At 38.1% G+C, this 70,710-nt stretch overlaps 10 non-coding genes and 4 pseudogenes across 10 annotated transcripts; all 14 read right to left on the reverse strand.

Annotated features, from left to right (window-relative positions):
* The window catches only part of LOC127011987 (large subunit ribosomal RNA), a 9,342-nt pseudogene extending 8,903 nt beyond the window's left edge, over positions 1 to 439 (reverse strand).
* A 402-nt stretch (positions 440 to 841) lies between these two features.
* On the reverse strand, positions 842 to 1,020 carry LOC127011849 (5.8S ribosomal RNA). The gene has a single exon (XR_007765310.1). It is a non-coding gene; the product is annotated as a 5.8S ribosomal RNA (ribosomal RNA).
* A 1,203-nt stretch (positions 1,021 to 2,223) lies between these two features.
* Positions 2,224 to 4,218, reverse strand: LOC127011900 (small subunit ribosomal RNA). The gene has a single exon (XR_007765358.1). It is a non-coding gene; the product is annotated as a small subunit ribosomal RNA (ribosomal RNA).
* Positions 4,219 to 9,633: 5,415 nt separating this feature from the next.
* On the reverse strand, positions 9,634 to 13,608 carry LOC127011958 (large subunit ribosomal RNA). The gene has a single exon (XR_007765417.1). It is a non-coding gene; the product is annotated as a large subunit ribosomal RNA (ribosomal RNA).
* Positions 13,609 to 14,004: 396 nt separating this feature from the next.
* Positions 14,005 to 14,183, reverse strand: LOC127011850 (5.8S ribosomal RNA). The gene has a single exon (XR_007765311.1). It is a non-coding gene; the product is annotated as a 5.8S ribosomal RNA (ribosomal RNA).
* Positions 14,184 to 15,388: 1,205 nt separating this feature from the next.
* On the reverse strand, positions 15,389 to 17,383 carry LOC127011929 (small subunit ribosomal RNA). Its single transcript, XR_007765388.1, has one exon. It is a non-coding gene; the product is annotated as a small subunit ribosomal RNA (ribosomal RNA).
* Positions 17,384 to 33,911: 16,528 nt separating this feature from the next.
* On the reverse strand, positions 33,912 to 36,693 carry LOC127012002 (large subunit ribosomal RNA; annotated as a pseudogene).
* A 402-nt stretch (positions 36,694 to 37,095) lies between these two features.
* On the reverse strand, positions 37,096 to 37,274 carry LOC127011851 (5.8S ribosomal RNA). Its single transcript, XR_007765312.1, has one exon. It is a non-coding gene; the product is annotated as a 5.8S ribosomal RNA (ribosomal RNA).
* Positions 37,275 to 37,948: 674 nt separating this feature from the next.
* Positions 37,949 to 39,943, reverse strand: LOC127011901 (small subunit ribosomal RNA). Its single transcript, XR_007765359.1, has one exon. It is a non-coding gene; the product is annotated as a small subunit ribosomal RNA (ribosomal RNA).
* Positions 39,944 to 45,733: 5,790 nt separating this feature from the next.
* On the reverse strand, positions 45,734 to 49,961 carry LOC127011962 (large subunit ribosomal RNA; annotated as a pseudogene).
* Positions 49,962 to 50,358: 397 nt separating this feature from the next.
* Positions 50,359 to 50,537, reverse strand: LOC127011852 (5.8S ribosomal RNA). Its single transcript, XR_007765313.1, has one exon. It is a non-coding gene; the product is annotated as a 5.8S ribosomal RNA (ribosomal RNA).
* Positions 50,538 to 51,742: 1,205 nt separating this feature from the next.
* LOC127011933 (small subunit ribosomal RNA) lies at positions 51,743 to 53,726 on the reverse strand. The gene has a single exon (XR_007765392.1). It is a non-coding gene; the product is annotated as a small subunit ribosomal RNA (ribosomal RNA).
* A 6,158-nt stretch (positions 53,727 to 59,884) lies between these two features.
* LOC127011972 (large subunit ribosomal RNA) lies at positions 59,885 to 69,208 on the reverse strand (annotated as a pseudogene).
* Positions 69,209 to 69,610: 402 nt separating this feature from the next.
* LOC127011854 (5.8S ribosomal RNA) lies at positions 69,611 to 69,789 on the reverse strand. The gene has a single exon (XR_007765315.1). It is a non-coding gene; the product is annotated as a 5.8S ribosomal RNA (ribosomal RNA).
* Between the last annotated feature and the right edge of the window lie 921 nt (positions 69,790 to 70,710).

Genomic DNA, 70,710 nt, shown 5'->3' on the forward strand with positions numbered 1-70,710 from the left:
GGGCTTAACCTCTAAGCAGTTTCACGTACTGTTTAACTCTCTATTCAGAGTTCTTTTCAACTTTCCCTCACGGTACTTGTTTACTATCGGTCTCATGGTTATATTTAGTTTTAGATGGAGTTTACCACCCACTTAGTGCTGCACTATCAAGCAACACGACTCTTTGGAAACATCATCTAGTAATCATTAACGTTATACGGGCCTGGCACCCTCTATGGGTAAATGGCCTCATTTAAGAAGGACTTAAATCGTTAATTTCTCATACTAGAATATTGACGCTCCATACACTGCATCTCACATTTGCCATATAGACAAAGTGACTTAGTGCTGAACTGATTTCTTTTCGCTCGCCGCTACTAAGAAAATCCTTGTTAGTTTCTTTTCCTCCCCTAATTAATATGCTTAAATTCAGGGGGTAGTCCCATATGAGTTGAGGTTGTGTATAACTTTTATATGCAATTAATTCTTTATATATAATGATAAAACATTTTATTAAATTCGTTATATTAATAATATCTGTATATAAATGGCATTTGTTTGATTTAACGAATCAACGAAGAACAATAATATTGTCAACGGTTTTCTATTTTCTAATCATTAATAAGAGACAATTCTAGATAAATTTTTATGCTAGACATTTCTCAGTATCATTTGATTGAAAAAGAAAATATTTCTCTTCGTTTTTCACATTCAAATTATTTACTAATGTGAGATAATGTTTTTCATATATTTTTTAATATTATGAATAAAATAATTAAATTATTATTATCCAATAATATACCATATGCTTATAAAATTTCATTATAAAATTTGTATAAGCAACTTAATTAGCATAGTCTTACAACCCTCAACCATATGTAGTCCAAGCAGCACTATAAAATTAATTAAAGTACATAACAGCATGGACTGCGATATGCGTTCAAAATGTCGATGTTCATGTGTCCTGCAGTTCACACGATGACGCACAGTTTGCTGCGTTCTTCATCGACCCATGAGCCGAGTGATCCACCGCTTAGAGTTTTATAAATTTGTTTCTTAATTTTGTCAAATATGTTTTTATTGAAAGAAATTAAAAATACACCATTTTACTGGCATATATCAATTCCTTCAATAAATTTATTTTTATACCTAAAACGAATGCTGCGAAATGTCTTAGTTTTATATAACCAATATATATCAAAGTATTTCTTTTTAAATTGCATTTATTGTAAATAAATATATATATATATATATTAATACTTTTTTAGCGATATAAATTGAAATTTATATAAAACATTAACCTGTATAAAACCAGGTACAACATTGTACATTTTAGGTTGTTGCATTATCCAATGTATGCGCATAACTGAGATGAACAATACATATCGCAACGCGTGTATATTATGGTCCATATACACACAGTATTTTAATTGTGTTTATATACAATAATAATTTAATATTATTATTTTAATAATTCGATTTGCTTGTTCGAATTTTTATTTGTTTGTTTTGGCTGCTTATTATTTCTCTCATATGTATTAAATACAATATATAATTTTAATATTTGCATTATTTCGATTTGCTTGTTCGAAATTTCATTTGATCTATATTAGATCATATACATTTTGGCAATTCATATTTTATTTGTATTACTATAATGTATTTATTATAATATAAACAAATATTTTATTAACGGTAAGGATATACAATAATAATTTAATATTATTATTTTAATAATTCGATTTGCTTGTTCGAATTTTTATTTGTTTGCTTTGGCTGCTTATTATTTCTCTCATATGTATTAAATACAATATATAATTTTAATATTTGCATTATTTCGATTTGCTTGTTCGAAATTTTATTTGATCTATATTAGATCTCATATACATTTTGGCAATTCATATTTTATTTGTATTATTATAATGTATTTATTATAATATAAACAAATATTTTATTAACGGTAAGGATATACAATAATAATTTAATATTATTATTTTAATAATTCGATTTGCTTGTTCGAATTTTTATTTGTTTGCTTTGGCTGCTTATTAATTTCTCTCATATGTATTAAATACAATATATAATTTTAATATTTGCATTATTTCGATTTGCTTGTTCGAAATTTCATTTGATCTATAATAGATCTCATATACATTTTGGCAATTCATATTTTATTTGTAATACTATAATGTATTTATTATAATATAAACAAATATTTTATTAACGGTAAGGATATTAAAACATTAATGATCCTTCCGCAGGTTCACCTACGGAAACCTTGTTACGACTTTTACTTCCTCTAAATAATCAAGTTCGGTCAACTTTTGCGAAACAACCGTAACACGCAAGGCGTCACAGTGATCACGTCCGGAGACCTCACTAAATAATTCAATCGGTAGTAGCGACGGGCGGTGTGTACAAAGGGCAGGGACGTAATCAATGCGAGTTAATGACTCACACTTACTGGGAATTCCAAGTTCATGTGAACAGTTTCAGTTCACAATCCCAAGCATGAAAGTGGTTCAGCGGTTTACCCGGACCTCTCGGTCTAGGAAATACACGTTGATACTTTCATTGTAGCGCGCGTGCAGCCCAGGACATCTAAGGGCATCACAGACCTGTTATTGCTCAATCTCATTATTGCTAGACGCAATTTGTCCATTTAAGAAGCTAGTGTCCTTATAATGGGACAAACCAACAGGTACGGCTCCACTTATATAAACACATTCAAACACAATAAACATTTTACTGCCACCATGAATGAAGGCTATATAAGCTTCAACACCATAATCCTGAAGATATCTATTTAATATATTTGAGTCTCGTTCGTTATCGGAATTAACCAGACAAATCACTCCACGAACTAAGAACGGCCATGCACCACCACCCATAGATTCGAGAAAGAGCTATCAATCTGTCTTACACACTTATGTTCGGACCTGGTAAGTTTTCCCGTGTTGAGTCAAATTAAGCCGCAGGCTCCACTCCTGGTGGTGCCCTTCCGTCAATTCCTTTAAGTTTCAGCTTTGCAACCATACTTCCCCCGGAGCCCAAAAGCTTTGGTTTCCCGGGAAGCGACTGAGAGAGCCATAAAAGTAGCTACACCCAATTGCTAGCTGGCATCGTTTATGGTTAGAACTAGGGCGGTATCTGATCGCCTTCGAACCTCTAACTTTCGTTCTTGATTAATGAAAACATCTTTGGCAAATGCTTTCGCTTAAGTTAGTCTTACGACGGTCCAAGAATTTCACCTCTCGCGTCGTAATACTAATGCCCCCAAACTGCTTCTATTAATCATTACCTCTTGATCTGAAAACCAATGAAAGCAGAACAGAGGTCTTATTTCATTATCCCATGCACAGAATATTCAGGCATTTGAAGCCTGCTTTAAGCACTCTAATTTGTTCAAAGTAATTGTACCGGCCCACAATAACACTCGTTTAAGAGCACTAATGCAGGTTTTTAAATAGGAGGAACATATGAAAAAATACAAGTATCTAAGCACATGTAAGAACTCCACCGGTAATACGCTTACATACATAAAGGTATAGTACTAACCACAATTGTAAGTTGTACTACCCGTATGAAGCACAAGTTCAACTACGAACGTTTTAACCGCAACAACTTTAATATACGCTATTGGAGCTGGAATTACCGCGGCTGCTGGCACCAGACTTGCCCTCCAATTGGTCCTTGTTAAAGGATTTAAAGTGTACTCATTCCAATTACAGGGCCTCGGATATGAGTCCTGTATTGTTATTTTTCGTCACTACCTCCCCGAGCTGGGAGTGGGTAATTTACGCGCCTGCTGCCTTCCTTAGATGTGGTAGCCGTTTCTCAGGCTCCCTCTCCGGAATCGAACCCTGATTCCCCGTTACCCGTTGCAACCATGGTAGTCCTAGATACTACCATCAAAAGTTGATAGGGCAGACATTTGAAAGATCTGTCGTCGGTACAAGACCATACGATCTGCATGTTATCTAGAGTTCAACCAATATAACGATCTTGCGATCGCTTGGTTTTAGCCTAATAAAAGCACATGTTCCATAAGGTTCATGTTTTAATTGCATGTATTAGCTCTAGAATTACCACAGTTATCCAAGTAACTGTTAACGATCTAAGGAACCATAACTGATATAATGAGCCTTTTGCGGTTTCACTTTTAATTCGTGTGTACTTAGACATGCATGGCTTAATCTTTGAGACAAGCATATAACTACTGGCAGGATCAACCAGAATAATGTTTTTATTCATATTTCATTCATATTTTTTGAATAGAAATTAGCAATATATATGTTGTTATAGATTTTATTTCTATCGAATACGGCCATTTTTATATAGCATTCGTATACGTTTGTTTTCCAATTTATACTTGTTTCGCCACTAATAATAACAAGTTTTTATTGATGTCAAAAAGAATCATATTCTTTATAAACACAATATTTATTTTTCATATATTATCTTTATATATGCACATTTCATTCTAAAATATCATTTTTGTTCGACATACATAATATATTGTATCCACACATGTACAATTTTTGTTTAACCAATATAAGATATTGAGTTAATCATTTGTATTTTGACGATAAATTTAAAATTTATCTATATATATCCATATAAGTCTCTGGTAATATATAAAATAGAACCGAGTGTATATATATAATTATTACTACTATATTTATTTCTTAAATAATATATACTTATATATTATTTATATATATACTCTTTATTATATATTATATAATTTCTTAAATAACTCTCTTAATAGCTATTTTTTATTATCAACAATATAAGTTGATATTAATATTGAAAATGTATTCATAATTACATTTTTATATTTCTTTGGTAGACTTTTATGTACTATTATTATTTAATAATACACATATAATATAAATCATGTTAGCCTACCTCCTAAAATTAACGATAAAATTCGGAAACAATTTGTTATTCTATGTACAATAGAAACTTGGCCTTTGTTTCAACGTTATTATCTTTGGGCTTAAAATATTAACCGCGGAGCCAAGTCTCGTATTCAAATAAATGAATAAAGAAACAAATTTGACGGATAATATCTTCTCTACTGACATATGTCAATAGCAGACGGCCGGCCCATTGACCATCCTATAGTAGTTTTTGGACACGCTGTCTCCCATTCGGGTATATTCAATTTACTTTGCCACTCACCCATATAGTGTTCTCTTATATAATAAGACAACGCACTTTTATATTCATTATATGGATATATTGCCTTCCTCATATTTGCCACACCACCTATAGTAGTTTTTGGACACGCTGTCTCCCATTCGGGTATATTCAATTTACTTTGCCACTCACCCATATAGTGTTCTCTTATATAATAAGAAAACGCACTTTTATTTTCATTATATGGATATATTGCCTTCCTCATATTTGCCACACCACCTATAGTAGTTTTTGGACACGCTGTCTCCCATTCGGGTATATTCAATTTACTTTGCCACTCACCCATATAGTGTTCTCTTATATAATAAGAAAACGCACTTTTATTTTCATTATATGGATATATTGCCTTCCTCATATTTGCCACACCACCTATAGTAGTTTTTGGACACGCTGTCTCCCATTCGGGTATATTCAATTCTCTTTGCCACTCACCCTTATAGTATTCTCTTATTTAATAAGAATACTAAAATACTTCTCATATTATAGATGTAATCTATTAACTTCTCAATATCCATACGGTTTATGTATGGTATTGACAAAATCCTATGCATTTGCATAAGATTTATTTTGCCACAATTTATAGTACTAGTGCCGCCCTCACTAGGTATAAATATCTCATTTCGCTAGTAGTGTATGGGCAAATTCTACTAGCTATTCTCATAAATATGTCACTTATATGCCATATCTATACAATTCATGCACTTTTATATGTATATTTGCTATATTATACATTATTATGCCTTATAGGTATTATACCTATAAGCCACATCCATACGATTGCTTAATATAAATATATGTATAATTTTTTATACATATTTTTTTTTTATTTATGTATGGTTTTTTATTCATATCCATATACTGTATTCACTTTTATATGGATATGATTGGCGTTTTATATAGTATTGACAAAATCATAAGTTTGACCAATACGAGGAGAGGTCCGCCAACGACCACCTCCCTATAGGTGTTTTTGGACACGCTGTCTCCCATTCGACTGCTTACTATACTAGGGGCTACCCGCTCCGTATGATATTCTCTCATATAACAAGAGAATGCAAGAAATATTCGTATTTTATGAATATAATCCATTTATTTTTCAATATCCATACGTTTTACTTAGTTTTTTGTACGGTATTGACAAAATCCTATGCATTTGCATAAGATTTATTTTGCCACAATTTATAGTACTAGTGCCGCCCTCACTAGGTATAAATATCTCATTTCGCTAGTAGTGTATGGGGAAATTCTACTAGCTATTCTCATAAATATGTCACTTATATGCCATATCTATACAATTCATGCACTTTTATATGTATATTTGCTATATTATACATTATTATGCCTTATAGGTATTATACCTATAAGCCACATCCATACGATTGCTTAATATAAATATATGTATAATTTTTTATACATATTTTTTTTTTATTTATGTATGGTTTTTTATTCATATCCATATACTGTATTCAATTTTATATGGATATGATTGGCGTTTTATATAGTATTGACAAAATCATAAGTTTGACCAATACGAGGAGAGGTCCGCCAACGACCACCTCCCTATAGGTGTTTTTGGACACGCTGTCTCCCATTCGACTGCTTACTATACTAGGGGCTACCCGCTCCGTATGATATTCTCTCATATAACAAGAGAATGCAAGAAATATTCGTATTTTATGAATATAATCCATTTATTTTTCAATATCCATACGTTTTACTTAGTTTTTTGTACGGTATTGACAAAATCCTATGCATTTGCATAAGATTTATTTTGCCACAATTTATAGTACTAGTGCCGCCCTCACTAGGTATAAATATCTCATTTCGCTAGTAGTGTATGGGGAAATTCTACTAGCTATTCTCATAAATATGTCACTTATATGCCATATCTATACAATTCATGCACTTTTATATGTATATTTGCTATATTATACATTATTATGCCTTATAGGTATTATACCTATAAGCCACATCCATACGATTGCTTAATATAAATATATGTATAATTTTTTATACATATTTTTTTTTTTATTTATGTATGGTTTTTTATTCATATCCATATACTGTATTCACTTTTATATGGATATGATTGGCGTTTTATATAGTATTGACAAAATCATAAGTTTGACCAATACGAGGAGAGGTCCGCCAACGACCACCTCCCTATAGGTGTTTTTGGACACGCTGTCTCCCATTCGACTGCTTACTATACTAGGGGCTACCCGCTCCGTATGATATTCTCTCATATAACAAGAGAATGCAAAAAATATTCGTATTTTATGAATATAATCCATTTATTTTTCAATATCCATACGTTTTACTTAGTTTTTTGTACGGTATTGACAAAATCCTATGCATTTGCATAAGATTTATTTTGCCACAATTTATAGTACTAGTGCCGCCCTCACTAGGTATAAATATCTCATTTCGCTAGTAGTGTATGGGCAAATTCTACTAGCTATTCTCATAAATGCCTTCTTTATGCCATATCTATACAATTTATGCACTTTTATATGTATATTTGCTAATATTATACATTATTATGCCTTATAGGTATTATACCTATAAGCCATATACATACGATTTCATTTTTTTATTTATATATGGTTTTGTATTTATAACCATATACCGTATTTACTTTTATAAGGATATGATTGGCGTTTTATATAGTATTGACAAAATTATAAGTTTGACAAACACTTTTTTAAGTCTTTTAGTTAAAATTGTCATTTTTAATTGACTATCTAAACACTAGATATATTTGCACATGGAGCAAAGAGTATAAAAATTGGTCGCGTCACTAATAATATCGCGATACATTTTTACTACCATCAAAATACCACATACGTTTATATGTCCTCTTTATTTAATTTGGTTTCTAAACCTCAGGAATAGTTTTAATTATATGTGCGCTCTAAGTTGAATGAATTTCTTGAATCTCTTTACTTGAATTTCTAAGACTTAAAAATATTTATAAATAGATGTCCTATTGCATAATATTTTTTTATCGCTTCACTTATAAAATAACGATCCTGCCTTTCTACCTTTGAATAAACATTCATATAAACATGGAGAAAAAAACGTTCGCGTCACTAACAGTATGTGACGATAAAATTTTGCTAACATTAAAAGGAACATATTTTTATATGTCAACTCTTAGTTGAATTGGTCTATTGCTTAAGATTCTAGACCTTAGGAATATTTTTATATTATATGTTCGCCAATCTTCGCGTCACTAAAAAGATGACGATTCATATTGTTATTATTAGATGGTCGAGTTGTACTTATATTGATATGTTAATCAAATTGGTCTCTTACTTGAAAATCTAGACCTTAGGAATATTTTTATATTATATGTTTGCCAATCTTCGCGTCACTAATAAGATGACGATTCATATTGTTATTATTAGATGGTCGAGTTGTACTTATATTGATATGTTAATCAAATTGGTCTCTTACTTGAAAATCTAGACCTTAGGAATATTTGTATATTATATGTTTGCCAATCTTCGCGTCAGTAATAAGATGACGATTCATATTGTTATTATTAGATGGTCGAGTTGTACTTATATTGATATGTTAATCAAATTGGTCTCTTACTTGAAAATCTAGACCTTAGGAATATTTTTATATTATATGTTTGCCAATCTTCGCGTCACTAATAAGATGACGATTCATATTGTTATTATTAGATGGTCGAGTTGTACTTATATTGATATGTTAATCAAATTGGTCTCTTACTTGAAAATCTAGACCTTAGGAATATTTTTATATTATATGTTTGCCAATCTTCGCGTCACTAATAAGATGACGATTCATATTATTATTAGATGGTCGAGTTGTACTTATATTGATATGTTAATCAAATTGGTCTCTTACTTGAAAATCTAGACCTTAGGAATATTTTTATATTATATGTTTGCCAATCTTCGCGTCACTAATAAGATGACGATTCATATTGTTATTATTAGATGGTCGAGTTGTACTTATATTGATATGTTAATCAAATTGGTCTCTTACTTGAAAATCTAGACCTTAGGAATATTTTTATATTATATGTTTGCCAATCTTCGCGTCACTAATAAGATGACGATTCATATTGTTATTATTAGATGGTCGAGTTGTACTTATATTGATATGTTAATCAAATTGGTCTCTTACTTGAAAATCTAGACCTTAGGAATATTTTTATATTATATGTTTGCCAATCTTCGCGTCACTAATAAGATGACGATTCATATTGTTATTATTAGATGGTCGAGTTGTACTTATATTGATATGTTAATCAAATTGGTCTCTTACTTGAAAATCTAGACCTTAGGAATGTAATATATAAAGGATTAAAAATTCGCCACAAAGCCAAGCAAACAATCAATGCATACAAATAGATTGTTGGTTGAACTTTATATAAGAAGTTCAACACAACAAATAAATTATGCAATTTTATTATCGAATCATCAAGCAAAGGATAAGCTTCAGTGGATCGCAGTATGGCAGCTGCTCAACCACTTACAACACCTTGCCTGTTACAAAAGTCGTTTACAATTGATTCTAGGCTTTGTCATTGTATTAAATAATGCTTTTATATGTAACTAGCGCGGCATCAGGTGATCAAAGATCCTCCCAATTTACTATGTTACAAATTACATTGGCATCACATCCATTGTCGTTTAAAAAGTAAATTATAAACTTTAAATGGTTTAGAAGCCATACAATGCAAATTGCCCCTTATTTATCATTGCAGTCCAGCACGGATACGACCTTAGAGGCGTTCAGGCATAATCCAACGGACGTAGCGTCATACCACTGTTCGCTCGAACAAGTATTGTGCCATTGGTCCGTACCTGCGGTTCCTCTCGTACTACGCAGGAATGCTGTCGCAACAACGTTTTGTCATTAGTAGGGTAAAACTAACCTGTCTCACGACGGTCTAAACCCAGCTCACGTTCCCTTGCATGGGTGAACAATCCAACGCTTGGTGAATTTTGCTTCACAATGATAGGAAGAGCCGACATCGAAGGATCAAAAAGCGACGTCGCTATGAACGCTTGGCCGCCACAAGCCAGTTATCCCTATGGTAACTTTTCTGACACCTCTTGTTAAAAACTCTTTAAACCAAAAGGATCGATAGGCCGAGCTTTTGCTGTCCCTGTGTGTACTGAACACCGAGATCAAGTCAGCATTTGCCCTTTTGCTCTATGTGTGGTTTCTGTCCGCACTGAGCTGGCCTTGGGACACCTCCGTTATTATTTGAGAGATGTACCGCCCCAGTCAAACTCCCTACCTGGCAATGTCCTTGAATTGGATCATACCTGAGTAATTGGAGTTATACCAAATTTTCAAATCAAAAATACATAAATGCACCGTTTTATTAAAGAATTTGTTTGCGATTATATAACAAACTCGTGATACTTTGATCAAGAAGCTTGCATCAAAACCCAATACCATAAGATATAATAAATATATCCGTATAATGGCTAGGAAATGATACACGTTCCATTTAATCAAGTAAGTAAGGAAACAATAAGAGTAGTGGTATTTCATTGGCGATACCAAACCGAGGTCTAATATCTCCCACTTATTCTACACCTCTTATGTCTCCTTACACTGCCAGATTAGAGTCAAGCTCAAAAGGGTCTTCTTTCCCCGCTAATTATTCCAAGCCCGTTCCCTTGGCTGTGGTTTCGCTAGATAGTAGATAGGGACAGTAGGAAGGAATCTCGTTAATCCATTCATGCGCGTCACTAATTAGATGACGAGGCATTTGGCTACCTTAAGAGAGTCATAGTTACTCCCGCCGTTGACCCGCGCTTACTTGAATTTCTTCACTTTGACATTCAGAGCACTGGGCAGAAATCACATTGTGTCAACACCCGCTAGGGCCATCACAATGCTTTGTTTTAATTAGACAGTCGGATTCCCCAAGTCCGTGCCAGTTCTGAATTGATTGTTAATTGATAATCGTTATAATTAATAAGAACTAATTGGTTTAACCCAATTAGTATTCTTAAAAATTTTAGCAAGAAAGTTCCACAATTGGCTACGTAACTAAACTATCCGGGGAACAAGTAACTAACATAAATGCTAGAAACTCTATTTACCCAGAACGAGCACATAAACCATGTTATTGTTTCCCAATCAAGCCCGACTATCTCAATCTTCAGAGCCAATCCTTATCCCGAAGTTACGGATCTAATTTGCCGACTTCCCTTACCTACATTATTCTATCGACTAGAGACTCTTCACCTTGGAGACCAGCTGCGGATATTGGTACGGCCTGTTGAGAAGTTTGCGTGTCCCCACCATAAATTTTCAAGGTCCGAGGAGAAAATATCGACACAACAGTATATGTCATGCTCTTCTAGCCCATCTACCATATCTCTCTGCGAAAGACTTCCATGGTAGTACGGCTATAAAACAGAAAAGAAAACTCTTCCGATATCTCTCGACGGCTTCTTTATGGTCGTTCCTGTTGCCAGGATGAGCACGAGGCCCATATTTAATAACAAACGGATACTCAACAGGTTACGGAATTGGAACCGTATTCCCTTTCGTTCAAAATTATTCAAGTATATTAATTTAGCTAGATTTTATATAATATATATATTTGTTTGGCATTTGTATTTTACTTGAAAATTTTCGGCTTTCGCCTTGAACTTAGGACCGACTAACTCGTGATCAACCACTGTTCACACGAAACCCTTCTCCACTTCAGTCCTCCAAGGTCTCATTCGATTATTTGCTACTACCACCAAGATCTGTACCAATGGCAGCTCCATGCAGGCTTACGCCAAACACTTCTACGCATACCATTGTACCTTCCTACTCACTAAAGTTTCAAAATTTATATTACAAGTAATATAAATCATCTACTTTAGCGGTAATGTATAGGTATACAACTTAAGCGCCATCCATTTTAAGGGCTAGTTGCTTCGGCAGGTGAGTTGTTACACACTCCTTAGCGGATTTCGACTTCCATGATCACCGTCCTGCTGTTTTAAGCAACCAACGCCTTTCATGGTATCTGCATGAGTTGTTAGTTTGGGCACCGTAACATTACGTTTGGTTCATCCCACAGCGCTAGTTCTGCTTACCAAAAGTGGCCCACTGGGCACATTATATCATAACCTTGAACTTCATATCAAGAAAGTTAAGGTTCTTACCCATTTAAAGTTTGAGAATAGGTTAAGATCGTTTCGACCCTAAGGCCTGTAATCATTCGCTTTACCAGATAAGATTATTTTATATAATATTAAAATGCACCAGCTATCCTGAGGGAAACTTCGGAAGGAACCAGCTACTAGATGGTTCGATTGGTCTTTCGCCCCTATACTCAATTCTGACAATCGATTTGCACGTCAGAACTGTTTCGGTCTTCCATCAGGGTTTCCCCTGACTTCAACCTGATCAAGTATAGTTCACCATCTTTCGGGTCACAGCATATATGCTCAAGGTACGTTCCAGTTAGAGGCATAAATAATATAAATATCATTATACATAACTATATAGAACGCCCCGGGATTGTGTTAATTAGCTATAAATAGTTAAAAAACTAATCCCATTATTAGTCAAGTTAATTACGCTATTAGGTTTATATCCCAATAACTTGCACATATGTTAGACTCCTTGGTCCGTGTTTCAAGACGGGTCCCGAAGGTATCCTGAATCTTTCGCATTGTTAATCCTACAAGTGCATATAATAAACACAAAAATCAATGATAATTATGCCATTATATAATTCCGAAAAATTAACGCACTGTATTCATATAAATCTATCAGCACTTTATCAAATTAATAACATTTATTCTGTGTTAAAATGCAAGCAAATTAATTTGAATAAACTATAAGTTATATTTTATGATAAATTTGGTATGCTAATAGATTACAATGTCCTTATATGGAAAAAATGCACACTATTATCATAATATTGTTTAAATATTACAATTCTAATGATGAATTTTCCATAACGGATATTCAGGTTCATCGGGCTTAACCTCTAAGCAGTTTCACGTACTGTTTAACTCTCTATTCAGAGTTCTTTTCAACTTTCCCTCACGGTACTTGTTTACTATCGGTCTCATGGTTATATTTAGTTTTAGATGGAGTTTACCACCCACTTAGTGCTGCACTATCAAGCAACACGACTCTTTGGAAACATCATCTAGTAATCATTAACGTTATACGGGCCTGGCACCCTCTATGGGTAAATGGCCTCATTTAAGAAGGACTTAAATCGTTAATTTCTCATACTAGAATATTGACGCTCCATACACTGCATCTCACATTTGCCATATAGACAAAGTGACTTAGTGCTGAACTGATTTCTTTTCGCTCGCCGCTACTAAGAAAATCCTTGTTAGTTTCTCTTCCTCCCCTAATTAATATGCTTAAATTCAGGGGGTAGTCCCATATGAGTTGAGTATAACTTTTATATGCAATTAATTCTTTATATATAATGATAAAACATTTTATTAAATTCGTTATATTAATAATATCTGTATATAAATGGCATTTGTTTGATTTAACGAATCAACGAAGAACAATAATATTGTCAACGGTTTTCTATTTTCTAATCATTAATAAGAGACAATTCTAGATAAATTTTTATGCTAGACATTTCTCAGTATCATTTGATTGAAAAAGAAAATATTTCTCTTCGTTTTTCACATTCAAATTATTTACTAATGTGAGATAATGTTTTTCATATATTTTTTAATATTATGAATAAAATAATTAAATTATTATTATCCAATAATATACCATATGCTTATAAAATTTCATTATAAAATTTGTATAAGCAACTTAATTAGCATAGTCTTACAACCCTCAACCATATGTAGTCCAAGCAGCACTATAAAATTAATTAAAGTACATAACAGCATGGACTGCGATATGCGTTCAAAATGTCGATGTTCATGTGTCCTGCAGTTCACACGATGACGCACAGTTTGCTGCGTTCTTCATCGACCCATGAGCCGAGTGATCCACCGCTTAGAGTTTTATAAATTGGTTTCTTAATTTTGTCAAATATGTTTTTATTGAAAGAAATTAAAAATACACCATTTTACTGGCATATATCAATTCCTTCAATAAATTTATTTTTATACCTAAAACGAATGCTGCGAAATGTCTTAGTTTTATATAACCAATATATATCAAAGTATTTCTTTTTAAATTGCATTTATTGTAAATAAATATATATATATATATATATTAATACTTTTTTAGCGATATAAATTGAAATTTATATAAAACATTAACCTGTATAAAACCAGGTACAACATTGTACATTTTAGGTTGTTGCATTATCCAATGTATGCGCATAACTGAGATGAACAATACATATCGCAACGCGTGTATATTATGGTCCATATACACACAGTATTTTAATTGTGTTTATATACAATAATAATTTAATATTATTATTTTAATAATTCGATTTGCTTGTTCGAATTTTTATTTGTTTGTTTTGGCTGCTTATTATTTCTCTCATATGTATTAAATACAATATATAATTTTAATATTTGCATTATTTCGATTTGCTTGTTCGAAATTTCATTTGATCTATATTAGATCATATACATTTTGGCAATTCATATTTTATTTGTATTACTATAATGTATTTATTATAATATAAACAAATATTTTATTAACGGTAAGGATATACAATAATAATTTAATATTATTATTTTAATAATTCGATTTGCTTGTTCGAATTTTTATTTGTTTGCTTTGGCTGCTTATTATTTCTCTCATATGTATTAAATACAATATATAATTTTAATATTTGCATTATTTCGATTTGCTTGTTCGAAATTTTATTTGATCTATATTAGATCTCATATACATTTTGGCAATTCATATTTTATTTGTATTATTATAATGTATTTATTATAATATAAACAAATATTTTATTAACGGTAAGGATATACAATAATAATTTAATATTATTATTTTAATAATTCGATTTGCTTGTTCGAATTTTTATTTGTTTGCTTTGGCTGCTTATTAATTTCTCTCATATGTATTAAATACAATATATAATTTTAATATTTGCATTATTTCGATTTGCTTGTTCGAAATTTCATTTGATCTATAATAGATCTCATATACATTTTGGCAATTCATATTTTATTTGTAATACTATAATGTATTTATTATAATATAAACAAATATTTTATTAACGGTAAGGATATTAAAACATTAATGATCCTTCCGCAGGTTCACCTACGGAAACCTTGTTACGACTTTTACTTCCTCTAAATAATCAAGTTCGGTCAACTTTTGCGAAACAACCGTAACACGCAAGGCGTCACAGTGATCACGTCCGGAGACCTCACTAAATAATTCAATCGGTAGTAGCGACGGGCGGTGTGTACAAAGGGCAGGGACGTAATCAATGCGAGTTAATGACTCACACTTACTGGGAATTCCAAGTTCATGTGAACAGTTTCAGTTCACAATCCCAAGCATGAAAGTGGTTCAGCGGTTTACCCGGACCTCTCGGTCTAGGAAATACACGTTGATACTTTCATTGTAGCGCGCGTGCAGCCCAGGACATCTAAGGGCATCACAGACCTGTTATTGCTCAATCTCATTATTGCTAGACGCAATTTGTCCATTTAAGAAGCTAGTGTCCTTATAATGGGACAAACCAACAGGTACGGCTCCACTTATATAAACACATTCAAACACAATAAACATTTTACTGCCACCATGAATGAAGGCTATATAAGCTTCAACACCATAATCCTGAAGATATCTATTTAATATATTTGAGTCTCGTTCGTTATCGGAATTAACCAGACAAATCACTCCACGAACTAAGAACGGCCATGCACCACCACCCATAGATTCGAGAAAGAGCTATCAATCTGTCTTACACACTTATGTTCGGACCTGGTAAGTTTTCCCGTGTTGAGTCAAATTAAGCCGCAGGCTCCACTCCTGGTGGTGCCCTTCCGTCAATTCCTTTAAGTTTCAGCTTTGCAACCATACTTCCCCCGGAGCCCAAAAGCTTTGGTTTCCCGGGAAGCGACTGAGAGAGCCATAAAAGTAGCTACACCCAATTGCTAGCTGGCATCGTTTATGGTTAGAACTAGGGCGGTATCTGATCGCCTTCGAACCTCTAACTTTCGTTCTTGATTAATGAAAACATCTTTGGCAAATGCTTTTGCTTAAGTTAGTCTTTCGACGGTCCAAGAATTTCACCTCTCGCGTCGTAATACTAATGCCCCCAAACTGCTTCTATTAATCATTACCTCTTGATCTGAAAACCAATGAAAGCAGAACAGAGGTCTTATTTCATTATCCCATGCACAGAATATTCAGGCATTTGAAGCCTGCTTTAAGCACTCTAATTTGTTCAAAGTAATTGTACCGGCCCACAATAACACTCGTTTAAGAGCACTAATGCAGGTTTTTAAATAGGAGGAACATATGAAAAAATACAAGTATCTAAGCACATGTAAGAACTCCACCGGTAATACGCTTACATACATAAAGGTATAGTACTAACCACAATTGTAAGTTGTACTACCCGTATGAAGCACAAGTTCAACTACGAACGTTTTAACCGCAACAACTTTAATATACGCTATTGGAGCTGGAATTACCGCGGCTGCTGGCACCAGACTTGCCCTCCAATTGGTCTTTGTTAAAGGATTTAAAGTGTACTCATTCCAATTACAGGGCCTCGGATATGAGTCCTGTATTGTTATTTTTCGTCACTACCTCCCCGAGCTGGGAGTGGGTAATTTACGCGCCTGCTGCCTTCCTTAGATGTGGTAGCCGTTTCTCAGGCTCCCTCTCCGGAATCGAACCCTGATTCCCCGTTACCCGTTGCAACCATGGTAGTCCTAGATACTACCATCAAAAGTTGATAGGGCAGACATTTGAAAGATCTGTCGTCGGTACAAGACCATACGATCTGCATGTTATCTAGAGTTCAACCAATATAACGATCTTGCGATCGCTTGGTTTTAGCCTAATAAAAGCACATGTTCCATAAGGTTCATGTTTTAATTGCATGTATTAGCTCTAGAATTACCACAGTTATCCAAGTAACTGTTAACGATCTAAGGAACCATAACTGATATAATGAGCCTTTTGCGGTTTCACTTTTAATTCGTGTGTACTTAGACATGCATGGCTTAATCTTTGAGACAAGCATATAACTACTGGCAGGATCAACCAGAATAATGTTTTTATTCATATTTCATTCATATTTTTTGAATAGAAATTAGCAATATATATGTTGTTATAGATTTTATTTCTATCGAATACGGCCATTTTTATATAGCATTCGTATACGTTTGTTTTCCAATTTATACTTGTTTCGCCACTAATAATAACAAGTTTTTATTGATGTCAAAAAGAATCATATTCTTTATAAACACAATATTTATTTTTCATATATTTTCTTTATATATGCACATTTCATTCTAAAATATCATTTTTGTTCGACATACATAATATATTGTATCCACACATGTACAATTTTTGTTTAACCAATATAAGATATTGAGTTAATCATTTGTATTTTGACGATAAATTTAAAATTTATCTATATATATCCATATAAGTCTCTGGTAATATATAAAATAGAACCGAGTGTATATATATAATTATTACTACTATATTTATTTCTTAAATAATATATACTTATATATTATTTATATATATACTCTTTATTATATATTATATAATTTCTTAAATAACTCTCTTAATAGCTATTTTTATTATCAACAATATAAGTTGATATTAATATTGAAAATGTATTCATAATTACATTTTTATATTTCTTTGGTAGACTTTTATGTACTATTATTATTTAATAATACACATATAATATAAATCATGTTAGCCTACCTCCTAAAATTAACGATAAAATTCGGAAACAATTTGTTATTCTATGTACAATAGAAACTTGGCCTTTGTTTCAACGTTATTATCTTTGGGCTTAAAATATTAACCGCGGAGCCAAGTCTCGTATTCAAATAAATGAATAAAGAAACAAATTTGACGGATAATATCTTCTCTACTGACATATGTCAATAGCAGACGGCCGGCCCATTGACCATCCTATAGTAGTTTTTGGACACGCTGTCTCCCATTCGGGTATATTCAATTTACTTTGCCACTCACCCATAAAGTGTTCTCTTATATAATAAGACAACGCACTTTTATATTCATTATATGGATATATTGCCTTCCTCATATTTGCAACACCACCTATAGTAGTTTTTGGACACGCTGTCTCCCATTCGGGTATATTCAATTTACTTTGCCACTCACCCATATAGTGTTCTCTTATATAATAAGAAAACGCACTTTTATTTTCATTATATGGATATATTGCCTTCCTCATATTTGCCACACCACCTATAGTAGTTTTTGGACACGCTGTCTCCCATTCGGGTATATTCAATTTACTTTGCCACTCACCCATATAGTGTTCTCTTATATAATAAGAAAACGCACTTTTATTTTCATTATATGGATATATTGCCTTCCTCATATTTGCCACACCACCTATAGTAGTTTTTGGACACGCTGTCTCCCATTCGGGTATATTCAATTCTCTTTGCTACTCACCCTTATAGTATTCTCTTATTTAATAAGAATACTAAAATACTTCTCATATTATAGATGTAATCTATTAACTTCTCAATATCCATACGGTTTATGTATGGTATTGACAAAATCCTATGCATTTGCATAAGATTTATTTTGCCACAATTTATAGTACTAGTGCCGCCCTCACTAGGTATAAATATCTCATTTCGCTAGTAGTGTATGGGCAAATTCTACTAGCTATTCTCATAAATATGTCACTTATATGCCATATCTATACAATTCATGCACTTTTATATGTATATTTGCTATATTATACATTATTATGCCTTATAGGTATTATACCTATAAGCCACATCCATACGATTGCTTAATATAAATATATGTATAATTTTTTATACATATTTTTTTTTTTATTTATGTATGGTTTTTTATTCATATCCATATACTGTATTCACTTTTATATGGATATGATTGGCGTTTTATATAGTATTGACAAAATCATAAGTTTGACCAATACGAGGAGAGGTCCGCCAACGACCACCTCCCTATAGGTGTTTTTGGACACGCTGTCTCCCATTCGACTGCTTACTATACTAGGGGCTACCCGCTCCGTATGATATTCTCTCATATAACAAGAGAATGCAAGAAATATTCGTATTTTATGAATATAATCCATTTATTTTTCAATATCCATACGTTTTACTTAGTTTTTTGTACGGTATTGACAAAATCCTATGCATTTGCATAAGATTTATTTTGCCACAATTTATAGTACTAGTGCCGCCCTCACTAGGTATAAATATCTCATTTCGCTAGTAGTGTATGGGCAAATTCTACTAGCTATTCTCATAAATGCCTTCTTTATGCCATATCTATACAATTTATGCACTTTTATATGTATATTTGCTAATATTATACATTATTATGCCTTATAGGTATTATACCTATAAGCCATATACATACGATTTCATTTTTTTATTTATATATGGTTTTGTATTTATAACCATATACCGTATTTACTTTTATAAGGATATGATTGGCGTTTTATATAGTATTGACAAAATTATAAGTTTGACAAACACTTTTTTAAGTCTTTTAGTTAAAATTGTCATTTTTAATTGACTATCTAAACACTAGATATATTTGCACATGGAGCAAAGAGTATAAAAATTGGTCGCGTCACTAATAATATCGCGATACATTTTTACTACCATCAAAATACCACATACGTTTATATGTCCTCTTTATTTAATTTGGTTTCTAAACCTCAGGAATAGTTTTAATTATATGTGCGCTCTAAGTTGAATGAATTTCTTGAATCTCTTTACTTGAATTTCTAAGACTTAAAAATATTTATAAATAGATGTCCTATTGCATAATATTTTTTTATCGCTTCACTTATAAAATAACGATCCTGCCTTTCTACCTTTGAATAAACATTCATATAAACATGGAGAAAAAAACGTTCGCGTCACTAACAGTATGTGACGATAAAATTTTGCTAACATTAAAAGGAACATATTTTTATATGTCAACTCTTAGTTGAATTGGTCTATTGCTTAAGATTCTAGACCTTAGGAATATTTTTATATTATATGTTTGCCAATCTTCGCGTCACTAAAAAGATGACGATTCATATTGTTATTATTAGATGGTCGAGTTGTACTTATATTGATATGTTAATCAAATTGGTCTCTTACTTGAAAATCTAGACCTTAGGAATATTTTTATATTATATGTTTGCCAATCTTCGCGTCACTAATAAGATGACGATTCATATTGTTATTATTAGATGGTCGAGTTGTACTTATATTGATATGTTAATCAAATTGGTCTCTTACTTGAAAATCTAGACCTTAGGAATATTTGTATATTATATGTTTGCCAATCTTCGCGTCACTAATAAGATGACGATTCATATTGTTATTATTAGATGGTCGAGTTGTACTTATATTGATATGTTAATCAAATTGGTCTCTTACTTGAAAATCTAGACCTTAGGAATATTTTTATATTATATGTTTGCCAATCTTCGCGTCACTAATAAGATGACGATTCATATTGTTATTATTAGATGGTCGAGTTGTACTTATATTGATATGTTAATCAAATTGGTCTCTTACTTGAAAATCTAGACCTTAGGAATATTTTTATATTATATGTTTGCCAATCTTCGCGTCACTAATAAGATGACGATTCATATTGTTATTATTAGATGGTCGAGTTGTACTTATATTGATATGTTAATCAAATTGGTCTCTTACTTGAAAATCTAGACCTTAGGAATATTTTTATATTATATGTTTGCCAATCTTCGCGTCACTAATAAGATGACGATTCATATTGTTATTATTAGATGGTCGAGTTGTACTTATATTGATATGTTAATCAAATTGGTCTCTTACTTGAAAATCTAGACCTTAGGAATATTTTTATATTATATGTTTGCCAATCTTCGCGTCACTAATAAGATGACGATTCATATTATTATTAGATGGTCGAGTTGTACTTATATTGATATGTTAATCAAATTGGTCTCTTACTTGAAAATCTAGACCTTAGGAATATTTTTATATTATATGTTTGCCAATCTTCGCGTCACTAATAAGATGACGATTCATATTGTTATTATTAGATGGTCGAGTTGTACTTATATTGATATGTTAATCAAATTGGTCTCTTACTTGAAAATCTAGACCTTAGGAATATTTTTATATTATATGTTTGCCAATCTTCGCGTCACTAATAAGATGACGATTCATATTGTTATTATTAGATGGTCGAGTTGTACTTATATTGATATGTTAATCAAATTGGTCTCTTACTTGAAAATCTAGACCTTAGGAATATTTTTATATTATATGTTTGCCAATCTTCGCGTAACTAATAAGATGACGATTCATATTGTTATTATTAGATGGTCGAGTTGTACTTATATTGATATGTTAATCAAATTGGTCTCTTACTTGAAAATCTAGACCTTAGGAATGTAATATATAAAGGATTAAAAATTCGCCACAAAGCCAAGCAAACAATCAATGCATACAAATAGATTGTTGGTTGAACTTTATATAAGAAGTTCAACACAACAAATAAATTATGCAATTTTATTATCGAATCATCAAGCAAAGGATAAGCTTCAGTGGATCGCAGTATGGCAGCTGCTCAACCACTTACAACACCTTGCCTGTTACAAAAGTCGTTTACAATTGATTCTAGGCTTTGTCATTGTATTAAATAATGCTTTTATATGTAACTAGCGCGGCATCAGGTGATCAAAGATCCTCCCAATTTACTATGTTACAAATTACATTGGCATCACATCCATTGTCGTTTAAAAAGTAAATTATAAACTTTAAATGGTTTAGAAGCCATACAATGCAAATTGCCCCTTATTTATCATTGCAGTCCAGCACGGATACGACCTTAGAGGCGTTCAGGCATAATCCAACGGACGTAGCGTCATACCACTGTTCGCTCGAACAAGTATTGTGCCATTGGTCCGTACCTGCGGTTCCTCTCGTACTACGCAGGAATGCTGTCGCAACAACGTTTTGTCATTAGTAGGGTAAAACTAACCTGTCTCACGACGGTCTAAACCCAGCTCACGTTCCCTTGCATGGGTGAACAATCCAACGCTTGGTGAATTTTGCTTCACAATGATAGGAAGAGCCGACATCGAAGGATCAAAAAGCGACGTCGCTATGAACGCTTGGCCGCCACAAGCCAGTTATCCCTATGGTAACTTTTCTGACACCTCTTGTTAAAAACTCTTTAAACCAAAAGGATCGATAGGCCGAGCTTTTGCTGTCCCTGTGTGTACTGAACACCGAGATCAAGTCAGCATTTGCCCTTTTGCTCTATGTGTGGTTTCTGTCCGCACTGAGCTGGCCTTGGGACACCTCCGTTATTATTTGAGAGATGTACCGCCCCAGTCAAACTCCCTACCTGGCAATGTCCTTGAATTGGATCATACCTGAGTAATTGGAGTTATACCAAATTTTCAAATCAAAAATACATAAATGCACCGTTTTATTAAAGAATTTGTTTGCGATTATATAACAAACTCGTGATACTTTGATCAAGAAGCTTGCATCAAAACCCAATACCATAAGATATAATAAATATATCCGTATAATGGCTAGGAAATGATACACGTTCCATTTAATCAAGTAAGTAAGGAAACAATAAGAGTAGTGGTATTTCATTGGCGATACCAAACCGAGGTCTAATATCTCCCACTTATTCTACACCTCTTATGTCTCCTTACACTGCCAGATTAGAGTCAAGCTCAAAAGGGTCTTCTTTCCCCGCTAATTATTCCAAGCCCGTTCCCTTGGCTGTGGTTTCGCTAGATAGTAGATAGGGACAGGTGTGTCTCGGATCCCTCCGAACTTATTTAACGTGACGTGTTCCGCACTGAAGGGATTACAGCCACGGCATTCTAATATACCCACAAGGGAGTATATAATGCAAGGGTGTGGGTTAAGCGCCAAACCAACGCCCTGGACTAGAAGCTATAGCTATGTACATAGCAACCACCCCAGTAGCAATTTAAGTACTTGCTTGTCGGGCAAGCACTCCGCCTTGCATAGGGGCGAGATCTATCTAAAATCTCTACTGTTCTTTGGGTCGCAGCACCCGAGTTGTATTAACGCAACATCCACGTCGAGCCCGGGGACTCTACCCGCGATATAGGTGTCAACCACAGCCACCACGAAACTCCCACTAGGGGGCCGACCTCAATGAGTAGCCTTGGAGAACCACTCAACCCGTGGCACCGAAATTTCAGGCTCGGTGGGCCTCACCCCTTCAGCTCCGACAAGCTCGGATGGGGCAACCATGTCATATTAGTCGCCTCCTACGACAAGCAATGACAAGCTGTGGCAGTATTCTTCGCCGTTGCCACACGGCAAGGGGGTTTTGGGACTATTGTCCCGGCGCCTGCGGTTCATCCCTCGTCGCTTCCATCCTACGCCTCGAGAAGGCAGCATCAGCAAAAGCTCCTAGGAGACGCATCCGTTCTGGGGTCTCGACTACTCCTGCGACGTTCCATCGTTCTTGGACTCGAACAATGCCAAGGGCATCCAAGTCACGCAAATCGCTATAGAGGCGGCACTCACATAGTACGTGAAGCCAGTCCTCACTCTCCTCTCCACATGAGCATGCGGTTGTGGTGCTGAGGGTTCTACCATGGAGGAAAGCGTTGAACGACCCGTGTCCTGTCAGCAAGAATCCGGCTCTTAAGGTGAAGACGAAGTCCTTCCTCTTGTAGACGAACGCTGCCTCTGGGAAAAACTGGCGAGTCACAAAACCGTGAGCCGCTTGGTCCCATCTGAGTTGCCACTCATTTAGCAGACATTCGTCTAGCAGAGCCATCTTGGATTTCCAGTCCAACACAGACAAGTCCTGTCCATAGAGCCAGTCGCTCTCGTCCAGGGGAACGTGCTTTCTGAGCTTAAACTTCACTGCCATCCTGTGAGCATCTAAATCCATTGGAGGAGCACCAGCAAGCACCTGCAGTGCCACCGTGGACACTGTGCGGCATACCGGTAGGCATCCTAATAGGATGGTCCTCTGGCACGAGGTGAGGAGTCTTAAGGACTTGCCCTTGCTCGCCGCCTTGTACCAGACCGAGGCACCGAAGAGTGCACAGGGGACCATGAGTCCGCTGTATATCGTCCTCTTAGCACGGGAGCTGAGCCCCCAATCGACTCGGAGCACCCGTGCTAGCCCTCCGGCAACTCCAGCCAGCCGATCTCTGAGAGCAGAGATATGCGGGAGAAAGCTCATCCGCTCGCCGACTAAGATGCCAAGGTACCGGCATTTGGTGACGTATGGCAGGCTTGCTCCAGCAAACCGTACCGTCGGTCTCCTAGTGTCTGAAAGATTCCCTTTCAGCAACATGATTGCCGTCTTGCTGGTTGACACACTCACTCCAACCTTTCGCTCCAGATCGGCACGGGAATTCCCATCGACGAAAAGTAGCAAGTCATCTGCAAACGCGCTCAGAGCACAATGTGGCTCCAGGCGCTGAAGCAGCACATCCATCAGTAGGTTCCAAATAAATGGACCACTGACGGACCCTTGCGGGCAGCCCCGTGTAACCGACACTGTGGCCGCTTCGTAACTGCTGATGATACTGGCACTTCGACCGGAGAAATAACTTTTCCACAAGTCTATCTCTCGACAGCCGACGTCGATAAGCCGATCCAGCACCGCGTTCCACTCAACATTGTCGAAGGCACCCTTGAAATCAACAAAGATTCCCAGCACCCTCCTCTCGCGGCTGGTGGAAACGGTGTTTTTAGCGTGCATCCACGCATCCTCAACGCAGCGTCCAGGCCGAAATCCAAATTGCCATCTGCAGCCATCCGGTAGCACATCCTTCAGTCGATTCACCATGATCCCTTCCAGCACCTTTCCGAACACTGGCAAAAGGCATATGCCACGATAAGAGGCAGGATCGCTCCTGTCCTTATCTGGCCCCTTTACCAGCGGTATCACTCTCGGGTGTTTCCACTCGGCAGGAAAATATCCTTCCGAGAGGCATCGAGAGTACAACTTCGTCAGGTGCTGAGGGATAGCACGCCATACCTCCTTGACGATCCCACCCGTGATGCCGTCCATTCCCGGCGATCGCCGGCTTCTCAGCTTCGCGACGCTGGTTGCCACCTCGAAGGCTTCGAGGGTCGGTGGAGCAGCAGGAGTTATACCCTCACGCACTGTGGATTCCGCAACAGGGAAGAAGTTGCGGAGGAGTATATCTGCGCAGTCGTGCCATGTCGTAAGTAGCGCGCCGTTCGACCTAAGACATCCAAGATCGGTTGTCTTTTTCCGGCCTCGGCATATTCGGTAGGCGTGCCCCCATGGATCATCCTTGTGCCGTCCCACGAAGTCCCGCCAGTTTTGTTCCTTTGTCATCAGGATAAGCTTCTTATACTGGCCTGAGGCAAGCCTTAATCCAGCGGCAAGTCGCTCAACATCGCCGGTGCCACTCCGACGAGCTGCCTGCAGCCTGCGCCTCAGTCTCCTGACCTCTTGGCGCTTGGTACTCAGTTCAGGATTCCACCATATTACGTTTCCCCTTGCTGCAGGTATCCTGCGCCCTATTACCCTGTCGCACACTTCGTGTACGATGGAGCGAAGGGCTGACACATGATCATCAAACGGCGATTCCTCCAGTTCCTCCAAACATTCAGCTGCATCCCTTAGTTCTACTCTGAATCTTCGCCAACTTGCATTGGAGAGCCTCCATTGCGGTACCGGAGCTAGGCTCTCAACGGTACTGCTTGGATCTGGAGTAACCTCAACAGTGATGATGTTGTGGTCACTCAGCTCCCAGAAGTCAACTCTCCATTCGTATGTTGCCCACACACGCGCTGCTTCGTTGGTGAAGGTCACGTCGATATCACTTCTGGAGCGGTGATTATCGAACGTGAACACCTGGCTGGCCGTATTAAGCACACAGACACCGCTTGCGATGATCCACTCGTCCATGTGCTGTCCCCGTTCGCGATTCAGACGGTCTCCAGAGTTAGCTGGAGTTTTGCTGAACCACATCGGGGAAACCGCATTCGCATCAAGTCCGAGGATTGTCGGTGTCCTGCTGGCTAGCAGCAGAACCGTATCCAGGTAGTCAGTGTAGGGCTGCAGGGCAGCTGAGTACTGGCAGTATACGGAGGACAGAAAAATGGTGCCGTATTTTCCTGTGACACTCACGCACACTCCATAATCCGTCGTAAATGTCTCGATGGGCATGCAGATGGCAGACGGGTCGTCCACGATGATGGCAGCTTTCTTCCTTTTGTCAGCGAAGATTCTCATGCCTCCAGGGAGTCCAGTGAGACGCTTGCCTGCGTCCACATAGGGCTCCTGAATGAGTGCGAACAGGTGGCCAGCATCTCTCATCCGCTTTGCAAGCTCGATGACAGCGCAACGGCCTCGACCACAATTCGCTTGGATGAAGCTGAACATGTTAATGTCTAGCTTGCACCCTGGCTAGCACAGCGCTATATATCGGGCATCCACCCGAGAGCATATAGTGCCCCGAGGGTAGCCCTTTATGGCGGCAGTTACGGCAGTCCACCGCATTTTTGCACTTCGCCGCGACGTGGTCGTTCTGTCCGCACTGGCGGCAGACCTGGTTTTCTCTAGCGTACCGACACTCGCTGACTTTGTGGTCAAAACCAAGGCATCGGTGGCACGCATAGGTGCGCACTTGAGAGCGGCAGCGGTAAGAGAACCACTTGATATACACCCTCCCGCTTTCGAGAACGGCCAACGCCTGATCATCTACTTCCAGCGTCACGTTTATAGTGGCGCTGTTAGGACTACCGCCTTCTGGAACTCCTTCAGCGACATCTCCTCGAAGTTTTTCTCTTTTAACTCCATCATGAACTCATCCGGCGTCACAGTGGTGTCCACATCCTGTACCGTCACCCTGGGTTTTGCGGCAGTGTTTTTGGACACCTTAAGGCCCACCTCAGCGAATTTTGCGGAGGCAACGATTTTCGACATCTCCGCCTGCGATGGCGTGCGAATAATCGCGCCGCCCCGCTTCAACTCTCGCACCTCATGCACTCTGACGCCCAAAGCAGGCGCTACCTCTTTGCGGACCTTGTCCGCAATTTGCCTCCCTGATAAGGCCGGATCATCACATGCAACGACTGCCGACCAGGTCTCCCGGATTTTCCGCGGTGCGGCTACAGGGGCATAGGGGGCGACAGGGGCAGCAGGTGAGGCGATAAGGTGCGCGCCTCTAGCAGCGGCGGCTGCGTATGAGACGGCCGAGGCAACCGGTGCCTGCTTCTTAAGGCGGTCCTCAAGCACTCCAATCCGTATAAGGAGGGCTGCAACAACCTCCTCGTAGCGGTTGGCTACGGACTGCACCTTCACATTTGTGGCCGGGTTGGCATAGGAGACCATGAACATCCTACCGATCTCCGATCGGATGTCCCCCATCTCGGCAGCGACGGCACCATTACCTCTCCACTCCCTATCCGAGAAGGATTTTAGAGGACTGGCTGGTGCAACGAAGGTCTTCTCGTGTTCAGCAGAGGATGCAGCAGCGGCGGGGGCTGCGGGAGCGGCAGGGGCTGCGGCAAGGGCAGCGACAGGGGCAGCGGCAGCGGCAGCAGCAGGGGCAGCGGCAGCGGCAGCGGCAGGGGCTGTCGCAGTGTCAGCGGCAGTTGCATCCAGTGCCATCAACTTGCACCTAGAGGCGTCCCTCAGCGGCGCTTTATTGCGCTTACCTCTGGGTCGTCCTCTGCCCCCACTGCTTCCCCTACTACTAGCACTCTCACTGCCAGAATCTCCAACATCCATTTTGGGTGGCGCCATCCGCCGGTTATCGGCAGTTCCAACCCAAAAGCTTTTCCACCAAGGACTTACCCCTTTATTATCAGCTGGTCGGAAAGCTCTATCAGCTGATCAGCTGATAATAGTTTAGCGATGACACAAACCGCACAGCTGTTTTAGGCAAAATGTGCCTAAATAAGCCTAACGCCTCTCTCAAGAGAGCGCCTCTCTCGTGACACACGTGGCGCAATGGAAAATTTCCAATGGGAAAAACCCAATTTCACCCGGTTTCACCACTTTTACACAGGGAAAACACGCGCACTGGGTTCGCAGGCACAAAACACGAATTTTCGTGCTGTTTCTAGCTTCGTATCTGGTCTCTATCAGTCAATATTGGCTACACTCGCGGAGCGTACGGAAAACACGTCTGTTCGCACGAGCAATCTAACACCGACAGTAGATAGGGACAGGTGTGTCTCGGATCCCTCCGAACTTATTTAACGCGACGTGTTCCGCACTGAAGGGATTACAGCCACGGCATTCTAATATACCCACAAGGGAGTATATAATGCAAGGGTCTGGGTTAAGCGCCAAACCAACGCCCTGGACTAGAAGCTATAGCTATGTACATAGCAACCACCCCAGTAGCAATTTAAGTACTTGCTTGTCGGGCAAGCACTCCCCCTTGCATAGGGGCGAGATCTATCTAAAATCTCTACTGTTCTTTGGGTCGCAGCACCCGAGTTGTATTAACGCAACATCCACGTCGAGCCCGGGGACTCTACCCGCGATATAGGTGTCAACCACAGCCACCACGAAACTCCCACTAGGGGGCCGACCTCAATGAGTAGCCTTGGAGAACCACTCAACCCGTGGCACCGAAATTTCAGGCTCGGTGGGCCTCACCCCTTCAGCTCCGACAAGCTCGGATGGGGCAACCATGTCATATTAGTCGCCTCCTACGACAAGCAATGACAAGCTGTGGCAGTATTCTTCGCCGTTGCCACACGGCAAGGGGGTTTTGGGACTATTGTCCCGGCGCCTGCGGTTCATCCCTCGTCGCTTCCATCCTACGCCTCGAGAAGGCAGCATCAGCAAAAGCTCCTAGGAGACGCATCCGTTCTGGGGTCTCGACTACTCCTGCGACGTTCCATCGTTCTTGGACTCGAACAATGCCAAGGGCATCCAAGTCACGCAAATCACTATAGAGGCGGCACTCACATAGTACGTGAAGCCAGTCCTCACTCTCCTCTCCACATGAGCATGCGGTTGTGGTGCTGAGGGTTCTACCATGGAGGAAAGCGTTGAACGACCCGTGTCCTGTCAGCAAGAATCCGGCTCTTAAGGTGAAGACAAAGTCCTTCCTCTTGTAGACGAACGCTGCCTCTGGGAAAAACTGGCGAGTCACAAAACCGTGAGCCGCTTGGTCCCATCTGAGTTGCCACTCATTTAGCAGACATTCGTCTAGCAGAGCCATCTTGGATTTCCAGTCCAACACAGACAAGTCCTGTCCATAGAGCCAGTCGCTCTCGTCCAGGGGAACGTGCTTTCTGAGCTTAAACTTCACTGCCATCCTGTGAGCATCTAAATCCATTGGAGGAGCACCAGCAAGCACCTGCAGTGCCACCGTGGACACTGTGCGGCATACCGGTAGGCATCCTAATAGGATGGTCCTCTGGCACGAGGTGAGGAGTCTTAAGGACTTGCCCTTGCTCGCCGCCTTGTACCAGACCGAGGCACCGAAGAGTGCACAGGGGACCATGAGTCCGCTGTATATCGTCCTCTTAGCACGGGAGCTGAGCCCCCAATCGACTCGGAGCACCCGTGCTAGCCCTCCGGCAACTCCAGCCAGCCGATCTCTGAGAGCAGAGATATGCGGGAGAAAGCTCATCCGCTCGCCGACTAAGATGCCAAGGTACCGGCATTTGGTGACGTATGGCAGGCTTGCTCCAGCAAACCGTACGGTCGGTCTCCTAGTGTCTGAAAGATTCCCTTTCAGCAACATGATTGCCGTCTTGCTGGTTGACACACTCACTCCAACCTCAGCTCCCCAGGCTCCCACGATGTCCATCAACTGCTCGCCCTTTCGCTCCAGATCGGCACGGGAATTCCCATCGACGAAAAGTAGCAAGTCATCTGCAAACGCGCTCAGAGCACAATGTGGCTCCAGGCGCTGAAGCAGCACATCCATCAGTAGGTTCCAAATAAATGGACCACTGACGGACCCTTGCGGGCAGCCCCGTGTAACCGACACTGTGGCCGCTTCGTAACTGCTGATGATACTGGCACTTCGACCGGAGAAATAACTTTTCCACAAGTCTATCTCTCGACAGCCGACGTCGATAAGCCGATCCAGCACCGCGTTCCACTCAACATTGTCGAAGGCACCCTTGAAATCAACAAAGATTCCCAGCACCCTCCTCTCGCGGCTGGTGGAAACGGTGTTTTTAGCGTGCATCCACGCATCCTCAACGCAGCGTCCAGGCCGAAATCCAAATTGCCATCTGCAGCCATCCGGTAGCACATCCTTCAGTCGATTCACCATGATCCCTTCCAGCACCTTTCCGAACACTGGCAAAAGGCATATGCCACGATAAGAGGCAGGATCGCTCCTGTCCTTATCTGGCCCCTTTACCAGCGGTATCACTCTCGGGTGTTTCCACTCGGCAGGAAAATATCCTTCCGAGAGGCATCGAGAGTACAACTTCGTCAGGTGCTGAGGGATAGCACGCCATACCTCCTTGACGATCCCACCCGTGATGCCGTCCATTCCCGGCGATCGCCGGCTTCTCAGCTTCGCGACGCTGGTTGCCACCTCGAAGGCTTCGAGGGTCGGTGGAGCAGCAGGAGTTATACCCTCACGCACTGTGGATTCCGCAACAGGGAAGAAGTTGCGGAGGAGTATATCTGCGCAGTCGTGCCATGTCGTAAGTAGCGCGCCGTTCGACCTAAGACATCCAAGATCGGTTGTCTTTTTTCGGCCTCGGCATATTCGGTAGGCGTGCCCCCATGGATCATCCTTGTGCCGTCCCACGAAGTCCCGCCAGTTTTGTTCCTTTGTCATCAGGATAAGCTTCTTATACTGGCCTGAGGCAAGCCTTAATCCAGCGGCAAGTCGCTCAACATCGCCGGTGCCACTCCGACGAGCTGCCTGCAGCCTGCGCCTCAGTCTCCTGACCTCTTGGCGCTTGGTACTCAGTTCAGGATTCCACCATATTACGTTTCCCCTTGCTGCAGGTATCCTGCGCCCTATTACCCTGTCGCACACTTCGTGTACGATGGAGCGAAGGGCTGACACATGATCATCCAACGGCGATTCCTCCAGTTCCTCGAGACATTCAGCTACATCCCTTAGTTCTACTCTGAATCTTCGCCAACTTGCATTGGAGAGCCTCCATTGCGGTACCGGAGCTAGGCTCTCAACGGTACTGCTTGGATCTGGAGTAACCTCAACAGTGATGATGTTGTGGTCACTCAGCTCCCAGAAGTCAACTCTCCATTCGTATGTTGCCCACACACGCGCTGCTTCGTTGGTGAAGGTCACGTCGATATCACTTCTGGAGCGGTGATTATCGAACGTGAACACCTGGCTGGCCGTATTAAGCACACAGACACCGCTTGCGATGATCCACTCGTCCATGTGCTGTCCCCGTTCGCGATTCAGACGGTCTCCAGAGTTAGCTGGAGTTTTGCTGAACCACATCGGGGAAACCGCATTCGCATCAAGTCCGAGGATTGTCGGTGTCCTGCTGGCTAGCAGCAGAACCGTATCCAGGTAGTCAGTGTAGGGCTGCAGGGCAGCTGAGTACTGGCAGTATACGGAGGACAGAAAAATGGTGCCGTATTTTCCTGTGACACTCACGCACACTCCATAATCCGTCGTCAATGTCTCGATGGGCATGCAGATGGCAGACGGGTCGTCCACGATGATGGCAGCTTTCTTCCTTTTGTCAGCGAAGATTCTCATGCCTCCAGGGAGTCCAGTGAGACGCTTGCCTGCGTCCACATAGGGCTCCTGAATGAGTGCGAACAGGTGGCCAGCATCTCTCATCCGCTTTGCAAGCTCGATGACAGCGCAACGGCCTCGACCACAATTCGCTTGGATGAAGCTGAACATGTTAATGTCTAGCTTGCACCCTGGCTAGCACAGCGCTATATATCGGGCATCCACCCGAGAGCATATAGTGCCCCGAGGGTAGCCCTTTATGGCGGCAGTTACGGCAGTCCACCGCATTTTTGCACTTCGCCGCGACGTGGTCGTTCTGTCCGCACTGGCGGCAGACCTGGTTTTCTCTAGCGTACCGACACTCGCTGACTTTGTGGTCAAAACCAAGGCATCGGTGGCACGCATAGGTGCGCACTTGAGAGCGGCAGCGGTAAGAGAACCACTTGATATACACCCTCCCGCTTTCGAGAACGGCCAACGCCTGATCATCTACTTCCAGCGTCACGTTTATAGTGGCGCTGTTAGCTGCTGACCAGGGCTTGGTCGCCAGGACTACCGCCTTCTGGAACTCCTTCAGCGACATCTCCTCGAAGTTTTTCTCTTTTAACTCCATCATGAACTCATCCGGCGTCACAGTGGTGTCCACATCCTGTACCGTCACCCTGGGTTTTGCGGCAGTGTTTTTGGACACCTTAAGGCCCACCTCAGCGAATTTTGCGGAGGCAACGATTTTCGACATCTCCGCCTGCGATGGCGTGCGAATAATCGCGCCGCCCCGCTTCAACTCTCGCACCTCATGCACTCTGACGCCCAAAGCAGGCGCTACCTCTTTGCGGACCTTGTCCGCAATTTGCCTCCCTGATAAGGCCGGATCATCACATGCAACGACTGCCGACCAGGTCTCCCGGATTTTCCGCGGTGCGGCTACAGGGGCATAGGGGGCGACAGGGGCAGCAGGTGAGGCGATAAGGTGCGCGCCTCTAGCAGCGGCGGCTGCGTATGAGACGGCCGAGGCAACCGGTGTCTGCTTCTTAAGGCGGTCCTCAAGCACTCCAATCCGTATGAGGAGGGCTGCAACAACCTCCTCGTAGCGGTTGGCTACGGACTGCACCTTCACATTTGTGGCCGGGTTGGCATAGGAGACCATGAACATCCTACCGATCTCCGATCGGATGTCCCCCATCTCGGCAGCGACGGCACCATTACCTCTCCACTCCCTATCCGAGAAGGATTTTAGAGGACTGGCTGGTGCAACGAAGGTCTTCTCGTGTTCAGCAGAGGATGCAGCAGCGGCGGGGGCTGCGGGAGCGGCAGGGGCTGCGGCAAGGGCAGCGACAGGCGCAGCGGCAGCGGCAGCAGCAGGGGCAGCGGCAGCGGCAGCGGCAGGGGCTGTCGCAGTGTCAGCGGCAGTTGCATCCAGTGCCATCAACTTGCACCTAGAGGCGTCCCTCAGCGGCGCTTTATTGCGCTTACCTCTGGGTCGTCCTCTGCCCCCACTGCTTCCCCTACTACTAGCACTCTCACTGCCAGAATCTCCAACATCCATTTTGGGTGGCGCCATCCGCCGGTTATCGGCAGTTCCAACCCAAAAGCTTTTCCACCAAGGACTTACCCCTTTATTATCAGCTGGTCGGAAAGCTCTATCAGCTGATCAGCTGATAAAAGTTTAGCGATGACACAAACCGCACAGCTGTTTTAGGCAAAATGTGCCTAAATAAGCCTAACTCCTCTCTCGTGACACACGTGGCGCAATGGAAAATTTCCAATGGGAAAAACCCAATTTCACCCGGTTTCACCACTTTTACACAGGGAAAACACGCGCACTGGGTTCGCAGGCACAAAACACGAATTTTCGTGCTGTTTCTAGCTTCGTATCTGGTCTCTATCAGTCAATATTGGCTACACTCGCGGAGCGTACGGAAAACACGTCTGTTCGCACGAGCAATCTAACACCGACTGAGTAGATAGGGACAGTAGGAATCTCGTTAATCCATTCATGCGCGTCACTAATTAGATGACGAGGCATTTGGCTACCTTAAGAGAGTCATAGTTACTCCCGCCGTTGACCCGCGCTTACTTGAATTTCTTCACTTTGACATTCAGAGCACTGGGCAGAAATCACATTGTGTCAACACCCGCTAGGGCCATCACAATGCTTTGTTTTAATTAGACAGTCGGATTCCCCAAGTCCGTGCCAGTTCTGAATTGATTGTTAATTGATAATCGTTATAATTAATAAGAACTAATTGGTTTAACCCAATTAGTATTCTTAAAAATTTTAGCAAGAAAGTTCCACAATTGGCTACGTAACTAAACTATCCGGGGAACAAGTAACTAACATAAATGCTAGAAACTCTATTTACCCAGAACGAGCACATAAACCATGTTATTGTTTCCCAATCAAGCCCGACTATATCAATCTTCAGAGCCAATCCTTATCCCGAAGTTACGGATCTAATTTGCCGACTTCCCTTACCTACATTATTCTATCGACTAGAGACTCTTCACCTTGGAGACCAGCTGCGGATATTGGTACGGCCTGTTGAGAAGTTTGCGTGTCCCCACCATAAATTTTCAAGGTCCGAGGAGAAAATATCGACACAACAGTATATGTCATGCTCTTCTAGCCCATCACCATATCTCTCTGCGAAAGACTTCCATGGTAGTACGGCTATAAAACAGAAAAGAAAACTCTTCCGATATCTCTCGACGGCTTCTTTATGGTCGTTCCTGTTGCCAGGATGAGCACGAGGCCCATATTTAATAACAAACGGATACTCAACAGGTTACGGAATTGGAACCGTATTCCCTTTCGTTCAAAATTATTCAAGTATATTAATTTAGCTAGATTTTATATAATATATATATTTGTTTGGCATTTGTATTTTACTTGAAAATTTTCGGCTTTCGCCTTGAACTTAGGACCGACTAACTCGTGATCAACCACTGTTCACACGAAACCCTTCTCCACTTCAGTCCTCCAAGGTCTCATTCGATTATTTGCTACTACCACCAAGATCTGTACCAATGGCAGCTCCATGCAGGCTTACGCCAAACACTTCTACGCATACCATTGTACCTTCCTACTCACTAAAGTTTCAAAATTTATATTACAAGTAATATAAATCATCTACTTTAGCGGTAATGTATAGGTATACAACTTAAGCGCCATCCATTTTAAGGGCTAGTTGCTTCGGCAGGTGAGTTGTTACACACTCCTTAGCGGATTTCGACTTCCATGATCACCGTCCTGCTGTTTTAAGCAACCAACGCCTTTCATGGTATCTGCATGAGTTGTTAATTTGGGCACCGTAACATTACGTTTGGTTCATCCCACAGCGCCAGTTCTGCTTACCAAAAGTGGCCCACTGGGCACATTATATCATAACCTTGAACTTCATATCAAGAAAGTTAAGGTTCTTACCCATTTAAAGTTTGAGAATAGGTTAAGATCGTTTCGACCCTAAGGCCTCTAATCATTCGCTTTACCAGATAAGATTATTTTATATAATATTAAAATGCACCAGCTATCCTGAGGGAAACTTCGGAAGGAACCAGCTACTAGATGGTTCGATTGGTCTTTCGCCCCTATACTCAATTCTGACAATCGATTTGCACGTCAGAACTGTTTCGGTCTTCCATCAGGGTTTCCCCTGACTTCAACCTGATCAAGTATAGTTCACCATCTTTCGGGTCACAGCATATATGCTCAAGGTACGTTCCAGTTAGAGGCATAAATAATATAAATATCATTATACATAACTATATAGAACGCCCCGGGATTGTGTTAATTAGCTATAAATAGTTAAAAAACTAATCCCATTATTAGTCAAGTTAATTACGCTATTAGGTTTATATCCCAATAACTTGCACATATGTTAGACTCCTTGGTCCGTGTTTCAAGACGGGTCCCGAAGGTATCCTGAATCTTTCGCATTGTTAATCCTACAAGTGCATATAATAAACACAAAAATCAATGATAATTATGCCATTATATAATTCCGAAAAATTAACGCACTGTATTCATATAAATCTATCAGCACTTTATCAAATTAATAACATTTATTCTGTGTTAAAATGCAAGCAAATTAATTTGAATAAACTATAAGTTATATTTTATGATAAATTTGGTATGCTAATAGATTACAATGTCCTTATATGGAAAAAATGCACACTATTATCATAATATTGTTTAAATATTACAATTCTAATGATGAATTTTCCATAACGGATATTCAGGTTCATCGGGCTTAACCTCTAAGCAGTTTCATGTACTGTTTAACTCTCTATTCAGAGTTCTTTTCAACTTTCCCTCACGGTACTTGTTTACTATCGGTCTCATGGTTATATTTAGTTTTAGATGGAGTTTACCACCCACTTAGTGCTGCACTATCAAGCAACACGACTCTTTGGAAACATCATCTAGTAATCATTAACGTTATACGGGCCTGGCACCCTCTATGGGTAAATGGCCTCATTTAAGAAGGACTTAAATCGTTAATTTCTCATACTAGAATATTGACGCTCCATACACTGCATCTCACATTTGCCATATAGACAAAGTGACTTAGTGCTGAACTGATTTCTTTTCGCTCGCCGCTACTAAGAAAATCCTTGTTAGTTTCTTTTCCTCCCCTAATTAATATGCTTAAATTCAGGGGGTAATCCCATATGAGTTGAGGTTGTGTATAACTTTTATATGCAATTAATTCTTTATATATAATGATAAAACATTTTATTAAATTCGTTATATTAATAATATCTGTATATAAATGGCATTTGTTTGATTTAACGAATCAACGAAGAACAATAATATTGTCAACGGTTTTCTATTTTCTAATCATTAATAAGAGACAATTCTAGATAAATTTTTATGCTAGACATTTCTCAGTATCATTTGATTGAAAAAGAAAATATTTCTCTTCGTTTTTCACATTCAAATTATTTACTAATGTGAGATAATGTTTTTCATATATTTTTTAATATTATGAATAAAATAATTAAATTATTATTATCCAATAATATACCATATGCTTATAAAATTTCATTATAAAATTTGTATAAGCAACTTAATTAGCATAGTCTTACAACCCTCAACCATATGTAGTCCAAGCAGCACTATAAAATTAATTAAAGTACATAACAGCATGGACTGCGATATGCGTTCAAAATGTCGATGTTCATGTGTCCTGCAGTTCACACGATGACGCACAGTTTGCTGCGTTCTTCATCGACCCATGAGCCGAGTGATCCACCGCTTAGAGTTTTATAAATTGGTTTCTTAATTTTGTCAAATATGTTTTTATTGAAAGAAATTAAAAATACACCATTTTACTGGCATATATCAATTCCTTCAATAAATTTATTTTTATACCTAAAACGAATGCTGCGAAATGTCTTAGTTTTATATAACCAATATATATCAAAGTATTTCTTTTTAAATTGCATTTATTGTAAATAAATATATATATATATATATTAATACTTTTTTAGCGATATAAATTGAAATTTATATAAAACATTAACCTGTATAAAACCAGGTACAACATTGTACATTTTAGGTTGTTGCATTATCCAATGTATGCGCATAACTGAGATGAACAATACATATCGCAACGCGTGTATATTATGGTCCATATACACACAGTATTTTAATTGTGTTTATATACAATAATAATTTAATATTATTATTTTAATAATTCGATTTGCTTGTTCGAATTTTTATTTGTTTGTTTTGGCTGCTTATTATTTCTCTCATATGTATTAAATACAATATATAATTTTAATATTTGCATTATTTCGATTTGCTTGTTCGAAATTTCATTTGATCTATATTAGATCTCATATACATTTTGGCAATTCATATTTTATTTGTAATACTATAATGTATTTATTATAATATAAACAAATATTTTATTAACGGTAAGGATATTAAAACATTAATGATCCTTCCGCAGGTTCACCTACGGAAACCTTGTTACGACTTTTACTTCCTCTAAATAATCAAGTTCGGTCAACTTTTGCGAAACAACCGTAACACGCAAGGCGTCACAGTGATCACGTCCGGAGACCTCACTAAATAATTCAATCGGTAGTAGCGACGGGCGGTGTGTACAAAGGGCAGGGACGTAATCAATGCGAGTTAATGACTCACACTTACTGGGAATTCCAAGTTCATGTGAACAGTTTCAGTTCACAATCCCAAGCATGAAAGTGGTTCAGCGGTTTACCCGGACCTCTCGGTCTAGGAAATACACGTTGATACTTTCATTGTAGCGCGCGTGCAGCCCAGGACATCTAAGGGCATCACAGACCTGTTATTGCTCAATCTCATTATTGCTAGACGCAATTTGTCCATTTAAGAAGCTAGTGTCCTTATAATGGGACAAACCAACAGGTACGGCTCCACTTATATAAACACATTCAAACACAATAAACATTTTACTGCCACCATGAATGAAGGCTATATAAGCTTCAACACCATAATCCTGAAGATATCTATTTAATATATTTGAGTCTCGTTCGTTATCGGAATTAACCAGACAAATCACTCCACGAACTAAGAACGGCCATGCACCACCACCCATAGATTCGAGAAAGAGCTATCAATCTGTCTTACACACTTATGTTCGGACCTGGTAAGTTTTCCCGTGTTGAGTCAAATTAAGCCGCAGGCTCCACTCCTGGTGGTGCCCTTCCGTCAATTCCTTTAAGTTTCAGCTTTGCAACCATACTTCCCCCGGAGCCCAAAAGCTTTGGTTTCCCGGGAAGCGACTGAGAGAGCCATAAAAGTAGCTACACCCAATTGCTAGCTGGCATCGTTTATGGTTAGAACTAGGGCGGTATCTGATCGCCTTCGAACCTCTAACTTTCGTTCTTGATTAATGAAAACATCTTTGGCAAATGCTTTCGCTTAAGTTAGTCTTACGACGGTCCAAGAATTTCACCTCTCGCGTCGTAATACTAATGCCCCCAAACTGCTTCTATTAATCATTACCTCTTGATCTGAAAACCAATGAAAGCAGAACAGAGGTCTTATTTCATTATCCCATGCACAGAATATTCAGGCATTTGAAGCCTGCTTTAAGCACTCTAATTTGTTCAAAGTAATTGTACCGGCCCACAATAACACTCGTTTAAGAGCACTAATGCAGGTTTTTAAATAGGAGGAACATATGAAAAAATACAAGTATCTAAGCACATGTAAGAACTCCACCGGTAATACGCTTACATACATAAAGGTATAGTACTAACCACAATTGTAAGTTGTACTACCCGTATGAAGCACAAGTTCAACTACGAACGTTTTAACCGCAACAACTTTAATATACGCTATTGGAGCTGGAATTACCGCGGCTGCTGGCACCAGACTTGCCCTCCAATTGGTCCTTGTTAAAGGATTTAAAGTGTACTCATTCCAATTACAGGGCCTCGGATATGAGTCCTGTATTGTTATTTTTCGTCACTACCTCCCCGAGCTGGGAGTGGGTAATTTACGCGCCTGCTGCCTTCCTTAGATGTGGTAGCCGTTTCTCAGGCTCCCTCTCCGGAATCGAACCCTGATTCCCCGTTACCCGTTGCAACCATGGTAGTCCTAGATACTACCATCAAAAGTTGATAGGGCAGACATTTGAAAGATCTGTCGTCGGTACAAGACCATACGATCTGCATGTTATCTAGAGTTCAACCAATATAACGATCTTGCGATCGCTTGGTTTTAGCCTAATAAAAGCACATGTTCCATAAGGTTCATGTTTTAATTGCATGTATTAGCTCTAGAATTACCACAGTTATCCAAGTAACTGTTAACGATCTAAGGAACCATAACTGATATAATGAGCCTTTTGCGGTTTCACTTTTAATTCGTGTGTACTTAGACATGCATGGCTTAATCTTTGAGACAAGCATATAACTACTGGCAGGATCAACCAGAATAATGTTTTTATTCATATTTCATTCATATTTTTTGAATAGAAATTAGTAATATATATGTTGTTATAGATTTTATTTCTATCGAATACGGCCATTTTTATATAGCATTCGTATACGTTTGTTTTCCAATTTATACTTGTTTCGCCACTAATAATAACAAGTTTTTATTGATGTCAAAAAGAATCATATTCTTTATAAACACAATATTTATTTTTCATATATTTTCTTTATATATGCACATTTCATTCTAAAATATCATTTTTGTTCGACATACATAATATATTGTATCCACACATGTACAATTTTTGTTTAACCAATATAAGATATTGAGTTAATCATTTGTATTTTGACGATAAATTTAAAATTTATCTATATATATCCATATAAGTCTCTGGTAATATATAAAATAGAACCGAGTGTATATATATAATTATTACTACTATATTTATTTCTTAAATAATATATACTTATATATTATTTATATATATACTCTTTATTATATATTATATAATTTCTTAAATAACTCTCTTAATAGCTATTTTTTATTATCAACAATATAAGTTGATATTAATATTGAAAATGTATTCATAATTACATTTTTATGTTTCTTTGGTAGACTTTTATGTACTATTATTATTTAATAATACACATATAATATAAATCATGTTAGCCTACCTCCTAAAATTAACGATAAAATTCGGAAACAATTTGTTATTCTATGTACAATAGAAACTTGGCCTTTGTTTCAACGTTATTATCTTTGGGCTTAAAATATTAACCGCGGAGCCAAGTCTCGTATTCAAATAAATGAATAAAGAAACAAATTTGACGGATAATATCTTCTCTACTGACATATGTCAATAGCAGACGGCCGGCCCATTGACCATCCTATAGTAGTTTTTGGACACGCTGTCTCCCATTCGGGTATATTCAATTTACTTTGCCACTCACCCATATAGTGTTCTCTTATATAATAAGACAACGCACTTTTATATTCATTATATGGATATATTGCCTTCCTCATATTTGCCACACCACCTATAGTAGTTTTTGGACACGCTGTCTCCCATTCGGGTATATTCAATTTACTTTGCCACTCACCCATATAGTGTTCTCTTATATAATAAGAAAACGCACTTTTATTTTCATTATATGGATATATTGCCTTCCTCATATTTGCCACACCACCTATAGTAGTTTTTGGACACGCTGTCTCCCATTCGGGTATATTCAATTCTCTTTGCCACTCACCCTTATAGTATTCTCTTATTTAATAAGAATACTAAAATACTTCTCATATTATAGATGTAATCTATTAACTTCTCAATATCCATACGGTTTATGTATGGTATTGACAAAATCCTATGCATTTGCATAAGATTTATTTTGCCACAATTTATAGTACTAGTGCCGCCCTCACTAGGTATAAATATCTCATTTCGCTAGTAGTGTATGGGCAAATTCTACTAGCTATTCTCATAAATATGTCACTTATATGCCATATCTATACAATTCATGCACTTTTATATGTATATTTGCTATATTATACATTATTATGCCTTATAGGTATTATACCTATAAGCCACATCCATACGATTGCTTAATATAAATATATGTATAATTTTTTATACATATTTTTTTTTATTTATGTATGGTTTTTTATTCATATCCATATACTGTATTCACTTTTATATGGATATGATTGGCGTTTTATATAGTATTGACAAAATCATAAGTTTGACCAATACGAGGAGAGGTCCGCCAACGACCACCTCCCTATAGGTGTTTTTGGACACGCTGTCTCCCATTCGACTGCTTACTATACTAGGGGCTACCCGCTCCGTATGATATTCTCTCATATAACAAGAGAATGCAAGAAATATTCGTATTTTATGAATATAATCCATTTATTTTTCAATATCCATACGTTTTACTTAGTTTTTTGTACGGTATTGACAAAATCCTATGCATTTGCATAAGATTTATTTTGCCACAATTTATAGTACTAGTGCCGCCCTCACTAGGTATAAATATCTCATTTCGCTAGTAGTGTATGGGGAAATTCTACTAGCTATTCTCATAAATATGTCACTTATATGCCATATCTATACAATTCATGCACTTTTATATGTATATTTGCTATATTATACATTATTATGCCTTATAGGTATTATACCTATAAGCCACATCCATACGATTGCTTAATATAAATATATGTATAATTTTTTATACATATTTTTTTTTTTATTTATGTATGGTTTTTTATTCATATCCATATACTGTATTCACTTTTATATGGATATGATTGGCGTTTTATATAGTATTGACAAAATCATAAGTTTGACCAATACGAGGAGAGGTCCGCCAACGACCACCTCCCTATAGGTGTTTTTGGACACGCTGTCTCCCATTCGACTGCTTACTATACTAGGGGCTGCCCGCTCCGTATGATATTCTCTCGTATAACAAGAGAATGCAAGAAATATTCGTATTTTATGAATATAATCCATTTATTTTTCAATATCCATACGTTTTACTTAGTTTTTTGTACGGTATTGACAAAATCCTATGCATTTGCATAAGATTTATTTTGCCACAATTTATAGTACTAGTGCCGCCCTCACTAGGTATAAATATCTCATTTCGCTAGTAGTGTATGGGCAAATTCTACTAGCTATTCTCATAAATGCCTTCTTTATGCCATATCTATACAATTTATGCACTTTTATATGTATATTTGCTAATATTATACATTATTATGCCTTATAGGTATTATACCTATAAGCCATATACATACGATTTCATTTTTTTATTTATATATGGTTTTGTATTTATAACCATATACCGTATTTACTTTTATAAGGATATGATTGGCGTTTTATATAGTATTGACAAAATTATAAGTTTGACAAACACTTTTTTAAGTCTTTTAGTTAAAATTGTCATTTTTAATTGACTATCTAAACACTAGATATATTTGCACATGGAGCAAAGAGTATAAAAATTGGTCGCGTCACTAATAATATCGCGATACATTTTTACTACCATCAAAATACCACATACGTTTATATGTCCTCTTTATTTAATTTGGTTTCTAAACCTCAGGAATAGTTTTAATTATATGTGCGCTCTAAGTTGAATGAATTTCTTGAATCTCTTTACTTGAATTTCTAAGACTTAAAAATATTTATAAATAGATGTCCTATTGCATAATATTTTTTTATCGCTTCACTTATAAAATAACGATCCTGCCTTTCTACCTTTGAATAAACATTCATATAAACATGGAGAAAAAAACGTTCGCGTCACTAACAGTATGTGACGATAAAATTTTGCTAACATTAAAAGGAACATATTTTTATATGTCAACTCTTAGTTGAATTGGTCTATTGCTTAAGATTCTAGACCTTAGGAATATTTTTATATTATATGTTTGCCAATCTTCGCGTCACTAATAAGATGACGATTCATATTGTTATTATTAGATGGTCGAGTTGTACTTATATTGATATGTTAATCAAATTGGTCTCTTACTTGAAAATCTAGACCTTAGGAATATTTTTATATTATATGTTTGCCAATCTTCGCGTCACTAATAAGATGACGATTCATATTGTTATTATTAGATGGTCGAGTTGTACTTATATTGATATGTTAATCAAATTGGTCTCTTACTTGAAAATCTAGACCTTAGGAATATTTGTATATTATATGTTTGCCAATCTTCGCGTCAGTAATAAGATGACGATTCATATTGTTATTATTAGATGGTCGAGTTGTACTTATATTGATATGTTAATCAAATTGGTCTCTTACTTGAAAATCTAGACCTTAGGAATATTTTTATATTATATGTTTGCCAATCTTCGCGTCACTAATAAGATGACGATTCATATTGTTATTATTAGATGGTCGAGTTGTACTTATATTGATATGTTAATCAAATTGGTCTCTTACTTGAAAATCTAGACCTTAGGAATATTTTTATATTATATGTTTGCCAATCTTCGCGTCACTAATAAGATGACGATTCATATTGTTATTATTAGATGGTCGAGTTGTACTTATATTGATATGTTAATCAAATTGGTCTCTTACTTGAAAATCTAGACCTTAGGAATATTTTTATATTATATGTTTGCCAATCTTCGCGTCACTAATAAGATGACGATTCATATTGTTATTATTAGATGGTCGAGTTGTACTTATATTGATATGTTAATCAAATTGGTCTCTTACTTGAAAATCTAGACCTTAGGAATATTTTTATATTATATGTTTGCCAATCTTCGCGTCACTAATAAGATGACGATTCATATTGTTATTATTAGATGGTCGAGTTGTACTTATATTGATATGTTAATCAAATTGGTCTCTTACTTGAAAATCTAGACCTTAGGAATATTTTTATATTATATGTTTGCCAATCTTCGCGTCACTAATAAGATGACGATTCATATTGTTATTATTAGATGGTCGAGTTGTACTTATATTGATATGTTAATCAAATTGGTCTCTTACTTGAAAATCTAGACCTTAGGAATATTTTTATATTATATGTTTGCCAATCTTCGCGTCACTAATAAGATGACGATTCATATTGTTATTATTAGATGGTCGAGTTGTACTTATATTGATATGTTAATCAAATTGGTCTCTTACTTGAAAATCTAGACCTTAAGAATATTTTTATATTATATGTTTGCCAATCTTCGCGTCACTAATAAGATGACGATTCATATTGTTATTATTAGATGGTCGAGTTGTACTTATATTGATATGTTAATCAAATTGGTCTCTTACTTGAAAATCTAGACCTTAGGAATATTTTTATATTATATGTTTGCCAATCTTCGCGTCACTAATAAGATGACGATTCATATTGTTATTATTAGATGGTCGAGTTGTACTTATATTGATATGTTAATCAAATTGGTCTCTTACTTGAAAATCTAGACCTTAGGAATATTTTTATATTATATGTTTGCCAATCTTCGCGTCACTAATAAGATGACGATTCATATTGTTATTATTAGATGGTCGAGTTGTACTTATATTGATATGTTAATCAAATTGGTCTCTTACTTGAAAATCTAGACCTTAGGAATATTTTTATATTATATGTTTGCCAATCTTCGCGTCACTAATAAGATGACGATTCATATTATTATTAGATGGTCGAGTTGTACTTATATTGATATGTTAATCAAATTGGTCTCTTACTTGAAAATCTAGACCTTAGGAATATTTTTATATTATATGTTTGCCAATCTTCGCGTCACTAATAAGATGACGATTCATATTGTTATTATTAGATGGTCGAGTTGTACTTATATTGATATGTTAATCAAATTGGTCTCTTACTTGAAAATCTAGACCTTAGGAATATTTTTATATTATATGTTTGCCAATCTTCGCGTCACTAATAAGATGACGATTCATATTGTTATTATTAGATGGTCGAGTTGTACTTATATTGATATGTTAATCAAATTGGTCTCTTACTTGAAAATCTAGACCTTAGGAATATTTTTATATTATATGTTTGCCAATCTTCGCGTCACTAATAAGATGACGATTCATATTGTTATTATTAGATGGTCGAGTTGTACTTATATTGATATGTTAATCAAATTGGTCTCTTACTTGAAAATCTAGACCTTAGGAATGTAATATATAAAGGATTAAAAATTCGCCACAAAGCCAAGCAAACAATCAATGCATACAAATAGATTGTTGGTTGAACTTTATATAAGAAGTTCAACACAACAAATAAATTATGCAATTTTATTATCGAATCATCAAGCAAAGGATAAGCTTCAGTGGATCGCAGTATGGCAGCTGCTCAACCACTTACAACACCTTGCCTGTTACAAAAGTCGTTTACAATTGATTCTAGGCTTTGTCATTGTATTAAATAATGCTTTTATATGTAACTAGCGCGGCATCAGGTGATCAAAGATCCTCCCAATTTACTATGTTACAAATTACATTGGCATCACATCCATTGTCGTTTAAAAAGTAAATTATAAACTTTAAATGGTTTAGAAGCCATACAATGCAAATTGCCCCTTATTTATCATTGCAGTCCAGCACGGATACGACCTTAGAGGCGTTCAGGCATAATCCAACGGACGTAGCGTCATACCACTGTTCGCTCGAACAAGTATTGTGCCATTGGTCCGTACCTGCGGTTCCTCTCGTACTACGCAGGAATGCTGTCGCAACAACGTTTTGTCATTAGTAGGGTAAAACTAACCTGTCTCACGACGGTCTAAACCCAGCTCACGTTCCCTTGCATGGGTGAACAATCCAACGCTTGGTGAATTTTGCTTCACAATGATAGGAAGAGCCGACATCGAAGGATCAAAAAGCGACGTCGCTATGAACGCTTGGCCGCCACAAGCCAGTTATCCCTATGGTAACTTTTCTGACACCTCTTGTTAAAAACTCTTTAAACCAAAAGGATCGATAGGCCGAGCTTTTGCTGTCCCTGTGTGTACTGAACACCGAGATCAAGTCAGCATTTGCCCTTTTGCTCTATGTGTGGTTTCTGTCCGCACTGAGCTGGCCTTGGGACACCTCCGTTATTATTTGAGAGATGTACCGCCCCAGTCAAACTCCCTACCTGGCAATGTCCTTGAATTGGATCATACCTGAGTAATTGGAGTTATACCAAATTTTCAAATCAAAAATACATAAATGCACCGTTTTATTAAAGAATTTGTTTGCGATTATATAACAAACTCGTGATACTTTGATCAAGAAGCTTGCATCAAAACCCAATACTATAAGATATAATAAATATATCCGTATAATGGCTAGGAAATGATACACGTTCCATTTAATCAAGTAAGTAAGGAAACAATAAGAGTAGTGGTATTTCATTGGCGATACCAAACCGAGGTCTAATATCTCCCACTTATTCTACACCTCTTATGTCTTCTTACACTGCCAGATTAGAGTCAAGCTCAAAAGGGTCTTCTTTCCCCGCTAATTATTCCAAGCCCGTTCCCTTGGCTGTGGTTTCGCTAGATAGTAGATAGGGACAGGTGTGTCTCGGATCCCTCCGAACTTATTTAACGTGACGTGTTCCGCACTGAAGGGATTACAGCCACGGCATTCTAATATACCCACAAGGGAGTATATAATGCAAGGGTCTGGGTTAAGCGCCAAACCAACGCCCTGGACTAGAAGCTATAGCTATGTACATAGCAACCACCCCAGTAGCAATTTAAGTACTTGCTTGTCGGGCAAGCACTCCCCCTTGCATAGGGGCGAGATCTATCTAAAAAGTAGATAGGGACAGTAGGAATCTCGTTAATCCATTCATGCGCGTCACTAATTAGATGACGAGGCATTTGGCTACCTTAAGAGAGTCATAGTTACTCCCGCCGTTGACCCGCGCTTACTTGAATTTCTTCACTTTGACATTCAGAGCACTGGGCAGAAATCACATTGTGTCAACACCCGCTAGGGCCATCACAATGCTTTGTTTTAATTAGACAGTCGGATTCCCCAAGTCCGTGCCAGTTCTGAATTGATTGTTAATTGATAATCGTTATAATTAATAAGAACTAATTGGTTTAACCCAATTAGTATTCTTAAAAATTTTAGCAAGAAAGTTCCACAATTGGCTACGTAACTAAACTATCCGGGGAACAAGTAACTAACATAAATGCTAGAAACTCTATTTACCCAGAACGAGCACATAAACCATGTTATTGTTTCCCAATCAAGCCCGACTATCTCAATCTTCAGAGCCAATCCTTATCCCGAAGTTACGGATCTAATTTGCCGACTTCCCTTACCTACATTATTCTATCGACTAGAGACTCTTCACCTTGGAGACCAGCTGCGGATATTGGTACGGCCTGTTGAGAAGTTTGCGTGTCCCCACCATAAATTTTCAAGGTCCGAGGAGAAAATATCGACACAACAGTATATGTCATGCTCTTCTAGCCCATCTACCATATCTCTCTGCGAAAGACTTCCATGGTAGTACGGCTATAAAACAGAAAAGAAAACTCTTCCGATATCTCTCGACGGCTTCTTTATGGTCGTTCCTGTTGCCAGGATGAGCACGAGGCCCATATTTAATAACAAACGGATACTCAACAGGTTACGGAATTGGAACCGTATTCCCTTTCGTTCAAAATTATTCAAGTATATTAATTTAGCTAGATTTTATATAATATATATATTTGTTTGGCATTTGTATTTTACTTGAAAATTTTCGGCTTTCGCCTTGAACTTAGGACCGACTAACTCGTGATCAACCACTGTTCACACGAAACCCTTCTCCACTTCAGTCCTCCAAGGTCTCATTCGATTATTTGCTACTACCACCAAGATCTGTACCAATGGCAGCTCCATGCAGGCTTACGCCAAACACTTCTACGCATACCATTGTACCTTCCTACTCACTAAAGTTTCAAAATTTATATTACAAGTAATATAAATCATCTACTTTAGCGGTAATGTATAGGTATACAACTTAAGCGCCATCCATTTTAAGGGCTAGTTGCTTCGGCAGGTGAGTTGTTACACACTCCTTAGCGGATTTCGACTTCCATGATCACCGTCCTGCTGTTTTAAGCAACCAACGCCTTTCATGGTATCTGCATGAGTTGTTAATTTGGGCACCGTAACATTACGTTTGGTTCATCCCACAGCGCCAGTTCTGCTTACCAAAAGTGGCCCACTGGGCACATTATATCATAACCTTGAACTTCATATCAAGAAAGTTAAGGTTCTTACCCATTTAAAGTTTGAGAATAGGTTAAGATCGTTTCGACCCTAAGGCCTCTAATCATTCGCTTTACCAGATAAGATTATTTTATATAATATTAAAATGCACCAGCTATCCTGAGGGAAACTTCGGAAGGAACCAGCTACTAGATGGTTCGATTGGTCTTTCGCCCCTATACTCAATTCTGACAATCGATTTGCACGTCAGAACTGTTTCGGTCTTCCATCAGGGTTTCCCCTGACTTCAACCTGATCAAGTATAGTTCACCATCTTTCGGGTCACAGCATATATGCTCAAGGTACGTTCCAGTTAGAGGCATAAATAATATAAATATCATTATACATAACTATATAGAACGCCCCGGGATTGTGTTAATTAGCTATAAATAGTTAAAAAACTAATCCCATTATTAGTCAAGTTAATTACGCTATTAGGTTTATATCCCAATAACTTGCACATATGTTAGACTCCTTGGTCCGTGTTTCAAGACGGGTCCCGAAGGTATCCTGAATCTTTCGCATTGTTAATCCTACAAGTGCATATAATAAACACAAAAATCAATGATAATTATGCCATTATATAATTCCGAAAAATTAACGCACTGTATTCATATAAATCTATCAGCACTTTATCAAATTAATAACATTTATTCTGTGTTAAAATGCAAGCAAATTAATTTGAATAAACTATAAGTTATATTTTATGATAAATTTGGTATGCTAATAGATTACAATGTCCTTATATGGAAAAAATGCACACTATTATCATTATATTGTTTAAATATTACAATTCTAATGATGAATTTTCCATAACGGATATTCAGGTTCATCGGGCTTAACCTCTAAGCAGTTTCACGTACTGTTTAACTCTCTATTCAGAGTTCTTTTCAACTTTCCCTCACGGTACTTGTTTACTATCGGTCTCATGGTTATATTTAGTTTTAGATGGAGTTTACCACCCACTTAGTGCTGCACTATCAAGCAAAACGACTCTTTGGAAACATCATCTAGTAATCATTAACGTTATACGGGCCTGGCACCCTCTATGGGTAAATGGCCTCATTTAAGAAGGACTTAAATCGTTAATTTCTCATACTAGAATATTGACGCTCCATACACTGCATCTCACATTTGCCATATAGACAAAGTGACTTAGTGCTGAACTGATTTCTTTTCGCTCGCCGCTACTAAGAAAATCCTTGTTAGTTTCTTTTCCTCCCCTAATTAATATGCTTAAATTCAGGGGGTAGTCCCATATGAGTTGAGGTTGTGTATAACTTTTATATTCATTCTTTATATATAATGATAAAACATTTTATTAAATTCGTTATATTAATAATATCTGTATATAAATGGCATTTGTTTGATTTAACGAATCAACGAAGAACAATAATATTGTCAACGGTTTTCTATTTTCTAATCATTAATAAGAGACAATTCTAGATAAATTTTTATGCTAGACATTTCTCAGTATCATTTGATTGAAAAAGAAAATATTTCTCTTCGTTTTTCACATTCAAATTATTTACTAATGTGAGATAATGTTTTTCATATATTTTTTAATATTATGAATAAAATAATTAAATTATTATTATCCAATAATATACCATATGCTTATAAAATTTCATTATAAAATTTGTATAAGCAACTTAATTAGCATAGTCTTACAACCCTCAACCATATGTAGTCCAAGCAGCACTATAAAATTAATTAAAGTACATAACAGCATGGACTGCGATATGCGTTCAAAATGTCGATGTTCATGTGTCCTGCAGTTCACACGATGACGCACAGTTTGCTGCGTTCTTCATCGACCCATGAGCCGAGTGATCCACCGCTTAGAGTTTTATAAATTGGTTTCTTAATTTTGTCAAATATGTTTTTATTGAAAGAAATTAAAAATACACCATTTTACTGGCATATATCAATTCCTTCAATAAATTTATTTTTATACCTAAAACGAATGCTGCGAAATGTCTTAGTTTTATATAACCAATATATATCAAAGTATTTCTTTTTAAATTGCATTTATTGTAAATAAATATATATATATATATATATTAATACTTTTTTAGCGATATAAATTGAAATTTATATAAAACATTAACCTGTATAAAACCAGGTACAACATTGTACATTTTAGGTTGTTGCATTATCCAATGTATGCGCATAACTGAGATGAACAATACATATCGCAACGCGTGTATATTATGGTCCATATACACACAGTATTTTAATTGTGTTTATATACAATAATAATTTAATATTATTATTTTAATAATTCGATTTGCTTGTTCGAATTTTTATTTGTTTGTTTTGGCTGCTTATTATTTCTCTCATATGTATTAAATACAATATATAATTTTAATATTTGCATTATTTCGATTTGCTTGTTCGAAATTTCATTTGATCTATATTAGATCATATACATTTTGGCAATTCATATTTTATTTGTATTACTATAATGTATTTATTATAATATAAACAAATATTTTATTAACGGTAAGGATATACAATAATAATTTAATATTATTATTTTAATAATTCGATTTGCTTGTTCGAATTTTTATTTGTTTGCTTTGGCTGCTTATTATTTCTCTCATATGTATTAAATACAATATATAATTTTAATATTTGCATTATTTCGATTTGCTTGTTCGAAATTTTATTTGATCTATATTAGATCTCATATACATTTTGGCAATTCATATTTTATTTGTATTATTATAATGTATTTATTATAATATAAACAAATATTTTATTAACGGTAAGGATATACAATAATAATTTAATATTATTATTTTAATAATTCGATTTGCTTGTTCGAATTTTTATTTGTTTGCTTTGGCTGCTTATTAATTTCTCTCATATGTATTAAATACAATATATAATTTTAATATTTGCATTATTTCGATTTGCTTGTTCGAAATTTCATTTGATCTATAATAGATCTCATATACATTTTGGCAATTCATATTTTATTTGTAATACTATAATGTATTTATTATAATATAAACAAATATTTTATTAACGGTAAGGATATTAAAACATTAATGATCCTTCCGCAGGTTCACCTACGGAAACCTTGTTACGACTTTTACTTCCTCTAAATAATCAAGTTCGGTCAACTTTTGCGAAACAACCGTAACACGCAAGGCGTCACAGTGATCACGTCCGGAGACCTCACTAAATAATTCAATCGGTAGTAGCGACGGGCGGTGTGTACAAAGGGCAGGGACGTAATCAATGCGAGTTAATGACTCACACTTACTGGGAATTCCAAGTTCATGTGAACAGTTTCAGTTCACAATCCCAAGCATGAAAGTGGTTCAGCGGTTTACCCGGACCTCTCGGTCTAGGAAATACACGTTGATACTTTCATTGTAGCGCGCGTGCAGCCCAGGACATCTAAGGGCATCACAGACCTGTTATTGCTCAATCTCATTATTGCTAGACGCAATTTGTCCATTTAAGAAGCTAGTGTCCTTATAATGGGACAAACCAACAGGTACGGCTCCACTTATATAAACACATTCAAACACAATAAACATTTTACTGCCACCATGAATGAAGGCTATATAAGCTTCAACACCATAATCCTGAAGATATCTATTTAATATATTTGAGTCTCGTTCGTTATCGGAATTAACCAGACAAATCACTCCACGAACTAAGAACGGCCATGCACCACCACCCATAGATTCGAGAAAGAGCTATCAATCTGTCTTACACACTTATGTTCGGACTTGGTAAGTTTTCCCGTGTTGAGTCAAATTAAGCCGCAGGCTCCACTCCTGGTGGTGCCCTTCCGTCAATTCCTTTAAGTTTCAGCTTTGCAACCATACTTCCCCCGGAGCCCAAAAGCTTTGGTTTCCCGGGAAGCGACTGAGAGAGCCATAAAAGTAGCTACACCCAATTGCTAGCTGGCATCGTTTATGGTTAGAACTAGGGCGGTATCTGATCGCCTTCGAACCTCTAACTTTCGTTCTTGATTAATGAAAACATCTTTGGCAAATGCTTAGTCTTACGACGGTCCAAGAATTTCACCTCTCGCGTCGTAATACTAATGCCCCCAAACTGCTTCTATTAATCATTACCTCTTGATCTGAAAACCAATGAAAGCAGAACAGAGGTCTTATTTCATTATCCCATGCACAGAATATTCAGGCATTTGAAGCCTGCTTTAAGCACTCTAATTTGTTCAAAGTAATTGTACCGGCCCACAATAACACTCGTTTAAGAGCACTAATGCAGGTTTTTAAATAGGAGGAACATATGAAAAAATACAAGTATCTAAGCACATGTAAGAACTCCACCGGTAATACGCTTACATACATAAAGGTATAGTACTAACCACAATTGTAAGTTGTACTACCCGTATGAAGCACAAGTTCAACTACGAACGTTTTAACCGCAACAACTTTAATATACGCTATTGGAGCTGGAATTACCGCGGCTGCTGGCACCAGACTTGCCCTCCAATTGGTCCTTGTTAAAGGATTTAAAGTGTACTCATTCCAATTACAGGGCCTCGGATATGAGTCCTGTATTGTTATTTTTCGTCACTACCTCCCCGAGCTGGGAGTGGGTAATTTACGCGCCTGCTGCCTTCCTTAGATGTGGTAGCCGTTTCTCAGGCTCCCTCTCCGGAATCGAACCCTGATTCCCCGTTACCCGTTGCAACCATGGTAGTCCTAGATACTACCATCAAAAGTTGATAGGGCAGACATTTGAAAGATCTGTCGTCGGTACAAGACCATACGATCTGCATGTTATCTAGAGTTCAACCAATATAACGATCTTGCGATCGCTTGGTTTTAGCCTAATAAAAGCACATGTTCCATAAGGTTCATGTTTTAATTGCATGTATTAGCTCTAGAATTACCACAGTTATCCAAGTAACTGTTAACGATCTAAGGAACCATAACTGATATAATGAGCCTTTTGCGGTTTCACTTTTAATTCGTGTGTACTTAGACATGCATGGCTTAATCTTTGAGACAAGCATATAACTACTGGCAGGATCAACCAGAATAATGTTTTTATTCATATTTCATTCATATTTTTTGAATAGAAATTAGCAATATATATGTTGTTATAGATTTTATTTCTATCGAATACGGCCATTTTTATATAGCATTCGTATACGTTTGTTTTCCAATTTATACTTGTTTCGCCACTAATAATAACAAGTTTTTATTGATGTCAAAAAGAATCATATTCTTTATAAACACAATATTTATTTTTCATATATTTTCTTTATATATGCACATTTCATTCTAAAATATCATTTTTGTTCGACATACATAATATATTGTATCCACACATGTACAATTTTTGTTTAACCAATATAAGATATTGAGTTAATCATTTGTATTTTGACGATAAATTTAAAATTTATCTATATATATCCATATAAGTCTCTGGTAATATATAAAATAGAACCGAGTGTATATATATAATTATTACTACTATATTTATTTCTTAAATAATATATACTTATATATTATTTATATATATACTCTTTATTATATATTATATAATTTCTTAAATAACTCTCTTAATAGCTATTTTTTATTATCAACAATATAAGTTGATATTAATATTGAAAATGTATTCATAATTACATTTTTATATTTCTTTGGTAGACTTTTATGTACTATTATTATTTAATAATACACATATAATATAAATCATGTTAGCCTACCTCCTAAAATTAACGATAAAATTCGGAAACAATTTGTTATTCTATGTACAATAGAAACTTGGCCTTTGTTTCAACGTTATTATCTTTGGGCTTAAAATATTAACCGCGGAGCCAAGTCTCGTATTCAAATAAATGAATAAAGAAACAAATTTGACGGATAATATCTTCTCTACTGACATATGTCAATAGCAGACGGCCGGCCCATTGACCATCCTATAGTAGTTTTTGGACACGCTGTCTCCCATTCGGGTATATTCAATTTACTTTGCCACTCACCCATATAGTGTTCTCTTATATAATAAGACAACGCACTTTTATATTCATTATATGGATATATTGCCTTCCTCATATTTGCCACACCACCTATAGTAGTTTTTGGACACGCTGTCTCCCATTCGGGTATATTCAATTTACTTTGCCACTCACCCATATAGTGTTCTCTTATATAATAAGAAAACGCACTTTTATTTTCATTATATGGATATATTGCCTTCCTCATATTTGCCACACCACCTATAGTAGTTTTTGGACACGCTGTCTCCCATTCGGGTATATTCAATTTACTTTGCCACTCACCCATATAGTGTTCTCTTATATAATAAGAAAACGCACTTTTATTTTCATTATATGGATATATTGCCTTCCTCATATTTGCCACACCACCTATAGTAGTTTTTGGACACGCTGTCTCCCATTCGGGTATATTCAATTCTCTTTGCCACTCACCCTTATAGTATTCTCTTATTTAATAAGAATACTAAAATACTTCTCATATTATAGATGTAATCTATTAACTTCTCAATATCCATACGGTTTATGTATGGTATTGACAAAATCCTATGCATTTGCATAAGATTTATTTTGCCACAATTTATAGTACTAGTGCCGCCCTCACTAGGTATAAATATCTCATTTCGCTAGTAGTGTATGGGGAAATTCTACTAGCTATTCTCATAAATATGTCACTTATATGCCATATCTATACAATTCATGCACTTTTATATGTATATTTGCTATATTATACATTATTATGCCTTATAGGTATTATACCTATAAGCCACATCCATACGATTGCTTAATATAAATATATGTATAATTTTTTATACATATTTTTTTTTATTTATGTATGGTTTTTTATTCATATCTATATACTGTATTCACTTTTATATGGATATGATTGGCGTTTTATATAGTATTGACAAAATCATAAGTTTGACCAATACGAGGAGAGGTCCGCCAACGACCACCTCCCTATAGGTGTTTTTGGACACGCTGTCTCCCATTCGACTGCTTACTATACTAGGGGCTACCCGCTCCGTATGATATTCTCTCATATAACAAGAGAATGCAAGAAATATTCGTATTTTATGAATATAATCCATTTATTTTTCAATATCCATACGTTTTACTTAGTTTTTTGTACGGTATTGACAAAATCCTATGCATTTGCATAAGATTTATTTTGCCACAATTTATAGTACTAGTGCCGCCCTCACTAGGTATAAATATCTCATTTCGCTAGTAGTGTATGGGGAAATTCTACTAGCTATTCTCATAAATATGTCACTTATATGCCATATCTATACAATTCATGCACTTTTATATGTATATTTGCTATATTATACATTATTATGCCTTATAGGTATTATACCTATAAGCCACATCCATACGATTGCTTAATATAAATATATGTATAATTTTTTATACATATTTTTTTTTTATTTATGTATGGTTTTTTATTCATATCCATATACTGTATTCAATTTTATATGGATATGATTGGCGTTTTATATAGTATTGACAAAATCATAAGTTTGACCAATACGAGGAGAGGTCCGCCAACGACCACCTCCCTATAGGTGTTTTTGGACATGCTGTCTCCCATTCGACTGCTTACTATACTAGGGGCTACCCGCTCCGTATGATATTCTCTCATATAACAAGAGAATGCAAGAAATATTCGTATTTTATGAATATAATCCATTTATTTTTCAATATCCATACGTTTTACTTAGTTTTTTGTACGGTATTGACAAAATCCTATGCATTTGCATAAGATTTATTTTGCCACAATTTATAGTACTAGTGCCGCCCTCACTAGGTATAAATATCTCATTTCGCTAGTAGTGTATGGGGAAATTCTACTAGCTATTCTCATAAATATGTCACTTATATGCCATATCTATACAATTCATGCACTTTTATATGTATATTTGCTATATTATACATTATTATGCCTTATAGGTATTATACCTATAAGCCACATCCATACGATTGCTTAATATAAATATATGTATAATTTTTTATACATATTTTTTTTTATTTATGTATGGTTTTTTATTCATATCCATATACTGTATTCAATTTTATATGGATATGATTGGCGTTTTATATAGTATTGACAAAATCATAAGTTTGACCAATACGAGGAGAGGTCCGCCAACGACCACCTCCCTATAGGTGTTTTTGGACACGCTGTCTCCCATTCGACTGCTTACTATACTAGGGGCTACCCGCTCCGTATGATATTCTCTCATATAACAAGAGAATGCAAGAAATATTCGTATTTTATGAATATAATCCATTTATTTTTCAATATCCATACGTTTTACTTAGTTTTTTGTACGGTATTGACAAAATCCTATGCATTTGCATAAGATTTATTTTGCCACAATTTATAGTACTAGTGCCGCCCTCACTAGGTATAAATATCTCATTTCGCTAGTAGTGTATGGGGAAATTCTACTAGCTATTCTCATAAATATGTCACTTATATGCCATATCTATACAATTCATGCACTTTTATATGTATATTTGCTATATTATACATTATTATGCCTTATAGGTATTATACCTATAAGCCACATCCATACGATTGCTTAATATAAATATATGTATAATTTTTTATACATATTTTTTTTTTTATTTATGTATGGTTTTTTATTCATATCCATATACTGTATTCACTTTTATATGGATATGATTGGCGTTTTATATAGTATTGACAAAATCATAAGTTTGACCAATACGAGGAGAGGTCCGCCAACGACCACCTCCCTATAGGTGTTTTTGGACACGCTGTCTCCCATTCGACTGCTTACTATACTAGGGGCTACCCGCTCCGTATGATATTCTCTCATATAACAAGAGAATGCAAGAAATATTCGTATTTTATGAATATAATCCATTTATTTTTCAATATCCATACGTTTTACTTAGTTTTTTGTACGGTATTGACAAAATCCTATGCATTTGCATAAGATTTATTTTGCCACAATTTATAGTACTAGTGCCGCCCTCACTAGGTATAAATATCTCATTTCGCTAGTAGTGTATGGGCAAATTCTACTAGCTATTCTCATAAATGCCTTCTTTATGCCATATCTATACAATTTATGCACTTTTATATGTATATTTGCTAATATTATACATTATTATGCCTTATAGGTATTATACCTATAAGCCATATACATACGATTTCATTTTTTTATTTATATATGGTTTTGTATTTATAACCATATACCGTATTTACTTTTATAAGGATATGATTGGCGTTTTATATAGTATTGACAAAATTATAAGTTTGACAAACACTTTTTTAAGTCTTTTAGTTAAAATTGTCATTTTTAATTGACTATCTAAACACTAGATATATTTGCACATGGAGCAAAGAGTATAAAAATTGGTCGCGTCACTAATAATATCGCGATACATTTTTACTACCATCAAAATACCACATACGTTTATATGTCCTCTTTATTTAATTTGGTTTCTAAACCTCAGGAATAGTTTTAATTATATGTGCGCTCTAAGTTGAATGAATTTCTTGAATCTCTTTACTTAAATTTCTAAGACTTAAAAATATTTATAAATAGATGTCCTATTGCATAATATTTTTTTATCGCTTCACTTATAAAATAACGATCCTGCCTTTCTACCTTTGAATAAACATTCATATAAACATGGAGAAAAAAACGTTCGCGTCACTAACAGTATGTGACGATAAAATTTTGCTAACATTAAAAGGAACATATTTTTATATGTCAACTCTTAGTTGAATTGGTCTATTGCTTAAGATTCTAGACCTTAGGAATATTTTTATATTATATGTTTGCCAATCTTCGCGTCACTAAAAAGATGACGATTCATATTGTTATTATTAGATGGTCGAGTTGTACTTATATTGATATGTTAATCAAATTGGTCTCTTACTTGAAAATCTAGACCTTAGGAATATTTTTATATTATATGTTTGCCAATCTTCGCGTCACTAATAAGATGACGATTCATATTGTTATTATTAGATGGTCGAGTTGTACTTATATTGATATGTTAATCAAATTGGTCTCTTACTTGAAAATCTAGACCTTAGGAATATTTGTATATTATATGTTTGCCAATCTTCGCGTCAGTAATAAGATGACGATTCATATTGTTATTATTAGATGGTCGAGTTGTACTTATATTGATATGTTAATCAAATTGGTCTCTTACTTGAAAATCTAGACCTTAGGAATATTTTTATATTATATGTTTGCCAATCTTCGCGTCACTAATAAGATGACGATTCATATTGTTATTATTAGATGGTCGAGTTGTACTTATATTGATATGTTAATCAAATTGGTCTCTTACTTGAAAATCTAGACCTTAGGAATATTTTTATATTATATGTTTGCCAATCTTCGCGTCACTAATAAGATGACGATTCATATTGTTATTATTAGATGGTCGAGTTGTACTTATATTGATATGTTAATCAAATTGGTCTCTTACTTGAAAATCTAGACCTTAGGAATATTTTTATATTATATGTTTGCCAATCTTCGCGTCACTAATAAGATGACGATTCATATTGTTATTATTAGATGGTCGAGTTGTACTTATATTGATATGTTAATCAAATTGGTCTCTTACTTGAAAATCTAGACCTTAGGAATATTTTTATATTATATGTTTGCCAATCTTCGCGTCACTAATAAGATGACGATTCATATTGTTATTATTAGATGGTCGAGTTGTACTTATATTGATATGTTAATCAAATTGGTCTCTTACTTGAAAATCTAGACCTTAGGAATATTTTTATATTATATGTTTGCCAATCTTCGCGTCACTAATAAGATGACGATTCATATTGTTATTATTAGATGGTCGAGTTGTACTTATATTGATATGTTAATCAAATTGGTCTCTTACTTGAAAATCTAGACCTTAGGAATATTTTTATATTATATGTTTGCCAATCTTCGCGTCACTAATAAGATGACGATTCATATTGTTATTATTAGATGGTCGAGTTGTACTTATATTGATATGTTAATCAAATTGGTCTCTTACTTGAAAATCTAGACCTTAGGAATGTAATATATAAAGGATTAAAAATTCGCCACAAGCCAAGCAAACAATCAATGCATACAAATAGATTGTTGGTTGAACTTTATATAAGAAGTTCAACACAACAAATAAATTATGCAATTTTATTATCGAATCATCAAGCAAAGGATAAGCTTCAGTGGATCGCAGTATGGCAGCTGCTCAACCACTTACAACACCTTGCCTGTTACAAAAGTCGTTTACAATTGATTCTAGGCTTTGTCATTGTATTAAATAATGCTTTTATATGTAACTAGCGCGGCATCAGGTGATCAAAGATCCTCCCAATTTACTATGTTACAAATTACATTGGCATCACATCCATTGTCGTTTAAAAAGTAAATTATAAACTTTAAATGGTTTAGAAGCCATACAATGCAAATTGCCCCTTATTTATCATTGCAGTCCAGCACGGATACGACCTTAGAGGCGTTCAGGCATAATCCAACGGACGTAGCGTCATACCACTGTTCGCTCGAACAAGTATTGTGCCATTGGTCCGTACCTGCGGTTCCTCTCGTACTACGCAGGAATGCTGTCGCAACAACGTTTTGTCATTAGTAGGGTAAAACTAACCTGTCTCACGACGGTCTAAACCCAGCTCACGTTCCCTTGCATGGGTGAACAATCCAACGCTTGGTGAATTTTGCTTCACAATGATAGGAAGAGCCGACATCGAAGGATCAAAAAGCGACGTCGCTATGAACGCTTGGCCGCCACAAGCCAGTTATCCCTATGGTAACTTTTCTGACACCTCTTGTTAAAAACTCTTTAAACCAAAAGGATCGATAGGCCGAGCTTTTGCTGTCCCTGTGTGTACTGAACACCGAGATCAAGTCAGCATTTGCCCTTTTGCTCTATGTGTGGTTTCTGTCCGCACTGAGCTGGCCTTGGGACACCTCCGTTATTATTTGAGAGATGTACCGCCCCAGTCAAACTCCCTACCTGGCAATGTCCTTGAATTGGATCATACCTGAGTAATTGGAGTTATACCAAATTTTCAAATCAAAAATACATAAATGCACCGTTTTATTAAAGAATTTGTTTGCGATTATATAACAAACTCGTGATACTTTGATCAAGAAGCTTGCATCAAAACCCAATACCATAAGATATAATAAATATATCCGTATAATGGCTAGGAAATGATACACGTTCCATTTAATCAAGTAAGTAAGGAAACAATAAGAGTAGTGGTATTTCATTGGCGATACCAAACCGAGATCTAATATCTCCCACTTATTCTACACCTCTTATGTCTCCTTACACTGCCAGATTAGAGTCAAGCTCAAAAGGGTCTTCTTTCCCCGCTAATTATTCCAAGCCCGTTCCCTTGGCTGTGGTTTCGCTAGATAGTAGATAGGGACAGGTGTGTCTCGGATCCCTCCGAACTTATTTAACGTGACGTGTTCCGCACTGAAGGGATTACAGCCACGGCATTCTAATATACCCACAAGGGAGTATATAATGCAAGGGTCTGGGTTAAGCGCCAAACCAACGCCCTGGACTAGAAGCTATAGCTATGTACATAGCAACCACCCCAGTAGCAATTTAAGTACTTGCTTGTCGGGCATGCACTCCCCCTTGCATAGGGGCGAGATCTATCTAAAATCTCTACTGTTCTTTGGGTCGCAGCACCCGAGTTGTATTAACGCAACATCCACGTCGAGCCCGGGGACTCTACCCGCGATATAGGTGTCAACCACAGCCACCACGAAACTCCCACTAGGGGGCCGACCTCAATGAGTAGCCTTGGAGAACCACTCAACCCGTGGCACCGAAATTTCAGGCTCGGTGGGCCTCACCCCTTCAGCTCCGACAAGCTCGGATGGGGCAACCATGTCATATTAGTCGCCTCCTACGACAAGCAATGACAAGCTGTGGCAGTATTCTTCGCCGTTGCCACACGGCAAGGGGGTTTTGGGACTATTGTCCCGGCGCCTGCGGTTCATCCCTCGTCGCTTCCATCCTACGCCTCGAGAAGGCAGCATCAGCAAAAGCTCCTAGGAGACGCATCCGTTCTGGGGTCTCGACTACTCCTGCGACGTTCCATCGTTCTTGGACTCGAACAATGCCAAGGGCATCCAAGTCACGCAAATCGCTATAGAGGCGGCACTCACATAGTACGTGAAGCCAGTCCTCACTCTCCTCTCCACATGAGCATGCGGTTGTGGTGCTGAGGGTTCTACCATGGAGGAAAGCGTTGAACGACCCGTGTCCTGTCAGCAAGAATCCGGCTCTTAAGGTGAAGACAAAGTCCTTCCTCTTGTAGACGAACGCTGCCTCTGGGAAAAACTGGCGAGTCACAAAACCGTGAGCCGCTTGGTCCCATCTGAGTTGCCACTCATTTAGCAGACATTCGTCTAGCAGAGCCATCTTGGATTTCCAGTCCAACACAGACAAGTCCTGTCCATAGAGCCAGTCGCTCTCGTCCAGGGGAACGTGCTTTCTGAGCTTAAACTTCACTGCCATCCTGTGAGCATCTAAATCCATTGGAGGAGCACCAGCAAGCACCTGCAGTGCCACCGTGGACACTGTGCGGCATACCGGTAGGCATCCTAATAGGATGGTCCTCTGGCACGAGGTGAGGAGTCTTAAGGACTTGCCCTTGCTCGCCGCCTTGTACCAGACCGAGGCACCGAAGAGTGCACAGGGGACCATGAGTCCGCTGTATATCGTCCTCTTAGCACGGGAGCTGAGCCCCCAATCGACTCGGAGCACCCGTGCTAGCCCTCCGGCAACTCCAGCCAGCCGATCTCTGAGAGCAGAGATATGCGGGAGAAAGCTCATCCGCTCGCCGACTAAGATGCCAAGGTACCGGCATTTGGTGACGTATGGCAGGCTTGCTCCAGCAAACCGTACGGTCGGTCTCCTAGTGTCTGAAAGATTCCCTTTCAGCAACATGATTGCCGTCTTGCTGGTTGACACACTCACTCCAACCTCAGCTCCCCAGGCTCCCACGATGTCCATCAACTGCTCGCCCTTTCGCTCCAGATCGGCACGGGAATTCCCATCGACGAAAAGTAGCAAGTCATCTGCAAACGCGCTCAGAGCACAATGTGGCTCCAGGCGCTGAAGCAGCACATCCATCAGTAGGTTCCAAATAAATGGACCACTGACGGACCCTTGCGGGCAGCCCCGTGTAACCGACACTGTGGCCGCTTCGTAACTGCTGATGATACTGGCACTTCGACCGGAGAAATAACTTTTCCACAAGTCTATCTCTCGACAGCCGACGTCGATAAGCCGATCCAGCACCGCGTTCCACTCAACATTGTCGAAGGCACCCTTGAAATCAACAAAGATTCCCAGCACCCTCCTCTCGCGGCTGGTGGAAACCGCGAAATCCGAACACTGGCAAAAGGCATATGCCACGATAAGAGGCAGGATCGCTCCTGTCCTTATCTGGCCCCTTTACCAGCGGTATCACTCTCGGGTGTTTCCACTCGGCAGGAAAATATCCTTCCGAGAGGCATCGAGAGTACAACTTCGTCAGGTGCTGAGGGATAGCACGCCATACCTCCTTGACGATCCCACCCGTGATGCCGTCCATTCCCGGCGATCGCCGGCTTCTCAGCTTCGCGACGCTGGTTGCCACCTCGAAGGCTTCGAGGGTCGGTGGAGCAGCAGGAGTTATACCCTCACGCACTGTGGATTCCGCAACAGGGAAGAAGTTGCGGAGGAGTATATCTGCGCAGTCGTGCCATGTCGTAAGTAGCGCGCCGTTCGACCTAAGACATCCAAGATCGGTTGTCTTTTTCCGGCCTCGGCATATTCGGCAGGCGTGCCCCCATGGATCATCCTTGTGCCGTCCCACGAAGTCCCGCCAGTTTTGTTCCTTTGTCATCAGGATAAGCTTCTTATACTGGCCTGAGGCAAGCCTTAATCCAGCGGCAAGTCGCTCAACATCGCCGGTGCCACTCCGACGAGCTGCCTGCAGCCTGCGCCTCAGTCTCCTGACCTCTTGGCGCTTGGTACTCAGTTCAGGATTCCACCATATTACGTTTCCCCTTGCTGCAGGTATCCTGCGCCCTATTACCCTGTCGCACACTTCGTGTACGATGGAGCGAAGGGCTGACACATGATCATCCAACGGCGATTCCTCCAGTTCCTCGAGACATTCAGCTACATCCCTTAGTTCTACTCTGAATCTTCGCCAACTTGCATTGGAGAGCCTCCATTGCGGTACCGGAGCTAGGCTCTCAACGGTACTGCTTGGATCTGGAGTAACCTCAACAGTGATGATGTTGTGGTCACTCAGCTCCCAGAAGTCAACTCTCCATTCGTATGTTGCCCACACACGCGCTGCTTCGTTGGTGAAGGTCACGTCGATATCACTTCTGGAGCGGTGATTATCGAACGTGAACACCTGGCTGGCCGTATTAAGCACACAGACACCGCTTGCGATGATCCACTCGTCCATGTGCTGTCCCCGTTCGCGATTCAGACGGTCTCCAGAGTTAGCTGGAGTTTTGCTGAACCACATCGGGGAAACCGCATTCGCATCAAGTCCGAGGATTGTCGGTGTCCTGCTGGCTAGCAGCAGAACCGTATCCAGGTAGTCAGTGTAGGGCTGCAGGGCAGCTGAGTACTGGCAGTATACGGAGGACAGAAAAATGGTGCCGTATTTTCCTGTGACACTCACGCACACTCCATAATCCGTCGTCAATGTCTCGATGGGCATGCAGATGGCAGACGGGTCGTCCACGATGATGGCAGCTTTCTTCCTTTTGTCAGCGAAGATTCTCATGCCTCCAGGGAGTCCAGTGAGACGCTTGCCTGCGTCCACATAGGGCTCCTGAATGAGTGCGAACAGGTGGCCAGCATCTCTCATCCGCTTTGCAAGCTCGATGACAGCGCAACGGCCTCGACCACAATTCGCTTGGATGAAGCTGAACATGTTAATGTCTAGCTTGCACCCTGGCTAGCACAGCGCTATATATCGGGCATCCACCCGAGAGCATATAGTGCCCCGAGGGTAGCCCTTTATGGCGGCAGTTACGGCAGTCCACCGCATTTTTGCACTTCGCCGCGACGTGGTCGTTCTGTCCGCACTGGCGGCAGACCTGGTTTTCTCTAGCGTACCGACACTCGCTGACTTTGTGGTCAAAACCAAGGCATCGGTGGCACGCATAGGTGCGCACTTGAGAGCGGCAGCGGTAAGAGAACCACTTGATATACACCCTCCCGCTTTCGAGAACGGCCAACGCCTGATCATCTACTTCCAGCGTCACGTTTATAGTGGCGCTGTTAGCTGCTGACCAGGGCTTGGTCGCCAGGACTACCGCCTTCTGGAACTCCTTCAGCGACATCTCCTCGAAGTTTTTCTCTTTTAACTCCATCATGAACTCATCCGGCGTCACAGTGGTGTCCACATCCTGTACCGTCACCCTGGGTTTTGCGGCAGTGTTTTTGGACACCTTAAGGCCCACCTCAGCGAATTTTGCGGAGGCAACGATTTTCGACATCTCCGCCTGCGATGGCGTGCGAATAATCGCGCCGCCCCGCTTCAACTCTCGCACCTCATGCACTCTGACGCCCAAAGCAGGCGCTACCTCTTTGCGGACCTTGTCCGCAATTTGCCTCCCTGATAAGGCCGGATCATCACATGCAACGACTGCCGACCAGGTCTCCCGGATTTTCCGCGGTGCGGCTACAGGGGCATAGGGGGCGACAGGGGCAGCAGGTGAGGCGATAAGGTGCGCGCCTCTAGCAGCGGCGGCTGCGTATGAGACGGCCGAGGCAACCGGTGTCTGCTTCTTAAGGCGGTCCTCAAGCACTCCAATCCGTATAAGGAGGGCTGCAACAACCTCCTCGTAGCGGTTGGCTACGGACTGCACCTTCACATTTGTGGCCGGGTTGGCATAGGAGACCATGAACATCCTACCGATCTCCGATCGGATGTCCCCCATCTCGGCAGCGACGGCACCATTACCTCTCCACTCCCTATCCGAGAAGGATTTTAGAGGACTGGCTGGTGCAACGAAGGTCTTCTCGTGTTCAGCAGAGGATGCAGCAGCGGCGGGGGCTGCGGGAGCGGCAGGGGCTGCGGCAAGGGCAGCGACAGGCGCAGCGGCAGCGGCAGCAGCAGGGGCAGCGGCAGCGGCAGCGGCAGGGGCTGTCGCAGTGTCAGCGGCAGTTGCATCCAGTGCCATCAACTTGCACCTAGAGGCGTCCCTCAGCGGCGCTTTATTGCGCTTACCTCTGGGTCGTCCTCTGCCCCCACTGCTTCCCCTACTACTAGCACTCTCACTGCCAGAATCTCCAACATCCATTTTGGGTGGCGCCATCCGCCGGTTATCGGCAGTTCCAACCCAAAAGCTTTTCCACCAAGGACTTACCCCTTTATTATCAGCTGGTCGGAAAGCTCTATCAGCTGATCAGCTGATAAAAGTTTAGCGAAGACACAAACCGCACAGCTGTTTTAGGCAAAATGTGCCTAAATAAGCCTAACTCCTCTCTCAAGAGAGCGCCTCTCTCGTGACACACGTGGCGCAATGGAAAATTTCCAATGGGAAAAACCCAATTTCACCCGGTTTCACCACTTTTACACAGGGAAAACACGCGCACTGGGTTCGCAGGCACAAAACACGAATTTTCGTGCTGTTTCTAGCTTCGTATCTGGTCTCTATCAGTCAATATTGGCTACACTCGCGGAGCGTACGGAAAACACGTCTGTTCGCACGAGCAATCTAACACCGACTGTGAGTAGATAGGGACAGTAGGAATCTCGTTAATCCATTCATGCGCGTCACTAATTAGATGACGAGGCATTTGGCTACCTTAAGAGAGTCATAGTTACTCCCGCCGTTGACCCGCGCTTACTTGAATTTCTTCACTTTGACATTCAGAGCACTGGGCAGAAATCACATTGTGTCAACACCCGCTAGGGCCATCACAATGCTTTGTTTTAATTAGACAGTCGGATTCCCCAAGTCCGTGCCAGTTCTGAATTGATTGTTAATTGATAATCGTTATAATTAATAAGAACTAATTGGTTTAACCCAATTAGTATTCTTAAAAATTTTAGCAAGAAAGTTCCACAATTGGCTACGTAACTAAACTATCCGGGGAACAAGTAACTAACATAAATGCTAGAAACTCTATTTACCCAGAACGAGCACATAAACCATGTTATTGTTTCCCAATCAAGCCCGACTATCTCAATCTTCAGAGCCAATCCTTATCCCGAAGTTACGGATCTAATTTGCCGACTTCCCTTACCTACATTATTCTATCGACTAGAGACTCTTCACCTTGGAGACCAGCTGCGGATATTGGTACGGCCTGTTGAGAAGTTTGCGTGTCCCCACCATAAATTTTCAAGGTCCGAGGAGAAAATATCGACACAACAGTATATGTCATGCTCTTCTAGCCCATCTACCATATCTCTCTGCGAAAGACTTCCATGGTAGTACGGCTATAAAACAGAAAAGAAAACTCTTCCGATATCTCTCGACGGCTTCTTTATGGTCGTTCCTGTTGCCAGGATGAGCACGAGGCCCATATTTAATAACAAACGGATACTCAACAGGTTACGGAATTGGAACCGTATTCCCTTTCGTTCAAAATTATTCAAGTATATTAATTTAGCTAGATTTTATATAATATATATATTTGTTTGGCATTTGTATTTTACTTGAAAATTTTCGGCTTTCGCCTTGAACTTAGGACCGACTAACTCGTGATCAACCACTGTTCACACGAAACCCTTCTCCACTTCAGTCCTCCAAGGTCTCATTCGATTATTTGCTACTACCACCAAGATCTGTACCAATGGCAGCTCCATGCAGGCTTACGCCAAACACTTCTACGCATACCATTGTACCTTCCTACTCACTAAAGTTTCAAAATTTATATTACAAGTAATATAAATCATCTACTTTAGCGGTAATGTATAGGTATACAACTTAAGCGCCATCCATTTTAAGGGCTAGTTGCTTCGGCAGGTGGGTTGTTACACACTCCTTAGCGGATTTCGACTTCCATGATCACCGTCCTGCTGTTTTAAGCAACCAACGCCTTTCATGGTATCTGCATGAGTTGTTAATTTGGGCACCGTAACATTACGTTTGGTTCATCCCACAGCGCCAGTTCTGCTTACCAAAAGTGGCCCACTGGGCACATTATATCATAACCTTGAACTTCATATCAAGAAAGTTAAGGTTCTTACCCATTTAAAGTTTGAGAATAGGTTAAGATCGTTTCGACCCTAAGGCCTCTAATCATTCGCTTTACCAGATAAGATTATTTTATATAATATTAAAATGCACCAGCTATCCTGAGGGAAACTTCGGAAGGAACCAGCTACTAGATGGTTCGATTGGTCTTTCGCCCCTATACTCAATTCTGACAATCGATTTGCACGTCAGAACTGTTTCGGTCTTCCATCAGGGTTTCCCCTGACTTCAACCTGATCAAGTATAGTTCACCATCTTTCGGGTCACAGCATATATGCTCAAGGTACGTTCCAGTTAGAGGCATAAATAATATAAATATCATTATACATAACTATATAGAACGCCCCGGGATTGTGTTAATTAGCTATAAATAGTTAAAAAACTAATCCCATTATTAGTCAAGTTAATTACGCTATTAGGTTTATATCCCAATAACTTGCACATATGTTAGACTCCTTGGTCCGTGTTTCAAGACGGGTCCCGAAGGTATCCTGAATCTTTCGCATTGTTAATCCTACAAGTGCATATAATAAACACAAAAATCAATGATAATTATGCCATTATATAATTCCGAAAAATTAACGCACTGTATTCATATAAATCTATCAGCACTTTATCAAATTAATAACATTTATTCTGTGTTAAAATGCAAGCAAATTAATTTGAATAAACTATAAGTTATATTTTATGATAAATTTGGTATGCTAATAGATTACAATGTCCTTATATGGAAAAAATGCACACTATTATCATAATATTGTTTAAATATTACAATTCTAATGATGAATTTTCCATAACGGATATTCAGGTTCATCGGGCTTAACCTCTAAGCAGTTTCACGTACTGTTTAACTCTCTATTCAGAGTTCTTTTCAACTTTCCCTCACGGTACTTGTTTACTATCGGTCTCATGGTTATATTTAGTTTTAGATGGAGTTTACCACCCACTTAGTGCTGCACTATCAAGCAACACGACTCTTTGGAAACATCATCTAGTAATCATTAACGTTATACGGGCCTGGCACCCTCTATGGGTAAATGGCCTCATTTAAGAAGGACTTAAATCGTTAATTTCTCATACTAGAATATTGACGCTCCATACACTGCATCTCACATTTGCCATATAGACAAAGTGACTTAGTGCTGAACTGATTTCTTTTCGCTCGCCGCTACTAAGAAAATCCTTGTTAGTTTCTTTTCCTCCCCTAATTAATATGCTTAAATTCAGGGGGTAGTCCCATATGAGTTGAGGTTGTGTATAACTTTTATATGCAATTAATTCTTTATATATAATGATAAAACATTTTATTAAATTCGTTATATTAATAATATCTGTATATAAATGGCATTTGTTTGATTTAACGAATCAACGAAGAACAATAATATTGTCAACGGTTTTCTATTTTCTAATCATTAATAAGAGACAATTCTAGATAAATTTTTATGCTAGACATTTCTCAGTATCATTTGATTGAAAAAGAAAATATTTCTCTTCGTTTTTCACATTCAAATTATTTACTAATGTGAGATAATGTTTTTCATATATTTTTTAATATTATGAATAAAATAATTAAATTATTATTATCCAATAATATACCATATGCTTATAAAATTTCATTATAAAATTTGTATAAGCAACTTAATTAGCATAGTCTTACAACCCTCAACCATATGTAGTCCAAGCAGCACTATAAAATTAATTAAAGTACATAACAGCATGGACTGCGATATGCGTTCAAAATGTCGATGTTCATGTGTCCTGCAGTTCACACGATGACGCACAGTTTGCTGCGTTCTTCATCGACCCATGAGCCGAGTGATCCACCGCTTAGAGTTTTATAAATTGGTTTCTTAATTTTGTCAAATATGTTTTTATTGAAAGAAATTAAAAATACACCATTTTACTGGCATATATCAATTCCTTCAATAAATTTATTTTTATACCTAAAACGAATGCTGCGAAATGTCTTAGTTTTATATAACCAATATATATCAAAGTATTTCTTTTTAAATTGCATTTATTGTAAATAAATATATATATATATATATATATTAATACTTTTTTAGCGATATAAATTGAAATTTATATAAAACATTAACCTGTATAAAACCAGGTACAACATTGTACATTTTAGGTTGTTGCATTATCCAATGTATGCGCATAACTGAGATGAACAATACATATCGCAACGCGTGTATATTATGGTCCATATACACACAGTATTTTAATTGTGTTTATATACAATAATAATTTAATATTATTATTTTAATAATTCGATTTGCTTGTTCGAATTTTTATTTGTTTGTTTTGGCTGCTTATTATTTCTCTCATATGTATTAAATACAATATATAATTTTAATATTTGCATTATTTCGATTTGCTTGTTCGAAATTTCATTTGATCTATATTAGATCATATACATTTTGGCAATTCATATTTTATTTGTATTACTATAATGTATTTATTATAATATAAACAAATATTTTATTAACGGTAAGGATATACAATAATAATTTAATATTATTATTTTAATAATTCGATTTGCTTGTTCGAATTTTTATTTGTTTGCTTTGGCTGCTTATTATTTCTCTCATATGTATTAAATACAATATATAATTTTAATATTTGCATTATTTCGATTTGCTTGTTCGAAATTTTATTTGATCTATATTAGATCTCATATACATTTTGGCAATTCATATTTTATTTGTATTATTATAATGTATTTATTATAATATAAACAAATATTTTATTAA

The sequence above is a fragment of the Drosophila biarmipes genome, unplaced genomic scaffold (assembly GCF_025231255.1).
Source record: "Drosophila biarmipes strain raj3 unplaced genomic scaffold, RU_DBia_V1.1 ptg000016l, whole genome shotgun sequence".
Taxonomy (NCBI): Eukaryota; Metazoa; Arthropoda; class Insecta; order Diptera; family Drosophilidae; genus Drosophila; species Drosophila biarmipes.